This window comes from Oryza sativa, chromosome 4 (assembly GCF_034140825.1).
Source record: "Oryza sativa Japonica Group chromosome 4, ASM3414082v1".
Lineage (NCBI taxonomy): Eukaryota > Viridiplantae > Streptophyta > Magnoliopsida > Poales > Poaceae > Oryza > Oryza sativa.
The window spans coordinates 4,620,260-4,691,598 of record NC_089038.1 but is presented as its reverse complement, the minus strand read 5'-3'; the positions used below and the strand labels follow the sequence as shown (position 1 = coordinate 4,691,598).

The 71,339-nt window shown below is 45.5% G+C and overlaps 4 protein-coding genes, 1 long non-coding RNA gene and 1 pseudogene across 6 annotated transcripts; 4 read left to right on the top strand and 2 right to left on the bottom strand.

Annotated features, from left to right (window-relative positions):
- Window positions 1–158: 158 nt before the first annotated feature.
- LOC112938670 (F-box protein SKIP23) lies at window positions 159–2,457 on the top strand. Its single transcript, XM_026024741.2, has 2 exons — window positions 159–1,397; window positions 2,127–2,457. The coding sequence occupies exon 1, from the start codon at window positions 200–202 to the stop codon at window positions 1,394–1,396; it is 1,197 nt and encodes a 398-aa protein (XP_025880526.1). The 5' UTR covers window positions 159–199; the 3' UTR covers window position 1,397; window positions 2,127–2,457.
- Window positions 2,458–27,959: 25,502 nt separating this feature from the next.
- Window positions 27,960–34,980, top strand: LOC107280706 (uncharacterized). Its single transcript, XM_066309351.1, has 9 exons — window positions 27,960–28,258; window positions 29,948–30,978; window positions 31,619–31,701; window positions 32,159–32,223; window positions 32,291–32,366; window positions 33,231–33,261; window positions 34,182–34,455; window positions 34,729–34,753; window positions 34,924–34,980. The coding sequence occupies exons 1-9, from the start codon at window positions 27,960–27,962 to the stop codon at window positions 34,978–34,980; spliced, it is 1,941 nt and encodes a 646-aa protein (XP_066165448.1).
- LOC136356026 (uncharacterized) lies at window positions 28,316–28,733 on the top strand (annotated as a pseudogene).
- Window positions 34,981–40,114: 5,134 nt separating the features above from the next.
- Window positions 40,115–42,218, bottom strand: LOC9266359 (uncharacterized). The gene is made up of 2 exons (XM_015779560.3): window positions 40,953–42,218; window positions 40,115–40,433 (listed from the first exon to the last, which is right to left on the bottom strand). Exons 1-2 carry the CDS (start codon window positions 42,193–42,195, stop codon window positions 40,378–40,380), a joined length of 1,299 nt encoding a protein of 432 aa, XP_015635046.1. The 5' UTR covers window positions 42,196–42,218; the 3' UTR covers window positions 40,115–40,377.
- A 4,113-nt stretch (window positions 42,219–46,331) lies between these two features.
- LOC136355975 (uncharacterized) lies at window positions 46,332–48,556 on the top strand. Its single transcript, XR_010740588.1, has 3 exons — window positions 46,332–46,792; window positions 47,110–47,189; window positions 48,320–48,556. It is a non-coding gene; the product is annotated as an uncharacterized lncRNA (long non-coding RNA).
- A 3,265-nt stretch (window positions 48,557–51,821) lies between these two features.
- LOC4335053 (uncharacterized) lies at window positions 51,822–55,766 on the bottom strand. 2 transcript variants are annotated; one of them, XM_015779002.3, is made up of 7 exons: window positions 55,555–55,766; window positions 53,549–53,768; window positions 53,108–53,255; window positions 52,898–53,013; window positions 52,488–52,550; window positions 52,315–52,383; window positions 51,822–52,189 (listed from the first exon to the last, which is right to left on the bottom strand). In XM_015779002.3, the coding sequence occupies exons 2-7, from the start codon at window positions 53,741–53,743 to the stop codon at window positions 52,115–52,117; spliced, it is 666 nt and encodes a 221-aa protein (XP_015634488.1). In that variant the 5' UTR covers window positions 53,744–53,768; window positions 55,555–55,766; the 3' UTR covers window positions 51,822–52,114. The 2 variants fall into 2 exon arrangements, with proteins under 2 accessions (XP_015634488.1, XP_015634486.1); XM_015779000.3 differs by having other exon boundaries at window positions 52,898–53,016; window positions 55,555–55,764.
- Between the last annotated feature and the right edge of the window lie 15,573 nt (window positions 55,767–71,339).

Sequence of the window (71,339 nt, the reverse complement as noted above, 5' to 3'; positions counted from 1 at the left end):
TGACAAATAATCTCATATATAGCATCATCTTCCAAGTCTCATCTTCCATAGTCTCAATCAAATGCATGCTAGCCAAATTCTTTGGTCATGAATCCATTTGTTGATTCATTTGTTTGAGCTCAGCTGAATCCCTTTCTTCACCATCAATCCCCTTCTCACCATCTTCCATTGAAATCGTTGTTTGTCCATATCCTTGTCCATGGCGTGCGTGAGGTCACCGCTGGACTGGAGCTCTGGCCTCCCAAGGGAGCTCCTCGAGATCATCGCCAAGAAGCTGCCGTCCGGCCATGACGCCGCCTCCTTCCGCTCCGTCTGCTCGCCGTGGCGCGCCGCGCTGCCGTTCGCGAGGTTCGCGCCGCTCCTGATGCTCCCGTTTGATCCCACTCCCACCTCGCCGTCGCCGCCGGAGGAGAAGACCGTCTCGTTCTACAGCTTGGTGGAGGAGAAGACCGTCTCCTTGCCTCTCCCGGAGCTCCACGGCAAGGTCGTCGTCGGCGCGTCGCGCGGGTGGCTGGCGCTCGTGGACGAGGCCGCCGCCGTGTCGCTGCTCAACCCGTTCACGGGCAGCCGCGTCGCGCTCCCGCCGGCCGACCAGCGCGTCGCCGCGGCGTCGTCGAGAAGCGTGGAGATGGTCGGCGTCGGGAACGACGGCGGTGGCCGGTGGGTACTCAGGTGTTCGTCCGGCGACGTCAGCCCCGTCACGCTGGACAAGATGAGGGAAGTGTTCTTCAGTGAGATCGTGCTCTCCACGACGCCCGGCGGCGACGGGTGCGCGGCCATGGCCGTGCTCGCGGACTCGTCGGAGGTCGCGTTCTGCCGGGTCGGTGACACGGCATGGACGCTGATCGAGACGAACGTGGAATGCTGCGTTAGCGCCATCGTCCACTGCCATGGTAGCTTCCTCGCCATCGGCTGCCTCGGCGAGGTCTCCATCATCAACATCGCCGGCGACAACGACGCGACGCCGTCTCCGGCGAGGCCAGTGTCGTCGCTGCCAGAGCCTGCGCAGATGTGCCACCGCAGCTACCTGGAGGTGAACGGCGAGCTCCACCTCGTCGGCGTCGCTATACGAGCCTTCCACGGCGAGTGGCCCTTCGGTCACCACGCCGTGGTCTACAAGTGCGACCTCGCCGCCGGCGAAACGCCGGTGTGGTCCATGGTTACCGACGCCGGCGACATGGCAATGTTCATGTCCAAGAATTTCAATTCGGGCTTTGGTGGTGCAAGTGTCTCCAAGATCAAGAGCAACTGTATCTACTTATCTGAGCCTACATATGGCAGTGATCATTCTCCAGAATTGGTTGATATTTCTACTGGCATGTCAGAGAAGATAGCTTGCCCAACCATGAAGGGTTCAGAGGCTCTATGCTGGATTCGACCCAATCTCTGGACATGAGGTACGTGACTTGTTTTTCCTTATATTTTGTTCTTTATCCAAAGTTGTTGTTTTTAGTGCCTAGGTTTCTATGTGAGCGTTATCGAATGTGGACATGTTTGGTTTATGTCACCAATGGACAGCCTAATGAAAATAAGTTGGATCTTTCATTTCTGACGTATGAGCGGTGTGCCCGATTCAGAATACAATACGTAGATGTTTGAGTCATATCATACTTATTGTGAATATGTATGGCGGCATTTATGCGGTCCATAAAGATGTCGACTTATTGACCTAGTAACGTCGTTTTTCTCTCCGTTATAGTATTTTTCTTTGTGCATAATTTTATTTTGTTAATGCTGAACTAAGATGGTAGGCCTTTAGAATTAATCAATTTATCTCCTTACACACATGACATGAGTAGTAATCGATTTTGGTGCTATAAAAAATGGCACGATAAGAATTGCCCCCATAGAATGGACATTTTGTGAGAAACTGAGCAAAGCCACTTTTGCGGTTGTGTTGATGAGCACAAGTCAGAATACACCAAACAACCCCCCAAAAAGAGAGAAAAGACAAAAAGAATACACTAATCAATGCAGTTACCCTGACACCCTGTTCATGTAGTTTGTGGTCAACCATGGACATCACACTCTGATACTGGTGTGCATTAATCATCTCTTCTTGTCTATAAGAATCCTTCTCATCAAAATTTTTATGTGGCTAACTTTTTTGATGATTATGTGTACAGGTGACAAATGTTGAAATAGTAAAAGATTTATCAAAAGACAAGCAACTCCTAGTCTGAGCTAGTATCATGCATGCAATACAAGGGTTGGAGATCATCGCTAGCTGCTCCTATTAAGGTTCAGTTTGGAGGGGGGCCAGTTTTGCTTAATCTTATACTCTATTTCTTAATCCTTTTCAATAAACCAGACGTTTCCCTTATATCTAGTGGGCGAAAGCCAAAACATCCTCTCTTTTTTTCCCATTATATTTGGTCTGAAATGCAGTTGTTTTTCCATTGTGTTGTGCGAATTAAGCATTGATGCACCTTATATATGCTAAAGGGCAGGCCGAAATATGAACTATTTTATATATATTTAAGAGCTCATTTTGCATGACAGGATTTGTTATTTACAAGCTAGCTCTCGGCAGCCCTTTTATTCTCGCTTTGGTCCGAAATGCATTATATTTGTATTTCAAATATATATATTGGGATAAATATATTGATGCGCCCTTGTGAAAGGACGACGGAAAATGTAAAAATGTTTTGGAGGGCACTAGCAAAAACTTATTTTTATAGGACAGAATAACACGCAGTAGTAAAACTTATTTTTATATTGTTCGTGTATGTTTTAGTTTCTGAACCACATGCACATCGCACATTTCTTGTTGTCTATAAGAATTATTATCATCAACAATTTTTTATGTAGCTTTGGGGTTGATGATTATGTGTATAGGTGAAAAATGTTGAAATCATAACGAAAGATCAGAAGAGAATTGAAGCAACTCCCAGTCTGAGACTAGTTAGCGTGCCAAGCCCAATAAAAGTCACAGGATAATATCATTCAATATGAGGGGTTAGAGATCATCGCTGCTTCTACTCAGCTCAGTTTTTAGGGGCCACTTCTGCTTAATCGTACGTCTTAATCCTTCTCAATAAACCAGACGTTTATTTTCCCTATATATCTTCGTGAGAAGATCTGACGTGCGAAATTAAGCCAAAACCAACATCGTCCTTTTCCCAGAGGACTTTGCAAGCATGAAATTTCATTATGTTTATCTGAAATGCAGTTTATTTTTCCATTGGGTTGTGCTAATTAAATATTGATGCACCTTACAAATCCTTCTTCTTCCTTGATTTGTTTCAAATTATCAGACGTTTTGGGTTTTAAATAGATTCATGTATGGATCATATATGAGCTTCATATATATGTCCAAATTTATATGAATGTTAGTAGTATATACAGATGAGTGATGCATGAATATAGCAAAACGTATTATAATGTGGAACAGAGAAAGAGGGAGTAAAGGACAGGCCGAAATATGGACTGTTTTGTATGTATCAAGAGCTCATTTTGCATGACAGGATTTGTCATTTGCAAGCAAGCTAGCTCTGCAGCCTTCCTTATTCTGTTTGGTGAGAAGTGCATTTGTATTCCAAATATGTTGAGATAAATATATTGATGCTCTGTTGCAAAAGGACAACGTGAAATATAAATATGTTTTACAGGGACACTAGCAATAACTTATTTTACAAGACAGGAAATTAAAGATCACACGCAATATAAATATATACTACTCTCTTAATTCATTTGTCACTTCGGAGACATAGTGCCAGTTATGTGTGATGATTAAGAAGGCCCTAACTAGCATATGCATGACAATTATCAAAAAATATGATTGATCACTAAATGCGAACCTAAATAGGAAAAAACAAAAAAGAAGTATATGGGCCCACATATAAGTGAGCAGTATTTCACTTGCAGTACTGCAGACAACTTGCGTCCTCAAGTGTGGCCATGTTTTGGTTTATGTTTATTAGCTAATAACCTGCTCAAACAGTTAGACATGTTGTTTGGAGTTCTTGTGTGCGATGTAAATACTAACGTGAGCAGTCTGCAAATAGAGAACATAGGTCAATGCATGCTTCCAGAAAGAATCGACATTTCTGCGTTCAATCTACTATTGCCCTAGGCATAGTCTGATTGTTTTCTATTGTTTTTTTTCTATTTAGACTCATGTTTAGGCTTTTAAAAAGCTGGACTTCTTGAGGTGGTGAGAATTCGAATTTAAATTTCAATTGATCCCCTTACATTCATTGGTGTGAACAAAATTATCTGCTTTAGGATCATCATGCTTGCATATATAAGGGGGCTTATTTATACTTGTAACCGAATGTACAGCTTCAATTATGGTGGTAGCGTGTAATTAAAGGCAAATACAGAATTTACAAATTTAAAGTTACTTTGAACATTATGATGCCGTGATTACATCTGGCTAGTAACTGAGTTCAGCCCTTACATCAGAACACACCAACCAGGTCACCCAAATGCATATTCCGCCTTTTTAATTTTGAGAATTTTTACTGACAGGTACCAATAGGTCCTAATTATTTTTAATAAATTTTGGAACCCCCTAATACGGGAGATACCGAGATGTACCCAGTTTTACATTCAAAACTGGGGTTACTCCTGTACCTCCTCCACTCCTCGAGAACCGTGAAATCACTATTAATTTTGTTGTCAATCAGGCATACCACGTCCTAACACGTGCCCGTTCTTCATGTCAAGAAGTGTCATTATAATTATTTATGCCGATTAATATTGTTGATTGTGTAAAGTTCTGAACAATCGTGAAGCATTGAAAGATCAGAAAATACCCAGTTCTTAGTCTGAGAAAGTGTATAGTCAAATCAAGGTCGAAGGCTGGTGTCATGCAATATGATGTGTTAGATATTGCCGTTTCTTCATCTAAGGTTCAGTCATTATGTTTAATATCATACATTTCAAATCACGTAAAATAACACTATAAAAAACCCTAATGGGAAACGTCATAATAGGTGCTAGTACATTAAAAAAACCAACACCTATGAGACTTTCCTCGTCTTTCTATGTGCCTACAAATAAAAACCGACATCTTTAACTACTCATTGGTGTTGGTCCATAAAAAATTGACACCAATAGACCCCTAAGTTGTAGGTGTCAGTTGTTATAATAAAGCAGTAAATATAGACATCACATAGGTGCTAGTTTTTTTAAATAAATCGGCACTTACAAGTGCGATTCAATAGTACCGGTTTTCATATATGGTCTTCATATATATATGCAGGTTATCAATTAAATCCGGCACCTATGATAACGCTACTCATATATATTTGTTTTATACCTAACTTTTTCATATGAAGTTGGATGAAAAATACGCTTTATGTCAAATTTGTATATCTCGATGAGATCTACAACTTAGAACTTTGTTGTTGATGATATTTGTTTGATTTGAGGTCGTTTGGATGTTCGATCTACTTGGATAAGTGAATTTTTTATATTTCTAAATGATTTCGAATATAGACAAATCTATATAAAAGTTGTAGATATGGACGAGATCTACAGATTTGCAGTTGATAAAATTTTCATTTGAGCTCATATATGGTGTTAAATATGGATTATAAGTTTTAGATGAGAGTAGTATCAAAAGAATTATTGCTTCCTAGACAAGTGTTTCTAGGTGTGATAGTAAGAGATAATAGGTAGACAGAGAGGTCGAGGGTTCGAAGCTTTAACCAAAAAACCACGTGCGTATGAAATGGTGTGAAAATCTTGTGAGTTGTTGGAAACAGAGTGGGACCATGTATAGGTGGCAATTTTTTTCTATTTTTGTCACACCCATAAAAATAAAAAATGGGTCCACCCTATTGGTGCTGATTCTAAATTAGAGCTAGCACCTATGAGGGTGTTATTGGTGCTGGTTTTAGCACCGGCACCAATAAGGCACTTCATTAGTGTCGCTTGACAGGTGCCGGATTTCCCGACCGACTCCAATGACGCTTTATGGGGTAGTGTAAGTACCAAAACTTTTCCTTTAATTTATATCTTCCAGAAACATCCCTAATGAATTTAGTTATGACAGCTTCCTCTCAGAAGCCTGTGACTTTAGTTATGGCTTACAAGTAGGGACAACTAATTCACATGGATATAGTTGGTCCTGAAAGATTTCAGTCAGTTGAGAGGAAATGTTATGTTCTAGTGATTGTTAATGATTTCTCTCAATACTCTTGGGTTTAGTTTCTTGAATCAATGGAAGAGACTTTCAGTTTCTTTCTAAATCTATCTCCTCTTTTGGATTTGGAGTTGCTTGTTATAGTGCGCAGGTCGGCCCACCAGTCATAGACAACCCAGGTCACACCGGCCTTGCTCCATCCTAGTCCTAATCGGAGCCACTACTTTAGGTCTTAGAGGCATATACAACCTAAAAGACTAGTCTGATATGTAAGAACTATCCTCGCCTTTTAAGTCGTGCTCCCCCATAATCAATTACCTATGTAGGACTAAACCCAACAATCTCCCCCATTACAAATCGGACTAAACAATCTCCCTCATCACATCAACCCATCTGACCCCGAAGACTTGTTACCGGGCTCCTCCACCATGTGACCCATGGAAATTGTTCCAGCTTTCCAAACCTAGGCTATAATACCACTTGTTAGAGTGTGCAGCCTAACCCACCAACCATGGTTCACCTAGGTCACATTGGGCATGCTCCACCATATGCCCAAGCGAACATTTCATTTTTCGTGTCGAAGAATTTTAATACTGACTTTGGTGTAGCAAGCACCTCCAACATTAGATGGAACTGCATTTACTTATCTGAACCTAGATTGTGTACTCATTAAGATAAAAAAGGCACAGCCGACTATTATCTGGAAATGGTTGATATTAACACTAATGAATCAGAACTGCAAGCTTCATTGCTCCCATCTATAACGTGGTACGACCCAACAAATATGTATTTTTGTTTGTGTATAGATTTGTGTGAATGGAAAGTGTGTGAAACATTTTGTGTGAACAGTACATGTGCATAACATTTTTGTGTGAATTGAATTGTGCACATATTGCTTTTAAAAATTAGAATTGTGGCCCAATCCTTGGTCCACCTCTGGTCATGGCGGGGTAGAACGTGACGTTGGTGTCCGGTGAAATGCATGGACATGAATGGTGGGGCTGCAAACTGGCAAATCTGATATCGGTAATGTCAACCATCTGTAGATGACGGTCGTTAGTGTCTTCTTGATCTTGGTGACACAACATGGGCTCATATAAGTAGACGCGGTTCCAATTGGATATTGAAATGTTGGACACAAAGAATGACGTGTCTTCGACATCTTCCACCTTGGAGCACCATGAATTCTCACAGAGGAGGTCACACAAGTATATCATTATTTCATACCTTGTCCAGCTGGTCACATGCAAAATGGCACCCATTGAAGAGATATCGCTCGCCATTCATATCCAGGTAGCTATGTTGGTAGATGTGTGCAAATGGAAGCACCAACAGCAATGGGCTCGCCGTGAGAGGAGCAACACCATCACTGTTACTGCCACTGAAGATGGAGATCTCTTTGAGTGAGCTGATGGCGACAAACCCAAAACCCTAAACCCTAAATAGTAGAGTGGTAAGCTCTTGCAAATCCGATTCGTTAGTTGTAATGTCAACCATCTCCAGATGATGGTCAGTGCCTTCATCTTCTTGATGCAGTTCCAACTAATGTTGGAGATGCTTGCAACACCAAAACCAATATTAAAATTCTTCGACACGAAAAACACAATGTCTTCAGCGTCTTCCACCTTCGATCACCATGAATTCTCACGGAGGAAGTCACACTTGTAGGTCACAATCTCGTACCTGACCCGCAAGATGGTGCTAACTAGGTGCATCTTGTTGTTCATGTCCAGGTAGCTGCGTTGGCAGATATGTGCCGGTGGAGGCATCAACAGTGACGGGCTCGCCGTGAGAAGAGCCACACCATCAGTGTTATTACCACTAAACATGGAGATCTCTCCGAGGGAGCCAATAGCGACAAAACTGTCTCGACAGTGCACGACACAGGTCACTGGGTATTCTAGCTTTGAATCTATCAATGTCCATTTGGAATCTCCGAGCCAGAAGAAGGCGATCAACGTTGTTCTGGTGAGAACAGCCATGGACATTCAATCGACATCGCTAGATTTTGCTGGCGGCGCGAAGAGCACGGTCTCTCGAAGATGACCAGATGGGCATTATACTGTACAAAGGTAGTATATGATTTGAAAATTGAATGTGGAATATATGTGAGCCCTAGTTGGTTTCAGTTGTGTGTAAAATGTCAAGTAAGTAAAATTGTGCACATTAGCAAATAAAATGGAATATACTAAGAATAGAAACTGCACGAATCTTGATGAATATTTAATGATGTTGACATAGGTGAGGAAAGCAACAGTGTTGTTAAAAACCCTTGTCACACCCATGCATGCACACATGCACCTTTTCATCGAGCCCAAAATGTCCCAGACATTTTCTCATCTGCGCGCTAAAAGACACAACAAGCGGGTTATCTACATGGAGTACTACGTCTATTTGTTGATCACAAATTAACAAAAATACAAACAGGCAATGGAAATAAAATAGCAAAAAATTGTTCATCCATCGTTCGTCACTCTATCTCATACCATAAATGTTATAGGAGATATATATCTACCATGGCACTTGAGCAAATTGAGAAAAGAAACATGTTCTAGTGCTAATGCCTCATACCTTTCAAAATAAATGTACTGATTTATTCATATAATCCAATATGCACTCTAGATGTCATGATACACAACCATCCAAATTTCAGTTTCATCCTTTATTACCTGGCTACGCTGATAACCTTCTCTAGGCTCACCTCACGCCTACAGCATGCTATGAAAAAGCAAAGAGAAGTGGAAAAAAAAGACAAACTCTCCCATTAAGGGAAGTGTTCATCTGTGAAAAAGCAAAAAGAAGTGTGACGATGACGGTGGGTACTCTGGCATTCTTCCAACGAAACTAGCCCTGTCACGCTAGACGATATGAGGGAAGTGTTCATCTATGAGATTGTGCTCTCCACGACACCCATGGCCGTGCTCGCGGACTCCTCAAATTGAAGGCCACATTCTATCAAGTTGTGGACAAGGCATGGTGTTGATAGCCAACTTTGGAACTGGATCAAATCTAGGCTAAATCTATAAAAGGATTAGAGCCTTCATGCCAAGTGTGTCATGTTGGTTTGATCGGATAATGAACTGCGGTCATACCACACATTTCTAGGCAATCAGACCTTCAGCCCTGAGTCCGAGTCCAATTTAGATACTACTTATGTTTTCTTGCTTGAGGCCGGGGTTTCTCAAGTCCTAGTGGGTCTCTAAGACTAATAGGACATGGAGAAGACCCATTAGACGAAATATCACCCCTCCTATTAACGTAGGGGAGCCAAGGCTGATTAAAAGAAATCAATAAAAACTGCCTGTATTGGTCATATAAACATCCTCAAAAGTGTCTCTGCATTGGTTAAAATGTCTCAAGAAAATACCTTTTATATATTAGGTAAATTATAAATTGCAAAAAAATGCCTCCATAAGAAAAACTTAATAAAATATGCTATAAAGTGTATATAGAGTAAACGTATTATATGTAAATTTTAGAGGCGATATGAAAATTATCAAAAATATGAAAATGGATGATATGAAAATTGCCAAAAATAAGAATGCATCTACATGGTGAAGTGAGTGTAGCTCAACTGGTTAGGTTTCTTGTGATGGAACTAGCCCACTCAGTTTTAAGTCTTAGATTTTTTTTAGTGGTAGGCGACCCGTCGACAACAAGATGCCTATGTTGACTTTATCTATCTCAAGATACGCTGACCCATATGTATATGGTGTTTATTTATAGCGGTGAGTGTACGTGTGTCTGCATTTGTACTATATTTAAAGAAAATGTTTTTACATGAGGTTTTTTTTAGTGCATGCCTGCATCTTCCGAGATATGCATCTTGCACGGCACTTAATGTAGTAATCCTTCATATCTTTTGTAATGAATGTAGTGGTTTAACCACATAATCCGAGATCAACCAGATGTGTCATTATGGACAACCATCGAAACATCAGTTACATCCTTTACGAACTGGCTATACGCCGCTAATTCTGCAGGCTGACCTTCCACTGCAGCATGTGTGCTATATATGAAGTATGAAAAATCAAACAGAAATAATGCGAAAAAGACAAAGACTTCCCAGAAAACGCTCAGATACCATATGCCGATCCTGAGTCTTCAGCGAGTTCCTCTTGTTTAATTTGCAACATCTAGCTATTAATTGAGCACAACCATTTGTACTGTTCAGTTCATATAATCAGACCACAACGACCTGGCCGGCCGGTCACCCTGACACCGAATGTATTTTTATACCACACCCTGACATTTCCCATTCTTCATTTAATTTTGATTCGTTGATGATTATGTAAGTAACTCCCTTGACCACCTTGAACCACCAACTATAGAAGGGTGTAGTAGTAGACTGAGGTGCTGCAGCGAGCGAACATTCTCCAGCTAGTGATAAGATACCACAAATGATGCAGCCACATGTGTTTTTAGTGATATAGAGAAATTATATAAAGTGCTATTAACACTTTTGTACAAAATACCATCGATAAACATGAGTTGTACAATATGCATTCTACCAGACAAGTGTATATCTTTACTTTCTGACATCACAATTACCAACTTTATCAAAAAAAAAAAACTAACCAATATTTTTTTTTTGAAAAGTGTGGGTAAAAGACAAACCATCACCAATATTGAACTTTTAAAAGTTGCATTCTTAGTCATGGTATACCAACATGGTTTGTTCTTTTTCAAGCTATAGTTTCAAAAAAAAACATCCATATATGAATTTCTAGAGGAATACAACCATTCCATTCAGCAATTTTCACAAAATCAGCAATATTCAAAAAAAAAAACTCTTCGTATATGAATTTCTTAGAAAACTTATTTAAATAAATTTTTCTATCTTATAGCAGTTAGTTATTTGTTTGTGCCCATGAATAGTTATAAAAAACCAGCCATCACCGAGCCACTAATTTCCAACCATGGACTCGTCCGCTACGAGACACATGCAGCAAGTGAAGTATGAGTACATAAAGTATGACTACGAGACACATGTTTTGCTACTCAAACAAACAAGATACAAATTTGCCACACAGCAAAAAGGTTCAAAGCTCCTTTCCTAAATAAACAAAACAATTTTGTCCACTCATCGCATCACTCTAGCTATCTGGTGCCATAAATGTGCCTAGAGATATGCTCTTGCTTGTTACTTAGGGCATGTTCGAAATAGCACGTTTGTTTAGCTAAATGAGACGAGTCATTAGCATAAGACTTCATCCGTTTCGCAATGTAAGTCATTCTAGTATTTCCCACATTCATATTAATGTTAATGAATCTAAATAGATATATATGTATAAATTCATTAACATCAATATAAATGTGGGAAATGCTAGAATGACTTACATTGTGAAACGGAGGGAGTAATTATTATAAACTTCGAAATATTTTTGATTTATTTAAAAGAAAACTTTTATATAATTTTTTTTTACATAAAACACATACCGTTAACTGGTTCGAAAGTGTTTATAGTAAACAAGGCAGTTGAAAAAATCTAAACGTCCTTGAGAACTCAGTCTTAATGTACTAATAATATTCCTCCATATGTTTTGCAATGAATATAGTGGTTTAGTCGTGTAATCTGAGATCGATCAAACCAGGTGTGTTATCATCGGAACTCCTTTACTAACTGCCTACGTACGCCGCTGCTGATTCTGCAGGCTCACGCACCAAACCCCTCAAAGCATGCGATGAAATATCAAAAAGCAAAGAGAAATAATGGGAGAAAAGACAAATTTCTTCCCAGAAAATGCTCACATATCTTTTGCCATTATTCCTTTTCCTGAGTCTTTTCACCGATCGAGTTCCTCTGTTGCTTCTAACATACATTCCTCGGTTTCATCGGAGCAGAGAGCGAATTCTCCCCAAATTAATCCTCAGTTCACGAAATATCACTAGTACAGATCCTTCCATCTGTGATGGCCCATAACAAGATTGGAATTTGCGGGCCGTCACAAGGAAGTAATCTCAATCGGGCCGAAGTTTCGCCCGATTGAGATATGGTCGCACAGCCATGGTATATCGGCATAAAACTAAAACCCGTCACGGATGACATTTATCTGTGACGGGCCATAGTTGAGGCCCGATTGAGATGAGGGTTCCATATCTCAATCGGGCCCTAAACGAAGCCCGTCACAGATGAGGGTCATCTGTGACGGGCTCCAACTAGAGGCCCGATTGAGATAAGTTTAATACCCGTCACAGATGACACTCTTTTTTGACAGCCTTTTATTAAGGCCCGATAGAGATTACTTGTATGCCCGTCACGGTTGATTGTTTCAGGGCCGTTACAGATATTTGTTGCACAGTATAAATACCCCCCACCACCTAGTGTAACTGTATCCTACTGTTCACTATTTTGGTGGGAGGCTGTAGGGGGCGATTTTTTGTCTTTTTTTCCAAGAAAAACAGAAAATTCCCAAAAGTGATCAAAATGGATCAATCAAGTGAGTAATATTAATCATTAATTGAGCAATTTCATCACGTATTACTTTTGCAATACTGATCTTATAAGATGTGCATGTAATTTGTTTTTTTTATTTTGTAGCAATCGATCGAAGTTGGATGTATGCGAAAAATTTGAAACGTCATTCTACGGAGTACAGAAAGGGCATAATAAATTTTATGAATGCCGCGGAGGAGGATCGGAAAAGAAGAAACAGTGATTACATGTGTTGTCCATGTGCAGATTGCAAGAATGAGAATATGTTTGATAGCGCAGAGGATGTACACGGTCATTTGATACAACGAGGATTCATGAAGGGCTATACATGTTGGGTGAAGCATGGAGTGCAAGAATCAGGAAGTGGAGTAGCAGCAGACAGAAGTGGTGCACATAATCAGGAAGATGAAGATGAGCATGACATGTTTATACCTTCTCCATTGGGCGGTGAAATGGTTGATGTGGATCACGATCTGCTGCAAGACATGTTACGTGACGTTGAGGACCCAGCCCAGAATGAGAGAGATGGAATGAAGTTCAGCAGGTTGGTCAGTGATTCCGAGACGCCTCTGTACGCTGGATGCAAAGCAAAACACACTAAGTTGTCAGTTACCTTGGACCTAATGAAGCTGAAGGCAAGTAGTGGATGGACAGACAAGAGTTTCACAGATCTTTTAGGAATTTTGAAGGCTATGCTTCCTGTTGAGAACACATTGCCCGCGACGACATACAAGCAAAGCATGTTCTGTGTCCACTGGGGTTAGAGGTCCGTAGAATTCACGCTTGTCCAAATGACTGCATATTGTACCACAAGCAATATGCGGACTTGGATGCTTGTCCTGTCTGCAAGGCTTCTCGATACAAGCGAAAGAAAAGTGCTGACGAAGGAAATAAGTCAAAGAGGGGTGGTCCGGCAAAGGTTGTGTGGTATCTACCTATCATTGATCATTTCAAGAGAATCTTTGCCAACCTGAACGAAGCGAAGTTAGTACGTTGGCACGCCACGGAGAGAAGGAATAACGGTATGCTTAGACACCCAGCGGATTCGATTGAATGGAGGAATATCGATCGAAAACACAAAGACTTTGCTGCCGACCCTAGAAACATGAGGATATGTCTGTGTACAGATGGCATGAATCCTTTCGGTGACATGAGTAGTACTCACACCACTTGGCCAGTTCTTATTGCGAACTATAACCTCCCGCCATGGTTATGCTTTAAACGAAAATATATTATGTTGTGCTTGTTAATCCAAGGTCCGAGACAACCCGGCAATGATATCGATGTATTCCTGGAGCCTGTTATCGACGATCTGGAGATTCTTTGGAAAGAAGGTGTGAAAACTTGGGATGCATATGGTCAGGAGAACTTCAAGCTAAGAGTTCTATTGTTCTGCACCATTAATGACTACCCTGCACTCGGTAATCTTTCCGGACAAACTATAAAAGGAAAGAAGGCATGCTCCGATTGCAAGGAACATACACGAAGCCGGTGGCTGAAGAAATCACGAAAGATGGTATACATGGGTCATCGGAGGTGGCTCCCGCTACGTCACGCATTTAGAAGAAGGAAGAAAATTTTTAACGGTAAGAGAGAACTTCAGCCTGCTCCCAAAGATTTGTCCGGAGATGAGGTCCACAATATGGTCAAGGACATAAGCAATGAGTTTGGGAAGAAAAGAAAACGTAGCAAGACAAAGGAGAAGGGTATGTGGAAGAAAAAATCCATATTTTGGCGGCTACCTTACTGGAAAGATCTTGATGTCCGTCATTGCATTGATCTCATGCATGTAGAAAAGACTGTGTGTGAGAGTTTGGTTGGCCTGATGTTGAATATTCCCGGGAAGACAAAGGATGGGTTGAACGCGCGCCTTGATCTACAGGACATGAATATTCGCAGTGAACTCCAGCCCATACGAAATGCAGAGACAGGTAGAGTGTACCTCCCTCCAGCCTGCCACACATTATCGAAGGATGAGAAGATCGCAATGTTATCATGCTTGAAGGATATTAAAGTTCCATCGGGCTATTCAGCGAGGATAAGTAAGTATGTTAAATTGGACGATCTAAAACTTGTTGGAATGAAGTCTCACGATTGCCACGTGCTAATCACACAAATCTTGCCAGTTGCTATCAGAGGCATTCTACCACCGAAAGTGCGTCACACGATCAAACGTCTATGCGCCTTCTTCAATGCAATTGGACAGAAGGTTATAGATCCAGAAGATCTAGATGGGTTGCCGACCGATATTGTGAATACCCTCTGTCACCTGGAGATGTTTTTCCCACTATATTTCTTTGATATAATGGTTCATCTCCCTGTTCATCTGGTGAAGCAAACAAAACTATGTGGCCCGGCTTTTCTAAGGGAAATGTGGCCATTTGAAAGGTACATGGGAGTTCTGAAGTCGTACGTTCGTAACAGAGCTAAACCCGAGGGGAGCATCATTGAAGGTTACACGACCGAGGAGGCTATTGAGTTCTGTGTCAATTACATGTCCGATGCCGATCCTATCGGAGTTCCTGCGTCTCGTCACGAGGGAAGGTTGTCAGGTGTTGGCACAATCGGAAGGAAAAGAATTAGGCCCGATCAAGCGTCGTACGTGCAGGCTCATTACGCTGTACTCCAACATATGGCAGAAGTTGGCCCATACTTTGAGGAGCACTTAGAGAAAATCCGAGATGAGAACTTAGGACGATCTAATGCATGGATTAACAGAGAACATAATTCTTGGTTCAACGAATGGTTCAAGAATCGTGTGACAATGTCCACGGATGTCCCAAATGAGACAGTACAGTTGTTGGGGATGGGACCGTCTTGGACCGTAGACACATGGCAAGGATACGATATAAATGGATACACATTTTACACCGTCAAACAAGATGACAAAAGCACAGTGCAAAACAGTGGTGTCCGTATAGATGCATTCCAGGATCAAGTTGGGTCAAACACATACTACGGCTGCATTCAGGAGATCTGGGAGCTGAACTACGTCAAGTTCAAGGTTCCTTTGTTCCGCTGCCGTTGGGTGAATCTACGGACTGGTGTCAAAGCTGACAAGGAAGGTTTCACTTTAGTAGATCTATCAAAGGTGGGATACACCGATGAACAATTTGTACTTGCGAAACAGGTTGAGCAGATATTCTACATAAAAGACCCTTCAAACAAGAAGATGCACATCGTGAGGGATGGAAAGCGCCGAATTGTAGGAGTTGACAACGTCGTCGATGAAGAAGAATACAGCCATAATCTTCATGTAAGACCTCACATTGACCTTGACGATGATCCCCAAGAGCATGTGGCATATGCTCGTTCAGATCATACGGAAGGCATGACCTTGTGACCGATGCATTTGTACTTATCTATTGTAATGAATGAAGTATTTTGTTTTATTGCAAAGACTTGATATGTATAGTCATTAATATGGCTAATTTTGTTTTATCACAAATGACCAAAAGAAAAGTTGTAGATCCTGATGAGAGGATCAACTTTGTTGTTGACCATATTTCCATTTGAAATCATTTAGTATTTACAAATGCTGTTTATATTTGTCATATATTCAAATTCAATTTCAAGATGTTGGGAAAAAAGTTGTATAGAAAAAAGACCAAAATAAAACTTGTAAATCTTGATAAGTCATCGGTGACGGGCCTTAGTTTACGGCCGATAGAGATTAATCTATCTCAATCGGGCTTTGCCGTAGGGCCCGGGCTCCATACTAATGCCCGATTGAGATGACATTAAGGCCCGTCACGGATGACTCATCTGTGACGGGCCCTAAGATAATGCCCGATAGAGATAGATTAATCTCTATCGGGCTTTAACTAAGGCCCGTCACCGATGACTATTTTCCCATTTTTCCAAACAAGTCTTTATATTTGTGCGTACAAAATATATAGCTGTTGTGTAATAATTCATTTTATTAGTCATAATACATTTTCGGATACTAAATGATTTCAAATGGAAATATGGTCAACAAAAAAGTTGATCCTCTCATCAAGATATACAACTTTTATTTTGGTCATTTGTCTATATAACTTTGTTCCCAACAGCTTGAAATTGATTTTGACAATATGACAAATCTAAACAGCATTTGTAAATAATAAATGATTTCAAATGGAAATATGGTCAACAACAAAGATGATCCTCTCATCAAGATCTACAACTTTTATTTTGGTCACTTCTTCATCCGACAAAGTGATAGTTATATTATTCACAAAAATCACATTTCTCTCATCTGGTTTATAAACATCAACACATATATGTCAATTTTGTAAACATTGGTACTATCACTTTGTCGGATGAAGAAGTGACCAACATAAAAGTTGTAGATCTTGATGAGAGGATCAACTTTATTGTTGTTGCCTTTTTCATTTGAAATCATTTACTATTTACAAATGCTGTTTTAATTTGTCATATTTTCAAAATCAATTTCAAGCTGTTGGGAACAAAGTTATATATACAAATGACCAAAATGAAAGTTGTAGATCTTGATAAGCTCTACAATTTTGTTGTTGACCATATTTTGATTTGAAATCATTTACTATCCAAAAATGTATTATGTCTAATAAATTGAATTATTATATAGTAGCTATATATTTTGCACTCACAAATATAAAGACTTGATGGGAAAAATAGAAAAATAGTCATCGGTGACGGGCCTTAGTTTAAGCCCGATAGAGATTAGTCTATCTCTATCGGGCATTATCTTAGGGCCCGTCACAGATGAGTCATCCGTGACGGGCCTGAATGTCATCTCAATCGGGCATTAGTATGGAGCCCGTCACCGGTGAGTCATCTGTGACGGGCCCTACGGCAATGCCCGTTTGAGATGACTCATCACTCTACTATAACTAGGGTTTCTCAGATCGGATCAAAAATTTTTCTAAGTCCCGCTACAGTTTCCCACCTCCTTAGAACCCTAGCGCCGCTGTCGTCCTCCATCGCCGAGCCCGCCGCCGTCGCCACCAGCCCGCAGTCGCCGCCACCGAGCCTCCTCCGCCCTCCATTCGGACCGTGTCACGCCCGAAAATTCACTAGTAATTTCCGAACTTATTTGTGCATAAAATCCTCGTCCAGGAATCAGCCGAGGTACACAAACTGACAATTTAATATACAGATTCATCCAATTAACTAAAACGATAAATACTTACTTAAGAGGCACTTAGTCCTCACCATGAAGAAAACTGCAGCGGAAAATAAAATCTAGCGAAGCTCCGGCTCCACTCCCACAGGCAGCTCAACTGGGGTATAAGCCAAACGTCTTCTCCTTCTAGATCCTTTTTCTTCAACTGAGGTTGATTGATTATTGCAAGAATGAGCATATGACATACTCAACAAGCCACACAGCAAATATGCAAGTGCACAAGGATACCAAAGGATGGCATAATATAGTCTCATTTGCGAAAGCAGCATTTAGCAAAGAGTTAAGAGTAGTAAAACAGTAGAGTAATTAATCAGAAATTTTAATCAACACTGAACAGCACACCCATGCTGCACAGGCCCAACCATCCTGAACAACCATACCCGGCTGTACAGATCTAACTCCAAATCAGGAGCTAAGCAAATTATTACCAGGTATAACATCCATAATTATTGTGAGAGGTGTGAGACTAATCACGAAAAACATTGCTCAACCCGCCCATAACCGCGGGCACGGCTATTCAAATAGTTTTACTCTGGCCAGAGGTGTACCACTGTACCCACAAGACACAGCCCCACAACATGTCACCATGTGCCTCAATACCACCACGGTACCTCGGAAAGGAGCTATGACAATACCCCTTGCACAACATAATCCACCACAGCGCACCTTTCCTGGATCATAATCACCCCCTTATAAACAAGGCATGGACTCCCCAGCGACCCCCGTGGGCTTATCTCCGCCACTTCTCAGTCTGGTGCTCCACAATGAATCATGCTATACAAAAGGTAAAGCCGTTGCCCACGCTGGCTTGTGGTTGGCACGGTTAATGTTTCACAACAGTAGCTCGCGAACCGGTCCTTAATTGTCATGAGCACGACTCTCAAAACCATGTGCTCACAACCCACCATTATCAAGTTTTAGTTGGCAAGTAATTAATTAACCAATCACGATTGACCATCGCGAGCTATCATTAAGCCATCATTAAATAATAATGAAACATTAATTATCCCAATAGTGTGCTAATGTTTCTAAGCATGGCTAAGCAATCATATCTAATATCTAGCTGAACCAATATATATAGCCCAACTAGTCAAGTTATAATAACCCAAGGTATCAAGGAATAAAGTAATCAATGCAAACAGGCCATAACAAAGGAATAGATTCACACCACCCAGTGACATTCGAAAATAAATGCACAGTTGAAATAAATAGAGAATTTAAATATAGGATCAACATGCTCAAAGGATTGTGTTTAGGATCTGTGTGACTTGCCTTGCAATAATCGGTCTTCAATTAATCTTCTTGGATACTTCCGGCGCACTCGTAAACCTTCGCAACGACGGAAACGACAAGCTAACACGCAAAACAAAGAAAAAGACTAATAAAAACCAAATAAACAGTACATAAAAAGTAAACAAACATGTAGATCATAATTTTAGATGAATTATGAGACTTGAACGGCCTCATTCTGACTTCAAATGAATTTATTAAGAATTTTACTAGATTAAATCTAATTAAAGCCCATTTAAAAAGGATTAAATAAATTTAATTCAATTTATGGATAATTTTAATATGTAGATCTTTATTTTATACAACTTTTGCAACTTGAACCACATAAAACTGAGTTACAATGAATTAGTTATGAATTTTTAAAGATTAAATCGGATTAAAACACTTATATGGATTTTAATTGAATTATGACGCAATAATGAATTATTTTTTAAAAGGAAAAGGGAATTATTGCGTCAGCGGCTAGGGTTTGCGGTGGACCGGGTGCACGGCGGCGGCTCACGGAAATGAACGACCGAGATCGATCCTATCCAAAACGGACGGCCGAGATCGAACGGTCCATGACTGGGCCACGACGGATGGTCCCGATGACGTCAGCGGTGACGTCACCACCGGCGGCGGCTCGGGCTTGCAAACTCGCCGGCGAACGACGGCGCGGCGACGCGAACGGAGGGCACCAGCACGTAGAGAGTGACGCGGCGAACTCACCGATGACCAAAACGACGGCGGAAGATGAACGGACGGCGGCGGCGTCGAGGAAAAGACGGCGGCACTCTTCGGCTTGACGACGGCGACAGTGCTCCGGCGGTCTTCAGCGACGGCGAAGGGGTGGACGAGGACGGCGACGCGATGGCGACCACGATGGCAACCTTCCCGAGCGATGGCGACGACTGGAGCGACGGCGAAGCACGGCTGGAGCGACGGCGACGACTGCGGTACGAGGTCTCACGGTGCTAGGGCGCTTCCGACGACGAGAGACGAAGGCGAGGGTGGCGGCGGGTAGCGGCGACACCGGGGGTCCTTTTAAAGGGGCTAGAGAGCGGCGACGGAGGCCCACAGTGACCGGCGACGAGAAGGAAAGGTTAGGGTTCGGAGGAAAAAGACCGATCCGATTCGACCTCGAATCCACGAACTTCCAAAGCGAAAAAGACGATGATTCCAAAAGAGAAAAGGTAGAGGAGATCCCGAAGATTGTTTCCCCTCAATTGATTTCACCGGAGAAGGAAAGGCGCGGCCGAATTTGGAAGGAGACGACGGCGGCGCGGCGCTAGGGTTCGGGCGGCGGCGGCGGCGCGAGGAAGACGAAGACTGACAGGTGGGACCCACCTGTCAGCGAGAGAGAGAGAAAGCAGAGCGGCGGCTCGGCGGACTGGGCCGACTGGGCCGGGGAGGAGAGAGGGAGAAGGAAAGAGAGACTTGGGCTGACTTTCGGCCCAAAACCAAAAGAAAGATTTTAAAACCTTTTTCTATTTAAATTATTCATGAAATGCAATTCCATTTATTAAAAATACTTCCTTGGCTCAAATAAATCCCAGAAAAATCTAGGAACTATAGAATCAAGTAAAGTATTTAACAAAATTTTATCTAGCCCAATTTTATATTGAGATTTAACAAATTAAAATTAGATCTTCTCTTTTAGGCTTTTAAGATCATTTCTAATAATTCCTTTTAAACAACAATTTATAATTTAAGGATTTTTAAACAAGAAAAGCTCTTAACAATGATAATTAGATCATTAATGATCAAATAATTACTGAACTGTTCTTTGTATCATTTAGGAATTGAGCTCCGAAAAATCCGAGAAAATTTCAGAGAGTAGACTTAATCATGGAGAATTTAATAAAAATTAAATCCATCCATGCTTTATATTTAGGAAATTTTATTTCCCACATTTAACTTCACTTGTAAATTAATGAACATTTAATATAAATTCTAATAATAATTTATTAAATAATTTATAAATCCTGAAACGAAAATCAGGATGTGACAGACCGCCGCCGCCTCCTCAACGACGACCCCTACCGAGCCCGGCGACATCCTTCCTCATCGTCGTCGCCTCCTCCTCTCCGACGCCTGACGCCGCCTCCACCGAGCACGCCGCGGCCTCCACCGACCCCGGCGACGCCCTCCACCGAGCCCGGCGCCGCCGCCGCCAACTCCTCCTTCGCCGACTCCTCCCTCACTGAGCCCGAGGCCGCCGCCACCGAGGCAGCCGCCTCCACCAAGCCTCCGACGCCCGACGCCGCCTCCATCGAGCATGCCGCCGCCTCCACCGAGCCTGCGACGCCCAACGCCCGACGCCGACCCCCAGGTGAGTCCTCCATCGCGCATGAATGATGAATAGATGAATGTGGTTCGATTGATGAATGTGATGAATAAATGATTAGATGAATGTGTTTGAATACTTGCATGTGTGTGGATAGATGAATGTGGATGAATAGATGATTAGAGAGGAATGCGGATGAATAGATGAATAGATGAAATATTCAATTTATTTATATGTGATATTCAATTCATTTTACATGTGGATGAATATATGATTAGATGAATGTGTTTGAATAGATGAATGTTTATGGATAGATGAATGTGGATGAATAGATGATTAGAGATGAATGTGGATGAATAGATGAATAGATGAAATGTTTAATTTATTTTTATGTGACATTCAATTCATTTTATTACTGTGAGATGTGCAATTTAGTTTATTTATGTGACTAATAGATTTTAGAATTTTGGATTCTTAGCCATTGAAGCACTAAATAGTGTATTTTCGTTATTTAGAAAAAAGTATACGATGTCTTAGCAAGGCGAACCATTGTCGACGACAACTAGTGGGTCCTCAAGGGCACGTACTCCTAGGACAGGGAACAAAATCCCTAAGGAACGGTTCCGCATAACAGTGGTGGACGCCGTAGGGTTGCCGACATCTCCAAGGAAAATATTGAGTCGATTTAGGTCTATCTGCGGGGTCATAGGGAGGCAGAAGTTCAATATTCTGCAAGATGACATCAAGCACGTGCCGGCCGCAGAGAAGGACATTGCTTGGCTAACGTTCAAGGAGAGCTTCGATTATCCTGCGGAGCATGAGGACCGTCTCAGGCGGGCTGCTTTCAAGGTTATGGGCAACGCTTGAAAGAACTTCAAGACTAAGCTAGTCGGCGAGTTCGTCTACAACCCGGCGAATCCAGATCCAAGAGAGAAATTTTCTTGGATCACGGAACAGGTCTGGGAGGAATTCCATGCGAAGAAGTCGACCCCCGAGTCCAGAGCTAGTAGCGAGGCATATCGCTTGCTCCAGACCAAGAACCAGCATCTGCATCGGCTTGGCACCGCCGGATATGCCGGTAAGGAAGAGGAATGGCAGCATGAGGATGAAGAAGCGGAGGAATCGAACACGCCGCTTGTGTTTGGCGATATCCCACACCCTTGGGCTAGGAACTGGGCCAGGGCCAGGTACCAGAAGAAGGATGATGGCACAATCTTCATGCCAAATCCAGAAGATCAACGAGTGTACGAAGCTATAGTAAGTGTCTAGTCAAACTAGATGTTTGCAAAGGTTCCGATCATGCAGTTTATTTAACCCCACTAAATTGTAATGCAGAAGGAGTTGGTTGCCGAGCAACAAGCCTCGCAAGAGGTCTGCTCTCGAAGACGTGAGGATGACCTCCTCACGAAAGCGTTGGGCAACAAGGAACACCGTGGACGGACACGGGGCATTGGGTCTTCTGTTCCCTGGAAGTATGGATTACCAGACTACGCGTGGCAGTACAAGAAGCGGTCTTCCAACAAGGCGGAGAAAGATGCACGCCTTGAAGCCAAGATCCGGGCGTCGATAAGAGCTGAGCTGACATCTGAATTCGACGAAAAGCTCGAGTCAATGAGGGCCAAGATTAGGCAAGAGATCCGAGAAGAGCAACAGAACACCCAGGCCGCTGCTGTTGCTGCGCACGAAGAGTTAGGAAGTCCCACCCAAAAACACAGCAGCTACGCATCAACTGAGGTGGCGGAAAATCCAACATCGGTCGACAGCGCCGTCGACCACATAACGGTAAAAGTTTCGTCCACAATGCATGAAAGACTTAACGAGTCCATATGATATATAATATTCTTAAAAAATTGATTAATCTATCGTAGGAACCAACGAGCTGCACCCTCACAGTTAGGGTGATGCCGACCTTCACGGTTCCAGCAGCCGAGGGACTTGCGTACAAGTCGACCCCAGAGACAAGAGTGCATGGAGCGCAACTCAGGGGCGACTGTGCAAAAGTTCAAGTCGACTCGGTGAAGCCGGAATATGAGCTATTCCCACTAAAGTATCCACCGAACGACGAGGTCCTCTCACTAGGAAATGCCCGTGGTACCTTCATCCAATGGCCCAAGGACCTCATTGAGATCAAATGGCCCAAGGACCTCATTGAGATCAGGGTTACAGCGAGGCCAACCACTGCATCAGGCAGTCGTCCACCAAAGAGACCCGCCTCTGCTCCTTCAGCCCCTCCTGCTCAAGATCGTCATGCACAATCTTACGATGTGCAGTTGCAGTACGACACGGATTTTGGGGATGACCGAACGGAGGCCGACAGCAAGGCGATTCATGAACCCCCACCGATGAAGAAGAGCGGGAAGGCACACTCTTCCCCTCAGAGAATTACTCTCGATAAACCCAAAGCAAAGGGGAGAGGAAGGGGAGGAAAGGTGCAGTCCTCGCTTCTAGCTCCAAGAAAGCTAGATCTGGGCAAGGGCCAGGAAGAGACTAAGGGCAAAGAGGTCAAGAAGAAATACGTCGCTCCATAGGGGTTCCAACTAGGCATGCCATTGGTTGGAGATGACGTGCTTGCCGCAATGGGCACCGCTTGCAAGGACCTTCACGCATACTACATGGAGAAATCTAACGCCAGGAAGCCGAATAAAGCTACTGATATCCTTGGAGAGCACGATGGAAAGTCATTCCTTGATCCAACAAATTATATCGTCGTCGACTTCAAGGATCTATTCGACCTCTACAGACTCCGAGCGGTTGACACAAGCCTCCTTAAGTGCTACTCCTTGTAAGTATTGTCGCCCAACTCAATCTGGTAATAACAATCGGATTAACTAGCTTACAAGATCGTTTATCCTGTGTGTAGGTTAAGTTGGCAATGGTGTCAGAAGAATGCACCAGAAGTTGCCTTCCATGATCCACAAGTGGTCACTGTCACAAATCTCCAGAATGACCGTCAAGGAATGATCAACTACATCTACGACACCTTGTGGTCCTGCCGAGACAAGGAGTACATTATGTGCGCCTATAATCAATAGTAAGTGTGTTATCTAAATATACACAACAGCATGACACATTCCTTCAGTACTTAATTAACTTTCACTATATTAATGCCACAGTCCCATTGGATCCTTCTGGTCATAACACCTAAGTGGAGTAAATGTCACTACCTAAACTCCAGAATTGATAAGAACGCATATGATTGGACCCCAATTCAACTAGCGATAGATGAAGCGTGGGCCCAATACGTGCAAAGAGGAGGCCTCAGGAAGACAGGACATGACACCCTCATCCACAAAAAAGACTTCCTGGTGAAGCAACAAATAGGTGACCAGTGCGGATTCCATGTGTGCCACAACATGCGCCTTCTGTACAGAGAAAAGGTGAAGACTTTGGCTGAGTTTGAGGTCGGTGGTCTCAATTCTGATAGACTAACTACATTTTAGTACTTATATATGATCGATCAACTAATCTAGAATTATGATAATGTAGGGTACAATAACCAAGTCTCTGCCTACCAGCTTTGAGGAGGTTCGCGAGGAGATAGCCAGCTTCATCCTCCGCGAAATAATTAACACCAAAGGAATGTTTAGGCTTAAACTAAAATGATGAACAATGTTGAACTTATATGTTTAGGCAATGATGAACACTTATTATGCAACTGTGATGATGTAACTGTGATGCTTATATTTATGTATATATTTCATATGTTTATGTTAAGACTTGCTAAATAAATATTTGATCCAATTAACTTGGTTTTGCAGGTGAAATATGATAAATATTTGAATGGATGTGAAATATGTGAATAGATGTGAAATATGAGATGGCTGTGAATGTGTGGTTGTGTAAAATATATTGATGTCTGTGTATGTGAATGCATATGTATATGAATGGGTGATGCTGGGGAGCTGGGGATATTGGATATCTGTGTTTGTTTCTGTCATTTCTGCAGTGGGCATGGCTAGCAAAGGCCTGAGGCTAGCCAAAAAACAAAATTTATTTTTTTTATGGATTATAGTCATCTGTGACGGGCCATAACTAAATGCCCGATTGAGATGATAGTCATCTGTGACGGGCTCTAGTTTACGCCCGATTGAGGTCAGTAGTCATCTGTGACGGGCTCTAGTTTAGGCCCGATTGAGGTCAATAGTCATCTGTGATGGGCTCTAGTTTAGGCCCGATTGAGGTCAGTAGTCATCTGTGACGGGCTCTAGTTTAGGCCCGATTGAGATGAGTATCATCTGTGACGGGCTCTAGTTTAGGCCCGATAAAGGTTAGTAGTCATCTGTGACGAGCACTAATTGTGGCCCGATTGAGATAGGTCATCTGTGACGGGCTATAGTTTGACTGGTCGTATGGGTCAAAGCTATCGGTGACGGGCTTTACTTAGGGCCCGATTGAGATAGATTCATCCGTGACGGCCGTTTGCCCGATTGAGATAACTCTTCACATCAATGACTTCTAGCCTGTGACGGACGTTGTGCCCGATTGAGATGGGGCTTACCGCCCGATTGAGATGAGGGTATCCGTTCTAGTGTATCGCCCCTCCCTTAAACATAGGGGAGCCAAGGCTGATTAAAAGGAATCAATCAAAAGTGTTTGCATTGGTCATATAAACATCCTCTCAAAAGTAAGTGTTTGCATTGGTCATATAAACATCCTCAAAAGTGTCTCTACATTGGTTGAAATGTCTCAAGAAAATACCTTTTATATATTAGGCATAAAAGATGCCTCTATAAGATAAAGTTAATAAAATATGCTAAAAATATCTCTAAAGTATATATAGAGTAAAAATATTATATGTAAATTTTAAATTGTTTGTACTAAGTGTCTCTGCACATTGTAACTCGTAATTTTAGAGGCAATATGAAAATTGTCAAAAACAAAAATAGATGATATGAAAATTGCCAAAAATAAATATGTATCTTCATGGTGAAGCGTAGCTTAACTGGTTAAGTTTCTTGTGACGGAACCAGTCCACCTAGGTTTAAGTCTTAGATTTGACACAGGTGCTCGCATTTACAGCTAATTATTCTTTTGGTGGTAGGCGACCCGTCGACAGCGAGATGCCTATGTTAACTTTATCTGTACCTTAAGATACGCTGGCCCATATGGGTATAGTGTTTTTTCATAAAGGTGAGTGTACGCGTATTATAAATGCCTGCATTTGTACTATATTTAAAGAAAATGTTTTTACATGGGGTTGTTTTTAGTGCCTGCATCCTCCGAGATATGCATCTTGCACAACACTTAATGTAGTAATACTTCAAATCTTTTGTATTGAATGTAGTGGTTTAATCACATAATCCGAGATCAACCAGATGTGTCATTATGGACAACCATCGAAACATCAGTTACAATTCTTTAAGAACTGGCTACGCCGCTGATTCTGAAGGCTCACCTCACCACTGCAGCATGTCTTATGAAGTATGAAAAATCAAACGGAAATAATGAGGAAAAAAAGACAAAGACTTCTCACAAATGATGCAGCCACCTGTGTTTTTAGTGATATAGAGAAAATATACAAAGTGTTATCAACACTTGCTCATACAAAATGCCATCGATAAACATGAGTTGTACAATATACATGCTATCAGACAAGTGTATATATTTACTTTTTGACATCACCATTATCAAATTTATCAAAAAAAATTAACCAATTTTTTTGTGAAAAGTATGGGTAAAAGACAAACCATCACAAATACTGAACTTTTAAAAGTTGTATTCTTTTAGTCATGGTATACCAACATGGTTTGTTCTTTTGCAAACTATAGTTACAAAAACCTTCCATATTCGAATATCTAAAGGAATAGAACCATTCAATTCAGCAATTTTCAAAAAAAAAAAAACAAAAAGAACTTCCCGTATATGAATTTCTTAGAAAACTTATTTAAATACATTTTTCTATCTTATAACAGTTAGTTTATTTGTTTGTGCCCATGAATAGTTATCAAAAACCAACTATCTATGGAGCCTGGTTTGCAGTATAAATCATGCATGGATCCACCAGATCCACTAATTCTCAAACATGGACTCGTCCGCTAAGACACATGCAGCAAGTTAAGTATGAGTACATAAAGTATGATTGCGAGACACATGTTTTGCTAGCGAAACAACAAGATACAAACTTGCCACACAGCAAAAAGTTCAAAGCTCCTTTCCCATATAAACAAAACAATTTTGTCCATACTTATCGCATAAACTGACACACTTGCTCAGTGCTGCCCGGTCGCTCTGTCCGGGGGCGACGCGGGCGGCGAACAAGCCGCGCCGTCCCCGCCCTTCTCTTCCCCCCCCCTCCCAGCCTCGCCGCCGCCCGAGCCGCCGCCGGCAAAGCCAGGCGGCTGCAAGTACGGCGGTGGCGGGGCTCTCTCTCCCTCGCTCGCGGTCAAGACGGTCGGGACATCGGCACGGCAGGAGCTCAGGGCATGGCGTCGGCGCCGACCGGCGGCGTCCAGATCCAGTGCCGTGGTGCCCGGATCCGGTCCCCCAGCGACGGGCGGCGGCGTCCTGGTAGCTCGGCGGCGAGGTTTGGCGGTGGGTTTGGGTGGTCGACCTGGCGGGAGACGCTGCCGGAGCTGGCTCCAGTACCCGAGCACGGCGGCGCGGCCAGACGACGGGTGCAGCGGTGGAGGTGCCGAGAGAGCCGGTGGTGACGTCGGTGATGCGGGAGGAGGCAACGACGCCTCTAACCAAATCTGGCTGGCGGCGGTTGCGGCTGCCGACGGCGGCAATGACGGCGGCGGCGGTTGTGGCGACATCGACTGCGGCGGCTGGCTGGCGAGGCAGCGGCCGTGGTGGTCGAGGCGTCGTGGAGGCGGTCGTGCAGCCTCTTGGGTGGCGAGGCCTGCCGTGCAGGCGTCGTGGAGGGCGGCGGTGTGGAGTCGCGGTCGGCAACACGGAGCTCGCAGGCGGCGACAGCAGGTGCTGGTGGCTGCAAGCTGCGACGGCGGACGGCGGACGGCTTGTGGCGATGAATGTGGCGACCGTGGACGTGGCTGTGGCGGAGGAGGTGAGGATGGCGACGGCGAGGTAGCTGGGCGTTCGGCAGCGGTGGCTGCGGTGGCGGTGACCACGGTCACCGGAGGCATGGCGGCTTCGGACGGCTAGCTGAGGGCGTGGCAAACGGCTGCTTCTGGCTGGCGTGGCATCATTTGGAGGAGGGGTCGGAGACTGGCTCGGCGCGAGAGGCGCAGGCGGCAGAGATGGAGGCTGGGTTGGCGCGAGAGACGTAGCCGATGGAGAGAGGCCGGATTGGCGCGAGAGACGCATCCGGTGGAGGAGACCGGCTTGGCGCGAGAGGCGCGGCCGACGGTGGAGGAGGCGACCTCGGTGTGAGGAGGAGCTACCGGTGGATGTGGCATGATCTTCGGCGCACGGAGCCTGGCCGGCAGGGGACGCTGGTGCTGGGGTCCCACATGTCGGCAGAGCTTGAGTGGTGGTGGAGCATCGGTGCGTCAGCCATGGATTCGCAGGTGGTGAGCGGCGGGTGAAAACCTAGCCTGGCCTTAGCTGGACCGACAACGATTGTTCATTCCCCCTCTTGAGGGCGTTGTCGTGCTGTCTCACCCCTCAAGAGTGGTTGCCGGGCGAAAGCCCAGTCTTGGCTCCTTTGAGCCCCGACGGACGGCAGCAACGGTTTTTCCGTCGCTTCTCTTCTTGAAGACGTCGTTTTGGCATCCCCTAGGGGGCAATGTTGTCTGTGTTCCTTTGTTGGTCTAGCGGCAGTCGGTTCGGTGCTAGCCTTCTCCCGGGTTGTGTGTTGGCGCTGTCGGTGTGCGGGTGGTGCTATATTTTTTCATTTTTCCTGGTTACGATCCGCCAGGGTTGTAATCTTGTAATTTTTTCCTGCTCTATCAATAGAACTTCGCACCGTCTCGTACGAGTCGTTCAAAAAAAATACTTATCACATCACTCTAGCTACATCGTCACTCTAGCTATGTGGTGCCATAAATGTGCCCGGAGATATGCTCTTGCTTGTTACTTAGGGCTTGTTCGAAGTAGCATGTTCGGTTAGCTAAATGACCATATGCAAAACGAGACGAATCACTAGAAAATAACTAATTAAGTATTAATTTTTATAAACTTAAAAAAATAGGTTTATATTTGAATTTTTTAAAAAAACTTTTATATAAAAGTTTTCTTTTAAGAAATCACACCGTTTATAGGTTTACAGTAAACGAGGCAGTTGATAAAAAATCTAATAATCCTCATCAATATGTTTTGTAGTGAATCTGGTGGTTTATTCGTGTCATCATGGAACCATCGGAAGTTCGGAACATCACTTACGTAAACTCCTTTACTAACTGGCTACGTACGCGCGCCGGTGATTCAGCAGCAGGCTCACGCACCTCACCCCTCAGAGCATGCGATGAAGAATCAAAAAGCAAAGACAAAAAATGGGAGAAAAGACAAATTTCTTCCCACAAAACGCTCACAGATCTTTTGCCATTATTACTTTTGCTGACTCTTTTCACCGATCGAGTTCCTCTCTTGCTCCTAACATAATTCCTCGGTTTCATCGGAGCAGAGATCGAATTCTCCCCAAATCCTCAGCTCGCGTAGTCTCTCACAGCCAAATTGTTGCTCGTACGTGAATCCGTTTGTTTGAGCTGAATCTCCTTTCTGCATCATCATATCAAATCCCCTTTCGATCTTCATCTTCCTGAATCCGTTTGTTTGAGCTGAATCCCCTTTCTGCATCATCTAATCCCCTTTCAGCATCTTCTTGGGCATCATACTGTTCTTGTCCATGGCTGCGCCTGCTGAGAGGAGATCGGAGCCGGACTGGAGCTCGGGCCTCCCACGGAAGCTGCTCGAGTTCATCGCCAAGAAGCTGCCGTCCGGGCGCGACGCCGCCTCCTTCCGCCTGGTCTGCTCGCCGTGGTGCGCCGCGCTGCCGCTGGAGACGTTCTACCCGATGCTGATGCTCCCCTTCGATCCGGACTCACCGGACGGCGACGCCGCCGTGGTCACCTTCTACTGCGCCATGGACGACGACGACGAGGCCACCATCGACCTGCGCCTCCCCGAGGTACGCGGCAAGGTCGCCTGCGGCATGTCCCACGGGTGGCTGGCGCTCATGGACGGCGCCGCGGCCGTCACGCTGCTGAACCCGTTCACCGGCGCCGCCGTCGCGCTCCCGCCGGCCGACAGGAACGTCGCCATGGCGTCCTACAAGACGGTGTCCATGGTCGACGGGGCGTGGATTCTGCACTACATTTCTGGTGCCACCAAGCCCATCAAGTTGAGCAACATGAGGGATGTCTTCTTCCGTGAGATCGTGTTGTCTGCGTCGCCAAGGAACTCCAGAGGTGTCGATTGCATGGCCATGGCCGTGCTCGCGAGCTCGACGTTGGTCGCCTTCTGCCGGCTCGGGGACGCCAGATGGACACTGGTAGATTCGAAGCTCGAGTACCCAGTGACGTGTGTGGTGCACTGCCGGGACAGGTTTGTCGCGATTGGCTCCCTCGGAGAGATCTCAATCTTTAGCGTCGATAACACTGATGGTGTAGCTCCTCTCACGGCGAGCCTGTTGCTCTTGATGCCTCCGCCGGCACATATCTGCCAGCGTAGCTACATGGACATAAATGGCGAGTTGTACCTCGTCGGCGCCATTTTACGGGTCACTACCTGGACAAGGTATGAGATAGTGGTCTACAAGTGTAACCTCCTCGATGAGAATCCGTTGTGGTCCAAGGTTGAAGATTCCGAGGACATTGCATTTTTCGTGTCGAAGTACTTCAACACTGGTTTTGGTGTAGCAAGCACCTCCAACATTAGATGGAGCTGTGTTTACTTATCTGAACCGAGGTTCTGTACTCATGAAGATCAAAAATGCACAGTTGATAGTTATCTGGAAATGGTCGATATTAACACTAATGAATCAGCATTGCAAGCTTACCGCCCCAGTATTCAGGGTTTAGGGGCTCTATGCTGGATTCGTCCGAATCTCTGGAGTTGAGGTATGTTATCAAATCAAATATGGACATATTTGCCTTTATTTCTAAAGGAAAATTGCTCTATAGGAAATGGATATGTTTGCTTCATGAATTTAAATTCAGTTGATCTGCTTAACTAAATCAACTATTTTAGCATCATGGGAGCGTGGACAGAAGAAAAATGTAGAAATAGAATTCATCTTCTAGGATTCCTGAAATATTGAGTTTACTGGTGTATCACGGACTTCTCAGGCGGTAGGGTGTTTTCTGCCCAAGCCCAAATTAAAATCATTTTTTTAATCTAGCAAAAGAATAATTATATTTATCAAAATCTGTTCTGAAATTCCAGAATTTAAATATTCTTATTGTTTACAGGAATCCTCATCAAAATATTTTTGTGGATTAATTTGTTGGTTTCTGATTATGTGTAGGTGAGTGATGCTGAAAACAGCGAAAGATCAGAAGAGAAGCATGCATTCGCAGTCTGAGACAGAGCACAATGAAAGTCCAGGACTGAAATTATGCAATCCAAGGGTAGATCATCGCTGCTTCATCCAAGGCTCGGTTTGGAGGGCTCAGTTTCTTTTAATCGCACATTTCGTAATCCCTTTTAATAAACCAAACTTTTCCTTTTTGTCATCATGAGAGGAGTATCCTTGATAGACAAATGGTGATTTTCAAGCATGCCTGTAAACATTTCCAGGGTCTATTTAATTTTGGTGCCAATAGGATTTGTAAATTTTGAAGATTGCTATACAACTTCTTTCAGCAGGATTTTGCTGCTAGCAGATTCCATTGTGTTTTGTCTGAAATGCATTTGCTTTTCCATTGTTTTGGAAAAATGCATATTTTGATTGAGCTGTATACCAAGGACTGCCCAGAATTTGTGCTTCACCTGGGCATATCTCAAGAGCTTAATTAATAATTTTACTGGAGAAGAAAGAATGCACACTGTCCTTTGTCGATGTCATTTTGAATGTGTTCCATATAGAGAATGGCTGTTCATTCAGCGGAGAAAGAGTCTCAAAGATCAAGTGGAATTTTGTATGGTGAGCAGTAAGATTGAATATTGTATATTTTTGTCCAGAGATAGTTGTTGATATTGCCTTTTATGATACATCAGATATGCTACTTTATCACCCAATGTAAAACATGCAGGGGAGATTCTATGTGGATTTAACCCTATCTCCGGAGATGAGGTATGTGACCGGTTATTCCATGTGGTTTGCAGGTCTTAGGGTTTATGCATGAGCGTAATCGAATGTACACTTGTTTGATTCATATTCACAAGCCAGCGGCCAGCCATAAAGTCAGACATGCCATTTTGGATGGATCGACCATTATACCCCTCCCCCCCCCCCCCCGATTTGGAATTTAATTTATAGGTATTCACGTATTGTATGTAGTTAATGTGAGCCGACTATGAAAGATGAATATAGAGAACGTAAGTGAATGCTTGACAAAGGATTGGCATTTATCTGGCCAACATGAAGCACAACACTTATTCCCCTATAAACGTTCACGGTGCTTTTTCTCATTAGGCTCAAGTTTTTCTTTTAATTCTGCACTTCGGTGTTCAGAGTTTGCAAAGAAATTTCAGTTCACCTCCACACAGGTAGCTACTAACAAAATTGGCTACTGTGGCATCATCACACGTGCATAAGGACTTAACAGTTTAATGAAGAAACATAAATCATCTATATATCATGTCTCCGTTGTTTGTTTGTAGCAACTGAATAAAGCAGCCACTTTAAAGGTCATGTTTGATCAGGACCAGAATTAACACACCGACGAAGTCACATTGATATCCTGTGCAGTGTTCATTTTTATATTTTCGTTTGTGATTAATCATGTAGACCAACACCTTGACAACGGCATATGCATATATATTTTGAGTTTTTTTTTTCTCATCCTTTAACTATGCATGGATAACCTCATACTTCAGATATAACTCTCCATATATAAAGAGATGTACCAAAACTAATTTTATAGGTTGGAATATGATTGGAATTTCATCTTTTATATATAGATGTGATCCGTGGGTTTTGTTCCATTTTTTTTAGGCACGGATATTTGCATTGTATTATTCAAGAGGTATACACCTTTAGGATGGAGGTATATATCTCCTGACTACCACTATGAATATATTATATACCTCTCAAATACTAGAAAAATCTTGACATTGTCATGATAAACATGAGTAAAACTGATTATTTTTTACCTCTCAATTAGTTGGGAGTTATAGACCTCTCCAAGCTAGGGACAAGGGAAAGCCTCATATTATTCATTTCTTATGGTTTACAAGTGTTTTTTCCATCATTTTTTTAGGTGGCTTAGTTAATCGATGATTTTGTGTAGGGGGGAGGTGGGCATCACTGATCAACAAGAAATTATCAGAAGAGAAGTAATTCCCAGTCTGTGATGGTGTGCTAAGCTTAATAAGACATCAAAAACTGGTATAGTACATGAAATGGAGGGATGTTAGAGATCTCCCTTGCGTCATCCAAGTTTTGATTTTGGACGGCTTATATAGTTTTATTTAACTGCACCTTCCTCAATCCTTCTTAATAAACCAAACTTTTCCATTATATCTCTGTGATCAAAGTAGATGAAAGCCAAGACATTGATGAATCAATGGCATGATTTGCAAGTTAGCTAGACAACATTTTTAGACGGATTTTGATTTGCTAAATTGCATTATGTTTGCTCTGAAATGCATTTGTTTTCCCATTGTGTTGGGACAACAGTATTAATGCACCCTATGCTCCACACCAAAGTCACATGTATCCAATCACGAAATACCAAATAATGCATAAAACAAAAATAAAAATAAAACTCTAAAACACATATGGTACTTCTTACCAATAAATATAGATTTTAGATTAATGGAGGAAATGAATTTCCAATTTTGGGAAGAAGGTTGTGAAAGTTTTCACCAATTAAAGCTTAAAATACAGTCAAATTTGAAAGTTACTGTTCTCTCATTGAATTAGTGAAATTTTGTATTATGTTAGTATATGTGTCTAAGAATTCCGAGGACATTGCATTTTTCGTGTCAAAGAATTTCAATACAGGTTTTGGTGTAGCAAGCACCTCCAACAATGGAACTGCGTTTACTTATCTGAACCTAGGTCGTGTACTCATCAAGATCAAAAAGGCACAGTCAACTATTTATTATCTGGAAATGGTTGATATTAACACTAACGAATTAGAATTGCAAGCTTTCCACCCCAGTATTTCAGGGTTTAGGGGCTCTATGCTGGATTCATCCGAATCTCTGGAGTTGAGGTATGTTATCAAATCAACTGTGGACATGTTTGCCTTTAATTCTAAAGGAAAATTGCACTAGGAAATGGACATGTTTGCTCCATGCAGTTAAATTCAGTTGATCTGCTTCCACGCATAGGTAGCAACAAAATTAGCTGTTTTAGCATCATGAGGGCATGGACAGAAGAAAAATGAGAAATTGAAATCATCTTCTAGGGGTTGTGTTCATGATCAACACAAAACACATTTTCAGACATAAATTCTTGAAATGTTGAGTTTACTGGTGTATTGCAGTATCGCGGGCTTCTCAGGTGGTAGGGTGTTTTCCACCCAAGCCCAAATTAAAATCAATTTTTTAATCCAGCAAAAGAAATAATTATATTAATCAAAATCTTTTCTAAAATTCTAGAATTTAAACATTCTTATTGTTTATTGGAGTCCTCATCAAAATATGTGAGGATGAATTTGTTGGTTTCTGATTATGTGTAGATGAATGATGCTGAAAACAGCAAAAGATCAGAAGAGAAGAATGCATTCCCAGTCTGACATATTGCTGAGCACAATGAAAATCCAAGACTGAAATTATGCAATCCAAGGGGTAGATCATCACTTCATCGAAGGCTCGGTTTGGAGGGCACTCAGTTTCACTTAATCGCACATTTCGTAATTATTTTTAATAAAGAAAACTTTTCCCTTTTATCATCATGAGAGGAGTATCCTTGATAGATGGTGATTTCCAAGCATGCATGTAAACATTTCCCTGCTCTATTTAATTTTGGTAGCAATATGGTTTATTCGTTTTCAAGATTGGTACAACTTCTTTCAGCAGGATTTTGCTGCCAGCAGATTCCATTGTGTTTTGTCTGAAATGCATTTGCTTTTCCATTGTTTTGGGAAAATGTATTTATTAAACTGTATGCCAAAGGACTGCCCAGAATATGTGCTTCACCTGGACATATATATATCAAGAGCTTAATTATTTTACTCGAGAAGAAAGAATGCATTTGTCAATGTCATTTTGAAAGTGTTCCATATAGAGAATAGCTGTTAATTCAGCGGAGAAAAGGTCTTAAAGATCAAGTGGAATTTTGTATGGTGACCAATAACACTGAATATTTGTCCAGAGATGGTTGACATTGCCCTTTATGATACATCAGATATGCTACCCTATCACCCAATGTAAAACATGCAGGGTAGTCGACTCTATGTGGATTTGACCCAATCTCCGGAGATGAGGTGCGTGACCGGTTATTCCATGTGGCTTAATTTGCAGGTTTTAGGGTTTATGCCTAAGCGTAATCGAATGTACACTTGTTTGATTCATATACACAAGCCAGTGTCCTGCTATAAAGCCAGACATGCCATTTTGGTTGGATCGACCATATTATACCCGATTTGGAATTTAATTTATTGGTATTCGAGCCAACTATGAAATATGAATATATGAATATAGAGAACATAGGTGAATGGTTGACAAAGGTTTGGCATTTATCTACCCAACATGAAGCACAAGACATATTCCCCTATAAACGTTCACACTTCTTTTTCTCATTAGGCTCAAGTTTTTCTTTTAATTCTGCACTTCGGTGTTTAGAGTTTGCAAAGAAATTTCAGTTCATCTCCACACATGTAGCAACTAACAAAATTGGCTACTGTGGCATCATCGCACGTGCATAAGGGCTTAACAATTAATGAAGAAACAGAAATAGACTATATATCATGTCTCCGTTTTTTGTTTGTACCAACTGAATAAAACAGCCAATATAAAGGTTCTGTTCAGGATCAGAATTAAAACACCAACGAAGTCACATTGCCATCTTGTGCAGTGTTCATGTATATATGTTCGTTTGTAATCAATCATGTACACCAACACCTTGACATGGCATATGCATATATATTTTGAGGATTTTTCTCATCCTTGAATATGTATTACCTCAACATACTTCAGATATACCTCTCCATATATAAAGAGATGTACCAAAACTAGTTTTATAGGTTGGAATATGGTTGGAATTTCATCTCTTATATATGTGTGTACTATGGGTTTTGTTCCATTCTTTAAGGCACGGATATATGTATTATTCAATTAAAGGTATACATCTTTAGGATAGAGGTATATATCTCCTGACTACCACTATGAATATAGTATATATACCTCCCAATGACTAGAAAAATCTTGACATTGTCATGATAAACATGTCCTTAATCAGTACAATTGATTTTGTTTTTACCTCTCAATTAAAGTTGGGAGTTATATATACCTCTCCAAGCTAGGAACGAAGGAAAGCCTCAAATTATTTATTTCTTATAGTTTACAAGTGTTCTTCCCATCATTTTTTAGATGGCTTAGTTAATCGATGATTATGTGTAGGGGATGGGGGGCATTGCTGATCAACAAGAAATTATCAAAAGAGAAGTAATACCCAGTCTGTGATGGTGCTAAGCTCAATAAAAGTTAAAGGCTGGTATAATACATCCAATGGAAGGTGTTAGAGATCTCCCTTGCTTCATCCAAGTTTTGATTTTGGACGGCTTATATAGTTTTATTTAACCGCATCTTCGTCCGTAATCCTTTTCAATAAACCAAACTTTTGCATTATACCTCCGTGACAGAAGTGGATGAAAGCCAAGACATGGATAAATCATTGGCATGATTTGCAAGTTAGCTAGACAACATTTTCCAGACGGACTTTGATTGCTCTGAAATGCATTTGGTTTCCCATTGTGTTGGGACAGCATGATAACTATGCTCTGCACCGGAGTCACTGAGTCACATGTATCCAATCACCTAATACCAAATAATGCCAAAAACAAAACAAAAAAACTCTAAAACACATAGGGTAGTTCTATAACCTGTAAATATCGATTTTAGATTAATCAAGGAAAGAAATTTTCAATTTTCAGATTAAAGCTTAAAATACAGTCAAATTTGAAAGTTATTGCTCTCTTATCGAATTAGTAAAATTTTGTATGATGGTGGTATCATAGTTGAATTAGCAGTATTAGAGATAGTATTGCATGGATTCCAGAAATTTTTGGTTCACCTCAATCAGAGTTAAAATTAATTTTATGTGATTTTTCAAACTTTCAGCCTTTTACAGTACAGCAGTAATACACATTAATCTTTTACTCAGATTTTTTATTTCATTCTTTCTTTGTAACAAGGAGTTACCCATTTTCTTACTAGATCTTCCAAACGCAGACATGTATTTCTAGTTATCGTCGGTCCAGATTTTCAAAACCTATGTGTAGCTACAAATTGGCTTGAGGTCTCACTGTTTCAGTATTTTTGTATTAGTTAAATGACATATTGTTCGGGTTGTTCCATTAGAATTTTAGATTGCTGGCTTGTCATATATTAATAAGATTATATTCCACTAACAGGTTTTGGCGAGTCTATATGCTGTCTGTGCAAATTAGTAATGGGTTTTGTCATGCTCAATTATAATGGTTTTGTCAATTGCAAATGGCTCTGTTGTCAGACTAATAGATTCTTTTGATTTCTGAATAGTTATTTTATCATGCGCACTTTTGTTTTTCTAATGCCCACTCATTCTGAAGGTTTTATGTGCCTACCTCAATATCTCCATACTTTTTTCAAATAGTTTTTCTCTAGCATCCCCCATTTCATCACTGCTTACTCATTCGAATGTTTTGTTGTGCATATATAGACTAAAGTTGATATACTCATTTATTTATGGTTTTTGTCAATGGCGAGTGTAGGATTATTGTCAACCTCAATTAATACTTGTACCCAGTTTTATTGGTACATATAGTTTTGTCTATACAACTTTATTTCCTGATGCTTACTGAATCAAAGGTTTTGTGTGCTTAAAGTTTTCGATTGTCGATGGAAAATACTAGGTTTTTGAGCATTTGTCAGCCTTGATATCTCAAATATTTTTCCTCATTAGTTTTGTCAGCTCAGTTATGTGAGATATGTTTCCTACAATATTTCAATTTCAATTCACAATATACTTAGGGGGTGTTTGGTTCATGGCCACACTTTTTCACACCACACTTGTGGCTGTCACAGTTTGTTAGGCATGTGTTTGGTTCGCTGCCACAGTTGTGGCTTGCCACACTTTTTCAATAGCATGTCCCATATGTCATAGACTCAATTTTCTTACCAACTTTGCCATACTTTGTGGCTAGTAATTTGTCCACCACACTTTTGTGGCTGCCACAACTTGCGTAACGTTAGCTGTGGCAAAGTGTGACCGGCAACCAAACACACCCTTAATCTTTGTCTCCTTGGCTTCTGAGTATTGTTTTATTTCCTGGGTCAATTAACACTACCTCGTCCTGGAGATTTTGTGATGCACATTTGGCATGTTTTTCTCATTTGAGAATGGTACATTTGTTAGCCTTAATATATCACTACTAAAAAGACTTTTGCGAACACCACCTCATTTTTTTAAGGCAGACATCTGTATGCACAAATATACTAAAGGCCCAATAGAAAACCTGTGTGTGAAAATCCATTTTCGCAAACGAACCTCTTAAGAGATCCGTCTACGAAAATAGGTTTATTTTTGTTAGCGGTCCTATTACGAGATCCGCATATAAAAAATCTTTCACAGCCTCATTTTCACTCCTTTTGTTTTTATTAAGTCCTCCCTCCTCACCCAGAGGCATGGCGGTGGACTTCAAGCGGTGATGTCAGTCTTCAGGAGGCGTCGAGGAGCTTAGGGGTGGTGGACTCACCGGCGACAGCAACAGGAACGGTGGATCTGTTGATAGCAATTGGCGATCTTAGGTAGGGCCTCACGGCCCGTTTAGTTGGAGGGAGTTTTAGAAGGGATTGAGAGTTTAGAGGGATAAGGCTATTAAGTGTTTTGTTTGGTTGGGAGACATGGGAATTTTGGTGGGATAGGAATGGGGAATTGAGGAAGGAACTCCCTCCTTTTCAATACCTGGGTAGGTGCAGGTAATTGGGAGGGAATTCCTCCTTTACTTTGTGTAAGCAAATCTCAGCCATCCGTTTTTATTAATGACCTAATCTCCAACTAAATTACCTATCAATTTCCATCATCTCTACCAAACAAGATATTGGGATTAAAAATCAAATTCTCATCTTAATCTCATCATCAATTCCCTCATATAAACTTCCAATCGTCTTTCCTCGAGTTACCAAACAAGCCGTCAAGGCTCTGTGCGGCAGTGGCAGGGTCCGTCGACCTCGACCGTGACGACAAGGGCGGGGCTGTGGCCAGGGTTTGCATGTTCTAGATCTGAATAGGATAGGATTTTAAGATTCTTTTTTTTTTGGGGGGGGGGGGGGAATTTGCAGGCAAATGGCTTAATATGTCCGCTTGGGAAATTAAGAAAAGTAGGTTTGCTATCATCGGATTTATTACAGTTGGATTATATGAATGCAATGCGATGGTAATTAACAAAAGTCCTACGACGATGAACATCATTATAATATTTTATTATGCTAATTGATCCTATAGTGTTTATAATCTACTCAGGACAACGATGGGACTTGCAGAGTTCATATATGCCCAACCTGACATCAAGGGCAACCAACCCAGGTAAGATACGTATGACCTTGCTCTGTTAACCCAATACAGATATATTCATCAGATAGTTTGTAGTTTTCTAATTCTTACGGCATGGTGGGAAGAACTCGGTAGTCGATCGATGCAGGGAGACATCCAGCGTAGCAGGTGCAAAATGAATCCAAACCAAGATTACCAGTCAAATATCATCCTGCTGTGACAGCTGATTTACATTGTCCAAAAGCTGATTTATCATACGAATTGAAAATAGCCATCCCACCAGAAAATCACGATCACAAATAGTCGTGTGACCACAAATCAACTGACATATCCTAAGGACGATTTAAGAGGGGGTATGGATGACAAATTTGCGAACACCAGAACGACAGACTTTCTGCTTGATTGATTCAGAAGCCCTTGCAACAGCAAGTTGAGATTGTCATGCACTTGAAGCACCTTCTCTTGCCCCCTCACTTGTAGAAGCAGCATCAATTCCTTTCAAAAATACAGGGAAAAAGAAAAGAAATTGCATCAGTTACTGCAGAAATGCAGAGAGAGAGAGTCACATCAGCAGGGTGATCGATCAACACTTTGCACTTAAGCCGTATTAGTAGGAACAATACACGAAAATCACATCAGCAGGGTGATCGATCAACACCTAATCTGCTAATTACATGAGAAAATGGTAATTTTACAACTTATACTAATCCAAAAGCAACTAACTGGCATACTATTTCTTACAGTCTAGTAGACAGTAACAAATCATATTATATAGCCAAAGAGAAATTTTATGGTACTTGAGGAAATAACCGCATATACTTGGAGGTACCAACTTTTACACTAGAAAATGTGGTATCTCCCAATACCTTATCAAGAATAGTAAAATTACTCATAGCTAAAAGATACATAATTAGCATAGCAGCACACATATGTAAGCAGCTAGTTAGCTAAAGGATGTATAATCAATGGAGTAGCACACATAGATATCAGCAGCAGAAACTTAGCTATATATACCTGGAATGCAGAAGCTTGTGTAGGGAACAACTGAAGTGCATTTGTCAAACACCTTCCTGGACCTCCTTGAATTGAGTTGGACCATATAGACAGCAGCAGGGTGATCAGGCGAGTGTGTGCCCACAAAGATGACATCGGTGCCCTCCACGGCGCCGAGCAACTGCACACTACTGGGAATCCATGGAGTTTGGAGGGCGCCATCGGGGAGTAGCGGCTCGAGCTCAATTGCCCTTCCCCTGATCCACTGCGCGACTCCGTTGTCATCCACATTCCTCGACCACAGGCGTAATCGGAGACGGAGGCACAATTTCTCGTCCTCCGGCTCCACCTCGACGCATCGCAGCACGCCGTCGTCACCCATGGACATCATGAAAATGGGGGAACTGCTTTCGATCAATGGCGGCGGGCGTGGCGGGCCGTAGACGATCGACAACCGCCGCTGCCCGCCGCCAAGCCGGAGCTCGAAGGCGTGCGTGGAGCTCCAGGTGAAGTAGAGCGTGTCCCCGACGAGGACGCTGCGGCACGGCAATGGCGACCTGTCCTCGAGGTAGTAGAACACGTCATGGTGTTCGACGGTGGTCGTGTCGCTCCACTCCCCCGTGTCGGAGGAGTAGACACGAGCGGAGGTGGCACCGGGGAGGTGCGGGAGGAACGGGCTAGGGCTGTGGCTCCAGATCAGGGCCACGAGGAATGGGCCGCCATGGCAGCTGCGGTGGTCGCAACCACCCCCGCCGCCGCCGGCGGCGCAGAGCACCGCGGCGTTGAAGCCGCGGCCGGTGATTGCGAGTGGCGACGACGGCCGTGGCAGGCGGCGGTGCTCGTTCGTGAAGGGATCCCAGACGACGAGGTCGTGGCCTAGGCTGGTGGTGGCGGCGGCGGCGCGGCGTGGGCATGGCGTGGCGAAGAGGGCGCGGCCGTGGCGGCAGTCGAGGACGAGCCACAGCGGGAGGTCGCGGCTGCCGGCGGCGGCGGGGCGGCGGGAGGAGGCGGCGCCGTTGTTGGGGGTGTAGCGGGAGCCGTAGCGCATGTCCCCCTCTCCCATGCCGATGCGGAGGAAACCGACGACGGGGGGAGCACGGTGGAGGCGGCGGCGGAGTGCGCGGTCGGCGAGGATGCGGCGCCAGACCTTGCAGGCGAGGGAGGCGCGGAGGAGGCAGGCGGGGTCGTCGGGCGGGAGGCGGACGAGGATCTCGCCGACGAGCTCGTCGGAGAGATCCCGCAGCGACGGCGACGGCGGCGGCATGGGTTTTGGGAATGGATTGCGACGGTTTGGGGTATGGAATTTTGCTACTTTTCAACAAAACAAAAAAAATAAAATCGATAGTACTTAACAAAGAAAGAAGAAGAGATCGATATTTACCGAACAAACAAATTACTAGCATTAAGCCCTTAACAATAGGAATGAGAATCGGTATCTCCAATCAGATCAATACTTTCCATCAGTGTATACTTCCTTCGTTTCACAATGTAATACTTTCTAGCATTAACCATATTTATTTAGATGTTAATGAATCTAGACATATGTATGTGTTTAGATTCATTAACATCTATATGTATGTGAACAATGCTAGAAAATATTACATTGTGAAACGGATGGATTATTACATTCATGCTATCCTTATTATCATGACAAGCTTAATTGTTAAAACTCTAATTGGATAATTGAGGTTTTGTTTTAGGGCAGACCGTAGAAACAGTCCAGGGTGTTCTTAAAAGCTACTTTCTCCGTTTCACAATATAAGACTTTCTAACATTGCCCACATTCATTTAGATGCTAATGAATCTAGACATATGTATGTGTTTAGATTCCTTAACATTTATAACATTTATATGTATGTGAGTAATGCTAGAAAATCTTATATTATAAAACGGAGGGAGTAAGCGCTAGTGTAACGTATATGCCAAAGTCAAAAAAAAAATTAAAAAAATTAATTTTGGAGTTGGTTTTAAGGTTTTCTTTTATCGTATTTTCTATTTCAACATTACCATTTTAAGTCATTTAGAGCACATAGGTAAAAGTTTTAACTATAAATTATTTTCTTATCGCTAATACGCTGATTAATTGGCCAACCGATGGCAGCCTACACATAACGCTTGTGAATTTAGCGGGCTTATCGGAGAGTTAGTACCAAAGTCTATCTGAAAAGCCGAAAACGCTCCCTTAAAGTTGTCTATTTCCCATGAATTAAAATTTTAAATTGGAATTCGAATATGAAACCAAATCATCCTCCAAATCAATCCAATATTAAAGAGAGTGGTTTATTCCTACTCGACGCCTGGGCTGATGAAAGCCTTTCTCTCCCTCCTCCAGCATGGCCCAGCCCATAATAGCAGCACGGGCCGGTTTTTCTATTGTGGGCTTCCTCCAGCAGCCCACAATAGCACCAAAGGCCCTGTACGTCGCTGCCGACGCTGTCATCACCGTGCCTGTTACTTGTATGAGACCTTAAATTTTTTTAAGAAAATGTTTTGGCTGGAACATTAAAATTTCACGGTAGTTTTGTAAGTTATGGGTAGATTAGGGAATGTAGTAGACTGACGCTGAAAGTTTTGGAAATTTAGAACTTCTTTTTTCCAAAAACAAGATAATTAGTAAATACTAAAACTATACTAAACCTTTTGGTTTCTTTTTTTTTTAAACTAAATCGGCAGGTAGAGGCTGCCAATTATACTTTCAATAAGCAGGAGTAAAAACCCAGACGGGTTACGAGAAAAAGAAAACAAAGGACGCTATTGTTGTCGGCCGAACAAGTTCACAGCACGCACAACAACTCAACGCTACAACCCACTCAAAATAGACCATCGACGGAGCCTAAACACGAGTCATCGTTGCCAAGCTTGCCAGAGCAAAGCAGCTCCGACTTCACGGCAAACTTGTGTCGTCGTTGCCAAGCTCATCACAGAAACGACCAAGCAGCTCCGACTTCCCATGGCGAACATCAGCCAAAGCAATCGTATCACCGCTTCCTGCTTGTTGTTGGCACCAACACACCTAGAGAGAGACTGCAACGTGTTATCGTTACCGAGCTTCATCACACCCCATCAACAAAGCAGCCGAGGGTTATGTTTCGCCCCCGGTCGCCCGTGCGTGGACGACAGGGGGCCGCCTGCGCCGTCTGATCTGATTTCCAGTTGATTTCCAGTTTTCTCTGTTTCAACCTTTTGGTTTCTTCCTTATTATATATTTGTTGAGTCATTAAGAAAGATAGTACAAACGCAAATGCTTAAAATATAGGCACACTTATATCTATGAACGCGCATACATATTCTACCTTTATAAGTATCTTAAAGGGGCAATTGCAAATTTACCACTGCTTTGAATCGTTATTGCAAAACTGCCACTAGAAAATTGCAAAAATACCACTGGAACTGTCATTCGAGTGGCATCCTTGCAAAATTGAAAAAACCGGTGGCAAAAAAGACTTAATCTGTAATCTTGATATTAATGAAGTTATTACTGTGGGCTACTTACTCTGTCCTGAATATAAGTATGAAGTAATTATTCCGTACTATTAATAAGTGCTCTTTGCGACAAAAGCTTTGTAAGAAAATTTGTAGGACGTAAATCCTTTGGAAGATTTCCTTTTCTCTTTTGGAACAAAGGAATGAGCCCTATGAAATTCATATGGGATTGCTAAATTAGGGCCCCTTTGAATCAAAAGATTTACGTAGAAATTTAATAGGATTCAAATCTTATAGAAAATTTTCATATTTAGCCCTTTGATTCAAAGGATTGAAGCTTTCCAATTCCTATGAAATGGCGCATTGTATGTGGATTTTGGAGGAAATATAGCAAGAGCTCCAATCTCTTAGAAAATTTCCTTTGAGTCTATCTCTCTCATCTGATTCCTGTGTTTTTCTTGCGCTCCAATCAAACGGCCATTCCTGTGTTTTTTCTATATTTTGCAATCATCTGTTTTACACTTCAATTTCTATCAAAATCCTGTATTTTTCCTATTCCTCCATTGTTTTCAACCTTACGATTCAAAGGGGCCCTTAGTGATTTTGAAGAAAATCTAACATAATCTTGAAATCTTTTCCCTTGGAATCATCTTTCCAAATTACTATATTTTTTCCATGTGGAACATCCAACCATCGCACAATAAGCAATTCCTATATTTTTCTTATTTTTAGGATAATGCCACCCAAATTCATTATTACTGCGCTTTTTAAACTTATGAATTACAAAGAAGCCCTAAAGCTAGTCACAATCTATGTATGCATACCATATTTACCATGGGACTACCTATTCTTACTCATGAAATGTCTGGGAAAATTCAGTCCCCACTAAAAAATCAGATTTTTTTTTCTTCATTGCTTCATTCTGCACTAAATATTTTCTCTTTAAAAAAAAAACTTTGCAGCATCTTCACTGTCAACTACTTCCTCCGTTTTATATTATAAGGCGTTTGACTTTTTCCTAGTCAAACTTGATTAAGTTTGACCAAGTTTATAGTAAAATTTACATCTTAAATATCAAATTAATTTTATTAAATCTAAAATTAAATATATTTTGATAATATATTTATTTTGTATTGAAAATACTACTATATTTTTTTATAAACTTAAACGAAGAGAGCAGTAATATTGAAGTGTTTTGAAGATCCAGATTGTTTCTTCCCTACCGCCTAACAATGAAAACGATTAATCCGCCTAATTTTTAATGGCGGAATGCAATAGCATATGCATAAAACCGATCGAATCTATCGAAGAAATGCTTAACTCTTGTCACATCCTGATTTTTGTTTCAGGATTTATAAATTATTTAATAAATTATTATTAGAATTTATATTAAATGTTCATTAATTTACAAGTGAAGTTAAATGTGGGAAATAAAATTTCCTAAATATAAAGCATGGATGGATTTAATTTTTTATTAAATTCTCTATGGTTAATTATACTCTCTGGAATATTCTCGGATTTTTCGGAGCTCAATTCCTAATTTTTAATCATACAAAGAGCATTTCAGTAATTACCCACATATTAAATTAATCATTAAATGGTCTGGTTTTAATATTTTTAAATACTTTGGGTGTCCAAGTATGTTCAAGATTTTTCTTGGAATTATTTGAGCATAGGAAGTATTTTTAACAATTCAAAGATCATTTCATTGATTAATTTAATAGGAAAAGTAATAATAATCCTCTTCCTAGTCTTGGGCCCTTTCCAGCCCATCTCCCTCTTTTGTGTGCACGGCCGTGCAGCCCAATTCGGCCCAGCCGAGCTCCCCCCTTCTCTTTCTTTCTTTGCTTTGTTTTCAGCCAGCCCAAGACGAAAAGTCTAATTTGCCTCCCTCGACACTGTTTATCTTCTGCCTCTAGCAGCCGAACTGAGACCGATTTGGCTCGGTTTTTCTCCTCCAAATCTGACCTTTCCCCTTGTGTTTTTCTAAAATTAGTTGAGGGGAAATATTCCTCTTATCCTCCTCTATATTTACCCCTAAAAATTGGAGCTAATCGTTGAGTATCTTATCCGAATCGAACTCGTTTTCGAGTTTATCTCCGAAACCGAGTTTTTGATTTCCCGGATCGATTTCTTGCGGGAGGAGTCCGATCTCTTCAATCCAAGGCTATAAATAGGACCCCCTAGTCCTCCTCTTTCGTTTGCCCCCTCTCCCGTGATCTCCCGTGCCTCGTAGCGCCGCCGCCACGTGCTCCACCCCGCCGTCGTCGCCGGCCGAGCTCCATCCGCGTCGCGCCGCCGCCTCCGTCGTCGCCGCCGGTCGCCGTCACCGCCGTAAGGTGCGCCGAGGTGTGGGCAAGCTCGGCCGCTCTCTCCCCGCTGTCGCCGGTCACCGGAGCCCCGTCGCCGGCCGTCGTCGTTCGTCGTTTGGTTCGAGGGTGAGTACCGTTAGGTTCGTCTCGTCGTCCTCTACGTGTACATGTCCTCCAAAGTCGCAGCCGACCATCCAATCTCCGGCGAGGTCGCCATCTTGGTCCGGCCATTGATGAGGTCATCATGATGTCATCATCGTTTTTCTTTTTCCTGTTTTTCTAATAGATTAAATCTTCGGAAATTCATAACTAAATCATCGTAACTCGGTTTTGAGTGGTTCAAGTTGCTAAATTCATCTAAAATCATGATCTACATGTTTGTTTACTTTATATGTACTGTTTATTTGGTTTTTATTAGTCTTTTTCTTCGTTTTGCGTGTTAGCTTGTCGTTTCCGTCGTTGCGAAGGTTCGTGAGTGCGTCGGGAGTGTTCAGAAGATTAATTGAAGACCGATTATTGCAAGGCAAGTCACACAGATCCTAAACACAATCCTTTGAGCATGTTGATCCTATATTTAAATTCTCTATTTATTTCAACTGTGCATTTATTTTCGAATGTCATTGGTGGTGTGAATCTATTCCTTTGTTATGGCCTGTTTGCATTGATTACTTTATTCCTTGATACCTTGGGTTATTATAACTTGACTAGTTGAGCTTTATATATTGGTTCAGCTAGATATTAGATATAATTGCTTAGCCATGCTTAGAAACATTAGCTCACTAATGGGATGAATCATATATACTACATTATTATTTATGGTTATATTTAATGGTAGCTCACGATGGTTAATCGTGTTATGATAATTAATTGGTAATTAAAATATGATTAATGGTGGGTTGTGAGCACATGGTTTTGAAGGTCGTGCTCATGGCAATTAAGGACCGGTTCGCGAGCTACTGTTGTGAAACATTAACCGTGCCAACCACAAGCCAGCGTGGGCAACGACTTTACCTTTTGTATAGCATGGTTCATTGCGGAGCACCAGACTGAGAAGTGGCGGAGATAAGCCCACGGGGGTCGCTGGGGAGTCCATGCCTTGTTTTATAAGGGGGTGATTATGATCCAGGAATGGTGCACTGTGGTGAGTTGTGTTGTGCAGAGGGTATTGCCACAGCCTCTATTCGGGTACTTTCCAGTATCGCGACGCATGGTAGACATAATGTTGAGGCTGTGTCTTGTGGGTACAGTGGTACACCTCTGGCCAGAGTAAAACTATTCGAATAGCCGTGCCCGCGGTTATGGGTGGGTTGAGCAATGTTTTTCGTGATTAGTCTCACACCTCTCACAATAATTATGGATGTTATACCTGGTAATAATTTGCTTAGCTCCTGGTTTGGAGTTAGATCTGTACAGCCGGGTATGGTTGTTCAGGATGGTTGGGCCTGTGCAGCATGGGTGTGTTGTTCAGTGTTGATTAAAATTTCTGATTAATTACTCCACTGTTTTACTTCTCTTAAATGTTTTGCTAAATGCTGCTTTTGCAAATGAGCCTATATTATGCCATCCTTTGGTATCCTTGTGCACTTGCATATTTGTTGTGTGGCTTGTTGAGTATGTCATATGCTCATTCTTGCAATAATCAATCATCCTCAGTTGAAGAAAAAGGATCTAGAAGGAGAAGACGTTTGGCTTATACCCCAGTTGAGCTGCCTGTGGGAGTGGAGCTGAAGCCATCGCTAGACCGTTATTCCGCTGCTGTTTTCTTTTCTTTTGTAAGTGTGTAACGTTATTATTATGATGGATTTGTATATTAAATTGTCAGTTTGTGTACCTCGGTTGATTGCTGGACGAGGATTTTATGCATAAATAACTTCGGAAATTACTAGTGAATTTCCGGGCGTGACAACTCTTTTAACTTTTCAAGGAATCCTTAATCAGTGTATGCATATACGTCTCGATAATGAATCATGTTAAAGTTCATTTACACATGACTGTACTTAAAGTCTGAAACCAAAGAAAAGAAGATCGAGATAGCCAAATCAATCTTTGCAAGACATAAACAGCCATAGTACATATATAAGGGTTGATATGTCTGATTCACACCATGTCTCTTCTGTCGCGTATGCGCAGATAACCCTTCCTTCCTGCCTAACTTAAGCTCTTCTTCCCTTCTATACACTACTACACAAAGCGTTTTCCCATACGGTCAATCTGATTTTTACGTGCAAAGCTTCGGCCCGTCTGGAACAAATCACCTAGGAAAATCACGATTTTCGCGTGCAGTGGCACCCGCACACGAAAATCAGATTTTCACGTGCGGTCGCTTATGCCGCCCGCACGGAAAAACAAAACACCGAAAAATAAAATAAAATTTCAAAAAAAAAAACCCTAGATCAGGTCGGCGGTGGTGGCGGCGTCGCCGCTCACCGGATCCGTGGCGGGGGGAGGGCGGCCGGCCGCCAGATTCGTGCGGGGAAGGCCGCTGCTAGCCCGCCCACCGGATCCGTCGCCTGCGCGCTCCCGTCCGCTGGGGAGGGAAGGGGACGGGAGGGGAGGGCAGCCGGTTCCCACGCCGGATCCGTGGCGGGGAAGGGCAGCCAGCCGCCAGATCCGTGCGGGGACGGCCTATGCCCGCCAGATCCCGCGCCTCCACCACCGCGCCATCGTCGCTGGCGCCGCACCGCCACCGTCGCCGCCATCGATGCCGCCGCTTCCGCCTCCCTTACCGAGGGCGCCAGCATCGCCGAGGAGGAAGAGGGAGATGGGAGGATGGATGGAGAGGTGGTGGGGAGGGCGAGCGCGTGGGGAGAGGATAAGGGTGAGCGTGTGGGGTGGGCTATTTTCGTGTGCGGGCCTGTTAAGTGGCTTGCACACGAAAATATATTTTTCTGTGCGGGCGACGTCCTGATGCCCCTTTTTCATTTTTCTGTGCGGTTGCACTTATGGACCGCCTAGAAATAAACTAGTCTGGTGTCCAGGAAAATCTTTAGTGTAGTAGTGATAGTGAAGGTGTACAATTAAACCGTTAAGTAGCGGATCCAGAAATTTAGATCGTTGGTGTCATAACATATCTATCGATGTTATAGCATGCTAATTATATTTAGAATATAGTGTTACAATATATGCATAAGCAGTTTAAGCATGGGTTTTACCGAAAGTTGTCGGTGTCGCCTGACACCGGTGGTAACACTGTAGATCCGCCCCTAAACCCTTTGCTTTCTCAAGTCAATAACCAAAGAACCAATTGTTCAGGAAAAAAGAAAGTAATTTCCTGAATAATACTCCTACTTTCATCCCTAAATAAACGTAGGCAGGAATTTACTAATTTCATACTGGTCGCCTAAAGCTCTTTAATACTTCTATGTCCTTTTCTTATCATTTTTAGTTATTCAACCAATAGAATTTTCTCCTCCTCATTTTCTCTCTCTCTCTCTCTCTTCTTATTTTCTCTTCATGTTTATGAAGGGTATAGTATACAGTTTTTAGCTTCTTCTAATATATCTTTGAATAGTTAAAACTATATATATTTTACAGTGGGAGTAACATGTACTTCCTTCAAAATGTAGCTATTTCTAACACAGTAGCTTGTCTTAAAATAAAGCTATTTCTTCATCTACCTCCTACTCTCAACCAATCACAAGCATTCTTCTTCACATACTTTCTCTTTTCAACCAATCACACACTTTCTCCAATCATTCTCTGGTTCTCACATACTTTCTTAATACACGTGCTAACCTTAAAAATGTTTACATTTTGAGACGGAGGAAGTATGAAATTATCAAATGATGAACCTTCTCTTTTTGACTTTCGAGAAGCACATTCAGAAACAAAGGTTCTCTGGAACACAAAAAACTGAGAGAGTTTTTTAGAAATTAGCTCAAAGTTCTTTTTAAAAAAAACCTCGGAGGCAATAAGAGAAAGGAGTAGCTAAATCTCAGACGCCTACAAAATTTCAAATTCCAGCATACATTTCTGAGTGTAAAATTATAGTAGTGTGCAAATAGCCAAATATGCAATTTGTTACTTCTTTTTAACTGTAATTTTGTTGTTATATAGTATGGCTTTACTTTATATTATATCAAAGTTTTACTATTTTCCATGTAATTTTGCAAATGTCATGGATTGTATTTTTTTTCATATAATTGTACTGCCATCTAAGTAGAGAGAAAAGTGACCGAATTTTCCTGAAATCTACATTTCCTTTAAAAATGTTTAGCTACCAGGGAGAAAAAAAATAAACTCAATACTAAAATGATTTTTACAAGTGGGTAGAAGAAGACAAAGAGGCAGCAGAGAAGAATTGAAGATGCTCCTAGGACAGTAGCCTGTAGCCACCTCATCTCCTGTTTTGTTTGCTTTTTTTTTCCTTTTTTTTAGGGAGCCTCTCTTGTTTTATTTGCTCTGCATTATCATCTCTTTCTTACACCAGTCGTCCATTCCATCCATCCATCTATACTTAGCTGCACACTGCCCGAGGCAACGCCACCACACGCCTCCCCTTCCATGCTCCCGGTCCACCATGAGCCAACCCAGAAATTTATCTCCATGTCAAAATATAAAAGATTTTCACTGAATTTCACACATACATTTATTATATTACGATGTGTCACAACCACCTAAAATCTCTTATATTTTAAAACGGAGGAAGTAAAATATAAACAAGTTTATTTTTATTTCTTTCTATTTGTCCTTAAATAAATTTATTTTTAATATTTATTATATCAAAGTTTGTAAAAGTATTAAGATAAATATATTTTGATAACAAGAGAAATAATTACATTATAATTTGATAAAGTAATGGCATTCTAATTTTTTTAATATGTGGAATTAGTTAAAACATTAAACTTATTTTGGGACGAAACAAGTAAAAGGAAAGTACCCATGGTCCAGTGCAACAGGTTCACCATCTGTCCTGCAGTATTCCCTTGCCAGTGGGCTACTTGCACAGCTACCAATGCAGTGGACCATGGACCATGGCGCATGCACTACGCGTGGGTCCACGGTAGACTAGTTCCATACGCCAGCGTGCATGCACGGAATTCCAGGACACAGCCCTCGTGCCTCCTTTTTATGCAAAAAAAAATAGAAAAGAAAAGAAAGTGCAGCGATCTAAACTTATTTAATTACCACCACCATCAGAGATCTTGAGACAGGGTGATAGAAAGTCATTTGCATCAAGTTGACCAATAATTCATCATAGCTTCACACTGTACTAGCACTAGTATTTTATCTCCATCCAATAATTGAGATTGGTCAGTTGCTGACACTGTGTGAACTTGGGGTTACATAAACTCAATTACAGGTAAAAAGTAAAAAGAATTACTCATCAAATGCACCTCTAATTATCTTCTTTTCTGTTCATCTCTCTCAAGACTAGATTAATTTTAACCACATAGGAACAACATCTAATTTCTTGAGATCTACACACTGAGGGTTTTGTGAAGCAGGCTAGGAGCGGTACAGGGTCTTGAGCCTCTTTGCTGCCTGGATGAAGCCCAGAATCACCTGCAACTCATCCAATTGCTGCTTTTTGTTTAGCATTTGGAAGAGATTGGAGCCAGAGGTTAAGACTTAAAAACTGATTGTGTAATCACAGGTTATACAATACAAACTGCCTATCTAAAAGATATAAGTAGGTCTGTAGCTACCTGAGACTGAAAATGCTGCTGGACCCCATGGAAGAGCTGTTCCTTTGATGGATTGGGGTTCATGCTTACCTGTGCATAGTTTTTCATCATTAAGCGCACATTAGACCATGGAATGATGGAAATGAAAAGATAAGGTTTGCTAATCAATAAATGGGATGATCCAGGCTGCTTACAAGATTGAAATGCTTCCAGTATCTCCACAGCGTAGGAGTTCCAAGTTTTGTCAGGTTTACTCTCTGCAAACAAAATGTAAAATATACTTCGATCAGAACACCCGTCAAAAAAAAAAAAACCTTTGAACAATGGCACATGATGTGCAAAAGACAGATTAAAATCCTAGCAGATTTCGTAGCAAACTGAATGAATTGTCAATGAAATTGATTTCGCCATGTCCACAATAAGGCATGCAAAATGCATTGGCTAAAACAGCAGAATGGTCTATGACAACAACAGATCCTACCTAACCATGGGCCAAGCCACGTGATCCAAGGGTCACACTGGCTTTAATTCTTGATGGCACGGTCAGATATCTCAAAAGTATTACTCATTCTGTATACTTATTGCGATAGCGATTAGTAATTACCGTTCGCAGCTTTGTACTGGGGTGAAAATTGCCTCGGTTGCTGGATTTTATACAGGAAGACCAGGGCCTTGTATGCCGAACTCTTGGCTTTGTTGGTTTGTGGTACTCTATGCTCGCTACTTGCGAAAATAGAAGAAAATTGTTAGTTGATCACACTACTAATAGTTTAAAGCAATTGGCTAAATTGCAATTATCACAGAATGGTCTTACAATAGTCCATGTCTTTGTCTCCCATGTCGGAACTGCTACAGAACGAATTGTTGCCATCAATATCATCATCGTCTTCGTTACCAGTTGGAGGTTCCAATACACTCAAAGCATTCCTTTGCAGCTTCACCTCTACACCATTCTTTAGAACCTGCATTTGCAACAATATCTCAGGTCCAGGTCTTGTTTTTCATTATGTCATATCACCTCTCCTTTTTCTTTCGAGAGGATATCACCTCAAATAATGGTGGGTATAGATTATGACGGTATTATTAACACAGATGATCTTTTAAAAACATGTCGAGAACTGCTTGCCTTGCTACTTTCTAAAACAATAAAAGTCAATACTATTTTGTTCATTAGTTAAACAAGCATTTTCAAGATAGAAAACCACAATTGAGTAAAGTTTAAGTGGGATACTAAATAATTCAGCGGGAGACTCACCAGCCAGTGCCAACCTCCAAGACCAACAGCCTTCTTGACAACACCTTGTAGGCCAACCAAGACGGACTTTGTTCGGTTGTTCCCAGTGACGATGACCTTCGTGTGCCGAGGAAGCACCGAGAGCTCCTCATCGCCACTCTCGTACCGAGGCGGAGACAGAACCCGGGAGGAGCATAGCTCAGTCTCCATCATCATGCTGATTCTCTGCCCTGATCTCTCCCTGATTCAAGGTTTGGCAGCAAATCAATCAGTACACAACAAACTCAATACAGTGGAGTGTTCTATGATTGACTATCAACAGCAAACAATAAATAGCACTATCAACCCAGTGCCAGAAAATTTTCCTAGATTAGCGCAATGTTCAAGATTTATTGCACGGTGCAAGAACCAAGTAACTCTGCATCTCAAATCTGCAGGATTGGTGAACTTTGCTAAAAACAGTGCTGCTCCAAAATTAAAAAAAGTATACCAGCTATTATTAGGCATAGCAGGATTTCAGAAACTAGCTCAACATAAAAAAAAAAAGCTTGACCCTGCATAAAGGGAATCTGAAATTCAAAATCGATTCTTGAGTCCTAAGTTCCACAGGAAATTCATATTTATATTTTTTTTGCGTACATTAATTTCCATGGGGGGCACGAGTGAAGCCTGAAAGCGATTTACATGATGTGACACCTCCATGCAACTCGATCCGGATCAGACTGATGCGGTTGCAAATTACAAACAGACTGGAGAGCATTAGTGACCCCCAACCACTAACCATGATGGTGATGAATCGGCAGAGACACTCACCAGGACCCACTACCAGCTAGCTAGCTGCAAGAATTGCTCGTTACTTGCTGGAGTAGCAATCGTGAAAGTGATGTGTCTAAGGAATATGTACAAAAGCAGTGCATGGGATTGCCAGGTAGTAAATCAGAAATGAAATGGTGTAAGCAATCAATTTTGGCTTAAGCAATTTGCTTAGCTAGGTGCTTGGCATTAATTATGGGAACTGGATCTACTAAAAAATTATGTGGAGTAACCACAAGAATTTAATAGTTGGGGCAGGTAAACAATCTTGTGTTCATGCTTTCAGTAAATTCGCATTTAAAGCGGAGTTATGGAGATTGCAGACTACAGTAATGAACAGTACAGTACAATCTCGTGATGCATTTTCCCCCAACTAATACCCTGGTGCCCGATTTTAATAAAATAATTTCATATATTTTTTTCCAGTGCAATCTGCACTGCAAAAATTCTGAATCAAGTATAGATTCGAATTTACTGTAAAATTTCACAGAACAGCTCAGAAACCCGATCTAAATCACTTTAGAGATCGCCTAGCTTCAAGATCTTAATTAAATGCAGGATGAATTGGGAAATGCTACCCGGTGTATTAGAAGAAAAATCGCATGCAAATCCAGAATTCTTCATAGTATAGAACAAAATGCAATCAAATTCTTGATATGAACTTCTGTTGACTGAAGATCACAGCTGCAACAGTGTATTTTTCTATAGAGACACAGGATCCTAGTAGATAAGCAATTAAGGATATCTGTACTCGCGCTGCAAAGTCTACTGTAATTTTGAATTTGAGAAAGGAGACGCGAATTCAAAATGCGAAAGACTGTCTTTTTAAAGCGCAATCCGAGCTCGAATTATTCAAAATTCAGAGCAAGAAGGGAGATTCAACCACGGGTTTAATACTCGCAGATTCAGATAATGCAACTTCGATTTGCGATTACGGACCTAATCACGGAATCAGAAATCGAATCCATCCCAATCGAGCACCAGGAATCCAAATCAAATCAAATCAAAGCTAGTACAAAAACCCTGCAAGCGAGCAGCGCAAAACCCGCTGAATTCCCTCCGAGCTCAAACCACCATTTACTCCCAATCCATCAAAACCACAATTCATTCCGCCCAAAAATTCAACTCCCCAGAAGACAAACCAACTAGGTAAAATGCGGATCAAAAAAGGAAAAATTCAAGAGGGCAAGCCGAGGGGGGTTTTCTTGGCTCACCTGCTCCGATCTCGCCGCAATGGCCACCGAATCAGCCCGGGAAACGATCGAGCCGGGCGGTGTCGCGGATCAGGGACCCGATTCCGAGCCCGAATTGTGCGCCGAGGCGACGGATCGATGCGCGAGAGAGGGAAATCCGAGCATGAAGAAGAGGAGAGAGAAAGTGAAGGAGAAGGAGAGAGAGAAGAGCACTGAATGCTTTCCAACTGCACAGAAAAGAGCAAACGGATGAGCCGGCTTTAACGCGCAAACTCGGCTCGGCTCGGGCTTGATCTCGGCTTGGCTCGGCTCGGCTCGTGGAGATATGGCTGCGATCTACTGTGACGTGGGGGTTGCCTGGACCCAAATATAATAAATCGGTGGTGTACCAAGCAGGATCATGAGTAGAGAGACTGACGCGTGGGGCCAGTTAGGTCGCAGAAGTAGGTGGGACCAGAAGTCAGTGACTGTGACTCAAACAATGGTGGTTTGTGGGGATGTTTCCTAAACGACAAGATAGGGGCAAAAGAAAAAAAAAAGAAGAAGGCAGATGATGATTTCTATTTTTATTTAAAGAGTAAATTTCATAAAATTACATATACTTTACACGATCTATCACAAAACTATATATTTAATAACTTATTTCACAAAACTACAGATTCAATGTTTTTGTTTATCACAAAACTACAGGTACTTTGCACAATATATCACAAAACTACATATTTAAGATCTTGTTTCACAAAACTATATATTTAATATCTTTATTTATCACAAAACTATAGGTTTAGTGTCTTCATTATTACAAAACTATAGATTTTGCTAAAACCTATAGTTTTGTGATAATAAAGACACTAAATTTATAGTTTTATGATAAATGAAGACACTAAATGTGTAGTTCTGTGATAAACGAAAACACTAAATCTATAGTTTTGTGAAACAAGTTCTTAAATCTATAATTTTGTAATAGATTGTACAAAGTACCTATAGTTTTATGATAAACGGACATATTAAATCTGTAGTTTTATAAAACAAGCTCTTAAATCTGTAGTTTTGTGATAAATTATGCAAAATACCTATAGTTTTGTAAAATTTACTCTTATTTAAAAAATGAAATAAAATAAAATCGCGCCGCTGCCTGGTTTCTCTTTCTCCTCGATGCCGACGACCACCTTTCTCCTCCTTGGCCGTCGGCGACTACCGCCCCCATTCCGGCCGGCACCGCCGCCTCTCATCTGCCATATTCCTGTCCCAATCCGCCCACACGAGCTGGCTGAAAAGTGGAAGCGGCGATAGGCGGCGGCGAGCGAGACGAGAAAGAGAACGATTTTAGAGGAAATGATTCAAAACAATATTATCAATCCCTACGAATATACTCCCTTCTCCTCTGGGTTTTTTTTTTTGAAGCGTATGAATGTTAGAGAATTTTCATTTTCATAAGAAACAGTTTAATTCCTTTAAAATTCATGTAAAATTCATCCAAACCGGAAAGGTCCTAAGGCTGTGTTCAGGAGGTGAGTTCACCTCCCACGCACGTAAAATGGAGCAGTGCATTTTCTTATGATTAATTAAGTGTTTACTATTTTTCTAAAAAAATGAATTAATATTATTTTTTAAAACAACTCTTGTACATAATTTTTTTTCAAAAAACACATCGTTTAGCAGTTTGAAAAGTGTGCATGCAAAAGACGAGGGAGGTGAGTTGGGAAAGTTGGAGAAAGAACTCAACTTGTGTCATTTTGACTTTTTTTATTCATTTTTTTTAAGTTGAACCAAATTTATAGAAAAAATATAGCTGCATTTTCAATAAAACAACATATTGCTAAATTTGATGTTAAAAGTGTCTTCTAGTTTGAGGACAAATTCCAATTTACTAATGCCTTGTATTATTATCTACCTTATAGTTCACTAATACAGTCTTATATTCCTCATTTCTAATTGATAGGTCAGGATTATCTCACTTAAAATCTACTCCCGTGATTTTCTCATCTTTCTATCCTTTCGGCGTCGCTCCCTCTTGCCGCTAGCGTCACCCCTTCTCCTGAATCTTGATAGCGGTTGCCAACAGCGCCGCCCCTTCGCCCTCCCGTCCTTGAAGGTGAAGCAGCGTCCTGCCTCAAACTACACCCTAACCCTGATCCCCCAAAACCCTAGCTGCAATTGCACCATCTTCAGGTCGTCGTTCGATCTCCGTCACGCTGCCTCGCCCTCTCAACAACACACATTCCCCGCCTGCCATTCTCCATCGTGTCACCATAAAGTCGTCGTCGATCCCTCGCCGTCCGATCTACGGTGCCTGGTTCACATATCACATCTAAGTGTTTTGCGTTTGCTAGCCTTGTAGGCTCAAGGCTGCCGGCGGCTCTAGGAAGCGGAAGAAGGCTGCCGCTAGTGGCAAGCACAAGCACCCGCCATCTGTTTTCTTTGTCTTCATGTGAGTTTCTCGCTCCTTCGCCCACCACACTATCAGGACGTGCAGGCGGACGGGTGGGAGCGGTCGGATTTCCCCATCATCTACGAGTCTGGTCCTCTCTCGACGAAACGCATGGTATCCTAACCTCGCCTTGAACCCTAATGCTCTCTGAATAATTTGGTTCATGGTTGGTGTGACAGCCATGAAGGCGGCGGCGGGATTTAGTGCCCGCACAGTAATCTATACTCCCTCTGTTTTATAATATAAGTTGTTTGACTTTTTTTTAGTCCAATTTTGTTAAATTTGATCAAAGTTATAGAAAAATTTATCAACATCTAAAATATCAAATCAATTTTATTAAATATAACGTTGAATGTATTTTGATAATATATTTGTTTTGTATTGAAAATACTACTATATATTTTATAAACTTAGTTAAATTTAGAAAAAGTCAAACGAGTTATAATATGAAATGGTGGGAGTATTGGTTTGGTGTGATTTCTGTTTGTGTATCGGACACATGTGGGAGATCGGGGACAAACCTAGGTGTTTGTTTTGGTCGGCGTGCGTTGTAGGCTTGCAGCCCTTTCGTTCTTGTAGCTGCACCGCTGTAACAAACTAACAATTTTACTACTGCTGTAACAGTTTTACTACGAAAAAAATCCGAGTTGCTCTGGGATGAAGTTAACTTCTTCATTTTCATGTCAGCCAGTGTAATTAGAGAAATTGATGCTATCTGTGTTTGCAATAATGTCCGTGTGATTAATGGTTTGTGCAATTTGTCTCGTAGATAACAGAACAAGAAATTATCAAAGCATAGAACTATGAATTAGGGGTCGAAGAAAAATGTCATAGACATCAGATATTTACCACCTCGATCAAATTATCCTTGTTTTCTCCGTCCCTTTCCTTCAATTTTTTTTTTGTGGTCACAAGATTCAGTGGCTTCCTCGCCTGTACTATACTCCACCATCCCAAAATACAAGAAGATTTTATTGAGATGTGACACATTCTAATACTATTGTCGGTGACATAGGACCGAGAGTATCATGACTAGAGGCTTGGGCAGGAGCAATCACCCACGAGGCCTGACCCCCTCGGGGGGGTCGGGCCCGAGGGTGATGTGGCCGCCCCCCTCTTTGTCTTCCCGAGGGGTCGGACCGCTCCCGTTTCGGCCCCGAGGGCTGAGGCGCCCCGACCCCTTGAAGGTTTTTTGCGCCGCGTGTATGGGTTAGGTGAGCGCAGCGGGGCTCACCTAACCGCATTTATTGCGGTTTGGACGGGCGCGTCACGCCGCATGTAACGCAGTGCAGCGCGCTCGTTTATCCGGTCTGTGACCAGTCACAGACCGATCAGATCGTGGGTTAGGTGGCGACAGGCGGTCTGACGCACGCCTCGCCCCATCCCGTCAGGATGAGAGCCTCCAAGCACTCGTCCCTAGCCGGAGCCGGCGTGTTAGCTCCTGGAGGTGGCACGTTGGACCCGGTCAGATATATGTCAGGCTTCATCCTAACCATTACAGGCAAGATATTGTATGAAGAAGGGCGAACATGCAGATTGTTAAACTGACACGTGGTGGACAAGAATGACCGATTTGTGACCGGTCTGACACTGGTCATGTCGCCAGCAGACAGCCATGTTCCCACGTCGCGCCTGCCTCCGGCGGAAGTGGAGGTAGGTATGGGCCGTCCCATCAGAAGGTCATTCGGACGGCAACCATACAAATCTCCGTCCATTAATGAAGAGAAGGGAAGTTGGAGGGAAAGAGAGGAGAAGTCCCCACACAAAATAGAGAGATGGTGCATGTGGTATCCCCTTGAGTTATAAAAGGAGGACCTTGCCCACTTAGAGGGGGGGGGACGGATCCTGAACGATAGAGGCTGGATTCGGATCCCAGAACGATCAGGGGCTAGCTCGCACTTTGTAGCTTCTTCGTACACAGATCCACCAAAACACAGGAGTAGGGTATTACGCTTCTCAGCGGCCCGAACCTGTATACATCGCCCGTGTCTTGTGTGTTTCCATTCTCGCGAACCTTCCACAGACCGAGAGCTTAGAACCTCACCCAGGGTCCCCGGCCGAATCGGCAAAGGGGGACCTGCGCGGTCTCCCGGTGAGGAGCCCCACGCTCCGTCATCTGGCGCGCCAGGTAGGGGGCTCTGCGTGTGTTTTTCTAAGCTCTCGTATTCTTTCGTGTGCGCCAAGCTTTTCCTGTTCAGCCCAATGGCTGAACCAGCAAAGGCGCATAACCTCTCTCCGAGTGTTAGCGGTGACGACGGGGAGCCGAACCCACGCCGTCGAGCTCGTACTCCACCGCCCCCTCCACGCCAAAGTCCTAGGCGGGAGGAAGCGCTCGAGAGGGTCGAAAGATCCGCGACTTCGACATCCACGGGTGATGGAGAAGGGCGCCGAGATGGGGAGCGTCGCCTCCTCGTCTACGGCGACGGCAACACGCCCCAGGGTGCGCTCCAAGCTGCGGGCGCGCTCCTACGCCACCCGCCCGTCGTCCCTGACCCGGAGTCTCCGGCCCAACGTTGGCTGGACGACGTGGCCAACTTGGTCATGACGGCGCGGCAGCGCCTAGATGCTGGTGGGCGGTCCTCCGCCACCAAGACCTCTGGTACTGCTGCTACCGGCTCCGCGTCGTCAAGACGGAGGGCGCGGCGAGCGGCGGCCGCTGTTCGCCATTCGGCCGCCACTCCTTCGTCAGCGCCTCCGACCCGGGAAGATTTGCGTGGGGGGCCGGATGCCCGCATCAGTATCGAGCGCCGGCGTAATGGCCGACGTGCTGCCCACGCAACGGAAGGCGCCTCCTCGTCCGGAGTGTCACATCAACACGGACGCGGGGATCAGCCCTCCGTGCCCCCGGTTGGTGGTGTCGGCTGTAGAGCCTTTGTGGCGAGCCTTCGGAACGTCCGTTGGCCCCCAAGGTTCCGGCCCACCATCGCCGAAAAATATGACGGGAGCGTCAACCCCGCCGAGTTTCTCCAGGTCTACATGACCGGGATCGAGGCCGCCGGGGGTGACGACAGGGTCATGGCGAATTTCTTTCCCATGGCCCTGAAGGGACAGGCACGGGGTTGGCTAATGAACTTGCCACCCGCGTCCGTCCACTCTTGGGAGGATCTGTGACAACAGTTCACCATGAACTTTCAAGGCACATATCCGCGCCCAGGTGAAGAAGCGGACTTACATGCAGTCCAGCGAAGGGATGATGAGTCACTTCGCTCATACATCCAGCGGTTCTGTCAAGTCCGCAACACCATACCATGCATCCCTGCACACGCGGTGATTTACGTGTTCAGGGGGGGTGTGCGGCACAACCGCATGCTCGAAAAGATCGCCTCCAAAGAGCCCCAGACTACCGCGGAGCTTTTTCAGCTCGCGGACCGAGTGGCTCGTAAGGAGGAGGCATGGACCTGGAACCCCTCCGATTCCGGTGTGGCAGCTTCGGCCGCCCCCGGATCCGCTGCTCAGACAGGGCGGCGTGACAGGAGGAGGAAGAAGAGGTCAGCCCATTCCGACGACGAGGGTCATGTCCTCGCCGTCGAGGGCGCTTCGCGGGCCACCCGAAAGGGGAGGCCTGCGAGCGACAAAAAGAGGGAGGCCAGCGCTCCCAGCAGGGAGCGCCCAACCGGCAAGTGGTGCACCGTCCACAATACCTCCCTTCACGACCTCGCGGACTGCCGCGCAGTCAAAAGTTTGGATGAGCGGACGAGGAAGTGGGAGGAGGAGAGGAGGCAGGAGCGCCGAGAGGGCAAGTCCCCGGCGGTTCCTTCCGGCAATCGGCGAAGTGAGGCCAAGCAGAAGGCCCCCGCCGAGGACATCGATGACGGCGATGATGACCTAGGTTTTCAAGAGCCTGGGGCCACCATTGCCACTGTCGATGGAGGAGCGTGTGCTCACGTTTCTCGCCGGAGCCTCAAGGCCATGAAGCGAGAGCTTCTGGCCGCGGCCCCTACTCATGAGGCGACGCGCCGGGCGTGGTGGTCGGAGGTTGCCCTCACCTTCGACCAGACCGACCACCCACCGTGTGTTGCCCGGGGAGGACAGATTGCAATGGTGGTTTCCCCCACTGTTTGCAACGTGAAGCTGGGGCGTGTCCTCATTGATGGGGGAGCAGCCCTCAACATCCTTTCCCCCGCAGCCTTTGACGCTATCAAGGTCCCGGGGATGGTGCTCCGGCCGTCCCAGCCGATTATCGGTGTGACGCCGGGGCACACTTGGCCGCTAGGTCATATTGACCTCCCGGTCACCTTCGGTGGATCCGCCAACTTCCGCACGGAGCGGGTGAACTTTGATGTGGCGGACCTCAGTCTGCCCTACAACGCGGTCCTAGGGAGGCCCGCGTTGGTGAAGTTCATGGCGGCGGTCCACTACGCCTACCTCCAGATGAAGATGCCGGGCCCCGGTGGCCCCATCTCTGTCCATGGCGACCTCAAAGTCGCGCTTGCTTGTATGGAGCAGCGCGCGGACCACCTCGCCGCCGCGTCCAAGCCCGAGGGTGGCGACGAGAGGCTTGGCACCTCCGCCCCCGCCGCCCCGAGGCAGCAGATAGTCATATGCGACGAGGTCCCGGTCAAGGAGGTTGCCCTGAGCGACGGCCCGTCCAAGACCACACGGATCGGTGGTCTTCTGGACGGCAAATAGGAAGACGCGCTCGTCTCCTTCCTGCGGGCAAACGCTGACGTCTTCGCATGGAGACCGGCGGATATGCCCGGGGTCCCCAGGGAGGTGATTGAGCACCGTCTCGCCGTGCGGCCGGGCGCAAGGCCTGTTCGGCAGAAAGTGCGGCGCCAGGCCCCGGAACGTCAAGCCTTCATCCGCGAGGAGGTGGCGCGACTTCTGGAGGCCGGATTCATACGCGAGGTCATCCATCCGGAGTGGCTGGCGAACCCGGTGGTCGTTCCCAAGGCGAACGGCAAGCTTCGGATGTGCATCGACTACACCAACCTCAACAAGGCATGTCCTAAGGACCCTTACCCCCTGCCTCGCATAGATCAGATTGTCGACTCCACCGCGGGGTGCGACCTTTTGTGTTTTCTAGATGCATACTCTGGTTACCATCAGATTCGCATGGCTAGGGAGGATGAGGAAAAAACTGCATTCATTACCCCCATAGGAACTTATTGTTATACGACAATGCCCTTCGGGTTAAAGAATGTAGGTCCTACTTTTCAACGTACTACTCGAATTTCTTTGGGTAGCCAAATAGGACGTAATGTTGAGGCTTATGTCGATGACTTGGTTGTAAAGACGCGCAACCAAGAGACCTTACTCTCGGATCTAGCGGAAACTTTTGAGAGTCTCCGCTCCGCCCGCATAAAACTGAACCCCGATAAGTGCGTGTTCGGTGTACCTGCGGGCAAGCTTCTTGGGTTCTTGGTCTCTGCCCGAGGCATCGAGGCCAACCCCGAGAAGATACGAGCTATAGAGCGGATGCGCCCCCCAGCAAACTTAGGGATGTGCAATGCGTCACCGGTTGCATGGCCGCCCTAAGTCGGTTCATATCGAGGCTGGGAGAGAAGGCGCTACCCTTATTTAAGCTCCTCAAACGCTCCGGGCCGTTTACTTGGATGGAGGAAGCTGAACGTGCCCTCACTCAGTTGAAGGCGTATCTCAGCTCTCCCCCAGTTCTGGTCGCCCCGGAGCCAAATGAACCCTTACTACTCTACTTAGCGGCGACCCCGCAAGTGGTTAGTGCGGCGTTGCTTGTGGAGCGCGATGAGGACAATCCTCATTCCGCGCATCCCCACCCTGTGTTGGCTTGGCCCGGGAGAGAGCAGGGAAGAGAGGCCCCCGAGCCGAACGGTGGCCCAAGGCCCCCGACGACCGGAGCTGGCCCTCTGCCCGCTTGTCAGACGGTGCCAGGTGCCCCCGACCCCCAGGATGGCCCGGGGGCCACTGTGGGAAGGCTGCACCTATCGCCCTCTGACCCCGAGGCTAACCCTGTGCCGACTCGACCCGGGAGAGAGCAGGGAGAAGAGGCCCCCGAGCCGAATGGTGGCCTAAGGCCCCTGACGACCGGAGTTGGCCCTTTGCCCGCTTGTCCGACGACGCCAGGAGCCCCCGACCCCCAGGACGGCTCCGAGGCCACTGTGGGAAGGCCGCCCCTGTCGTCCTCCGACCCCGAAGTCGTCGGCACAGAAGACGAGTGCGCCCCGCGAGGCCGCTTGGACAAAGAGCGCCCCAGGGATGTGGCCCCTAGTGAAGAGGATCGGCCCCACCGAAAGGTGCAGCGGCCCGTCTACTTTGTTAGTGAGGCCCTCCGGGACGCCAAGACCCGATACCCTCAGGCCCAGAAGATGCTTTACGCTATTCTGATGGCTTCGAGGAAACTGCGCCATTACTTCCAAGCGCATCGGGTCACGGTGGTTACGTCTTACCCCCTCGGCCAAATCTTGCATAATCGAGAGGGTACAGGACGGGTGGTGAAATGGGCAATCGAACTTTCTGAGTTCGATTTGCACTTTGAACCACGCCACGCTATCAAAGCCAGGCCCTCGCCGACTTTGTGGCAGAGTGGACCCCAGCTCCCGAGCCCGTCTCCATTCCCGAGGCCAGCTCGGGCCCCTCGCAGCTGCCTCACACCGCCTACAGGGTGATGCAGTTCGACGGCTCCCTGTCTCTTCAGGGCGCCGGTGCGGGGGTCACGTTGACCTCGCCGAGCGGAGACGTCCTCAGATATTTGGTTCGCCTTGACTTTCGGGCGACCAATAATATGGCAGAGTACGAGGGACTCCTTGCGGGACTCAGGGTGGCAGCTGGACTGGGGATCCGCCGCCTCCTGGTGTTAGGCGACTCCCAGCTGGTCGTTAACCAAGTCTGTAAGGAGTACCGGTGCTCTGACCCGCAGATGGACGCTTACGTGCGCCAAGTACGGCGTATGGAGCGCCATTTCGACGAGATTGAGCTTCGGCACGTGCCCAGACGGGATAACACGATTGCCGACGAACTCTCACGGCTCGCTTCCTCGCGAGCCCAGACCCCACCGGGCGCCTTTGAAGAAAGGCTTGCCCAGCCGTCGGCGCGACCCGACCCCTTAGGGGAGACGGACGCGCCTGACCGGCCCCCGAGGCCCGTCGGAGTCCAGGCCTCGGGACCCGAGGGGAGCGCTCCCAGCTCCCTTAGATTGATTGCTTGGATCGCTGAGATCCAAGCATACCTCACAGATAAGACTCTATCCGAGGACTGCGAAGGGAGTGAACGCGTCCAGCGCATTTCCAAACGCTACGTGCTGGTAGAAGGGACCCTCTATCGGCGCGCGGCTAACGGAATCCTCCTGAAGTGCATTCCTCGGGAACAAGGCGTCGAGCTTCTTGCCGATATCCATGAAGGCGAATGCGGAGCCCACTCCGCCTCGCGCACCTTGGTTGGAAAAGCCTTTCGTCAAGGTTTCTATTGGCAGATAGCTCTCAATGATGCAGTCGACCTGGTCCGGCGATGCAGAGCGTGTCAATTCCACGCCAAGCAAATCCATCAGCCGGCCCAGGCCCTGCAGATCATACCACTTTCATGGCCATTTGCTGTCTGGGGGCTCGATATCTTGGGACCGTTTAGGCGGGCCCCGGGCGGGTTTGAGTATCTGTATGTCGCGATCGACAAGTTCACTAAGTGGCCCGAGGCTTATCCGGTCATCAAGATCGATAAGCACTCCGCACTTAAATTCATTAAGGGCATCACAGCCCGGTTTGGAGTGCCTAACCGTATTATTACGGATAACGGCACCCAATTCACTAGTGAACTCTTCGGTGACTACTGCGAAGACATGGGCATCAAGCTCTGCTTCGCCTCACCCGCCCACCCCAGAAGCAATGGCCAAGTGGGGCGCGCCAATGCGGAAATCCTCAGAGGTCTTAAAACCAAGACCTTCAACATCCTCAAGAAGCACAGCGATTCGTGGATCGAGGAGTTGCCAGCGGTGCTCTGGGCGAACCGAACCACACCAAGCCGAGCAACCGGGGAAACGCCTTTCTTCCTCGTCTACGGCGCGGAAGCGGTTCTCCCATCCGAGCTCACCCTGAGGTCCCCTCGGGCCACCATGTACTGCGAAGCTGATCAAGATCAGCTTCGCAGAGATGACCTCGACTATCTGGAGGAGCGAAGGCGGCGCGCGGCCCTCCGAGCCGCGCGCTACCAGCAGAGCCTGCGGCGCTACCATCAGCGCCACGTCCGGGCCCGATCACTCTGCGTCGACGACCTCGTCCTACGCCGCGTCCAAACGCGTGCTGGATTGAGCAAGCTCTCACCAATGTGGGAGGGTCCGTATCGAGTGATCGGCGTCCCCCGGCCGGGCTCCGTTCGGCTGGCCACGGGCGACGGCACAGAGCTGCCTAACCCGTGGAACATCGAACACCTTCGTCGCTTCTACCCTTAAGGGGGATCGGGTGTCAGGTTTCAGGCTCGGGCCAACCCCGCACCCCCCTCGGGCGTGCAGGGTTGGCCGGGGGCTACCACATATGCATATTTTTATTTCTCTTATATATGTATTTCAATAAAAGCATTTTCGATTTCCTAAAGGCTGTATCTGTGCTGTTGTTTCCTTTTGAAGAATCTTGACTTGAAATAGGTCACTCGTATTCAATCCTGCCCTCGGGGGCTCGGGTCGGCTAAAATCGCCAAACGGGGCCCAGAACCGAGCCGTGCCCCGGGGCGTGGTGAACTCCGGGGGGGAATCGGCAAAAACCCACAATCGGGCCACCCATAACCCTCGGTCACCACGCTCCCGGCCTGGCCAGTCTCGACATGTGTATCTCCCCAGGCACTAACCCCGACCCGAGCCATTTGAGGACTAGGACCTGGGCACGAGCCCTTGTTCAAGCCAAGACACAAAAGGACCGCGGCACAGACATCCTCGTCTCATACACACAGCAAATAGAATTGACACAAAAAATTTCCTCTTTATTTGATTGCAGATTAAATTAAGTCTATACAAAAAGGAGGCCTGAAGGCCTCGGAAGAAGAAAGAAGAAACTATTTAAAGATCGGCGGGGGCCTGGGGGCTCACTCCGATGCACCCGGGTCGCCAGCCTCGTCGCCACTGTCGCCCGCTCCACCGTCATCGTCCTCCTCGTCGGAGTTGAGGGCGAACGCGAGCCGAGGGGCCGAACCCTCGAAGCTGTGGACGATGTGGTCGGCGGCGTCCCGGACCTGCGCGCGCGCGCCGTCCTCGGTCCCGGGAGGGAACTCATCCAGCGTCGTCCATGGGGAGAAGTCAGGGTCTCTGGCCTGGTAGCTCGCCAGTACGAGCTCCACCGCTCCTCGGGCGAGGTCCCTCGAGGAAGACTTAATCGTCCTCTCAAGCTCCTCGGGGAGCCGTTGGAGAGTCCCGGCCATCTCCGAGAGGCGCTGGGCGAGGCCCCCCTGGTTGGCGGCGTACTTCACAGTCCGCCCGCCCCAGAGGCCTGCCTGCCGGCCGGCGTGATCTAGACGGGAGACGGCGTCCCGAAGCATGCCGGGCCCTACCTCGCTTGCCAAGCGGAGGGCCTCGACCTCCCCGGCGGACGAGTCTAGCGCGCCCTGCAGATCGGCGATGGTGTGTTCGGCAGCTGCGAGGCGGGCGGCTAAATCGCTTTCGCCCGTGGCCGCCCCGTCGCTGCGCGCCCTCGTGTCCAGCTCCTTTGCCTGCGCCTCGAGTTCAGCGGCCCGCTGGTTCAGTGCGGCCCTCTCGGCGCGGACACCTTCCAGATTGCGGCGCGCCTGCTCCTCCCGCGCTGCCTCGCGGAGGGACAGGCTGTCCGCCAGCCGTTGCGCCGCGGCTTCGGCCTCTTCGAGAGCTCGCTCCCGCTCGGTGAGCGCGTCCTCGCGGAGGCGGAGCGCGGACTCCTCTTCGGCGCAGGCGGCCTCGTGCGTCGCCAGCGTTGCCTCCCGGATGGCAACGGCGGCCTCGCGATCCGCCAGGTCCCTCTCCACGACGCAGGCACGCTCTTCCAGCGCCATGGCACGGGCCTCGAGGGCTTCTTCGCGCCGCCGGGATGCCACCTCGGTCTCCGCCGCCCGCTGTTCTCGGGCAGCGGCAGCGTCAAGGACCCCCTGGGCGGCGTCGAGCTTCTTCCCTAGCTCCGCCTCCCAGCTCCCGTATTGAAGGCGGAGGGTGTCCTGCGCCTCGTTCATCACGGTGGTGGCGATGAGGGCAGCCCCCCGCTCCTCCTCCACCTCCTTGGCGATCTCCCCCAGCACCTTCCGACGGGCTTCGAGCTCTGAGACGTGCCGGCGGTGTGCCTTGCGGCCCACCTCCACCATGGCCTCCACCGAGCGTCGCCCCTCTTCGACACGCGCCCATGCGGCGTCGAGCTCCGCCCGCTCTGCTTGCAGGGCCTCCACCTGGGCACTTAACCCGTCCAACACCGTGGTGTTTGCGACGGCCAAGTCCTGCAGAAGGGGTTCTGCGCTCAGTGGGGCGACGGAAGGCGTGGGGAAGAGCCGCCTCGGAGAAGATGCCGCGCGGCTCGGCCCGCCGATGGATGTGCCGGACTCGGGGACGTCCCCCGGACCCGGCTTGTCCTGAGCGTCGCCCGAGGGAGTGGGCCCAAGCGATGCCCCCGCGGCCTCGTCGCGAGCTGCCTCGGAAGTCGTCGTCGCCTCGGCCTGGTGGAGTCTGGCCTCCTCCCGAGCAGCTTCTTCAGCTTGGCGAGCTCGGACGGCCACCTAGGCAGCTTCCTCGGCATCCCGAAGGCGATCCGCGGCCTCTTGCCGGTCAGTTTCACGGGTCGCCTCGGAGGATGTCGTCGCCTCGGCCTGGCGGAGTCCGGCCTCCTCCCGAGCGGCTTCCTCGGTCTGGCGAGCCCGGGCGGCTTCCCGAGCGGCCTCCTCGGCTTCCCGAAGGCGATCCGCGGCTTCTCGCCGGTCAGATTCCCGCCTCCGGGCCTCTGCGGTCGCCGGGTCCTCGGCCTCAGACTGGCCGGACTGGGAATGGCGGGAGGGACGCGACGGGATCTCGCTGAAACAGAAGAAAGACCAGAAGACAAACAAGATGGGTGAGTGAAAACTCGCGTTGAGAGAATGAATACAGCCACGATGGGCATGGGACGAACCTGCGAGGGGGTCGGTTAAACGACCACCTTGGAGGGGAAATAAGGTTTCCCCGGGATGGTTCTGTCCCCCCCATCTTGCGGAGCCGTTTCTTCTTCCGCTCCCCCTCGGGCTGCGACGTCGGCGTGGCCCCCTCTGGGCGCCTGCTGCTGACACGCGCCGCCCCGCCCCCTCGGGGAGGAGATGGGGGAGGGGTTCCTCCCTGTTTCCTCTTCCCCCGGGCGTCGGCGGGGCGGCTGCCCCCCGGGCCCCCGTCGCGAGGCCCAGAAGCACGACCCCCTCCCGGGGTAGATTGTTCCCCCCTGCGGCTCCCGCCCGCGCCATCGTGGCCTCGAGGAGCCCGCTCCTCCGACGCCCCGACCGCCTGCATGATGGTCAGGATGGAGGCGCGATCTGGATCGCTGCAGAGGGGGAGGACTCCTTGGGGAATGAGGGATGCCTCCACGGAGCTGAGATTCAGCACCCGTTGGACCACTATCTTGAAGTCCTCAGGAGCCCAGTCCCATCTGACTCCCTGATGGGTCCTCATGTAGTCTTCGGACCCGGTGTACTCCCAGGCGCCCCGGGCGCGCCGCTGGAGCGGTGCAATCCGGCGACGAAGGTAGTCGCCGTACACCATGGCCCCTGTGAGCCCCTGGGATCGCAGGCCCGCCAGGCGGTCGAGGACGGCGTCATAGCCATCTCCCAGATCTACCGGCGCCCGCCAGCTGGAGGCCTGCGCCGGGGGCTGGCTCGGAAGTCGGAGGCGCACTTCGTCGGCAAGGGGGGTGTAGAACCAGTCGCTCTTCCAGTCATCCCACTTCTTGCGGAGGACGCAGGGGATGTAGCGGTTCAGCACCGGCCCCCGCGGCTGGAAGTAGCAGCCACCAACCACCGACGGCGGCGACACCGACTGTACGGTGAAGAACCACCGGAACAGCCGAAGGGATGGGCGCACCCCGATGAACATCTCGCACAGGTGCGCGAAGATGGCCAATGTCATTACCGCGTTGGGGGTGAGGTGCGCCATCTGGAGATCGTAAAACTCCAGAACATCCATGAAAAAAGAAGAAAATGGCGGAACCAGCCCTGCCATTGCAAAAGGGAGGAAGAAGACGGACCGCCCCGGGTAGTGTGGCGCTGGGCGTCCCTCGCCCAGCGTGACTATCTCCCGGCCGGTGGCAGATTCCGGCATGAAGCGGCGCGGCAGCCCGGCCTGCCTCTCGCTCACGATGCGGGAAGGCGGCAGCACGCTACCATCGAGCAGAGCGGAGCCCCGTGCCATGACGCCGGAGGAAGAGATGTTTGAGAGCGAGCGCGTGTGGCGAAGGTAGGGCACAGGAAACGCGGAGTTAGGGCACAAGCGGCGAAGACAAGGGGAATAATGGCGAGAGGAAGGAAGCAAATCTCTTCCTCGGTGTCTTTATACCCTTGTCAACGCTGTGCCCGGCTCCTCGCTTCTCGCGCCCACTATTTCGCTCCCTCGTTTCTCGCGCCCACGCTTCCACTAATCCCATTCGCCCGCTTGCGGCGCATGAGGTGGATATGCGGAAGTGGCAGTCGAGATGGAACATATCGTGCGCGCGTTAATTACGCTCGCCGACCGAAGCGCCATCACCATATCTCCAGGCAAAACGAACCGGCTCGTCCGGATTCGCGTGCTACTCGAGTAATGTGGCAGCCTTGAAGAGGCCGCTCATTATTGACAGTCGAATTACCATTGCCGATGTGCGTGATTGGCGACCGTTGGGTTTCTGCCCAACTGTGGAGACCGGTCCCACCTGTCACCAGGCCTTAGGAAGTGGCGTCACGCCCGACCGCTTCCCTCGAGGAGGGCGATCGCCCTGGCATAACGCCGGGGGCTACTGTCGGTGACATGGGACCGGGAGTATCATGACTAGAGGCTTGGGCAGGAGCAATCACCCACGAGGCCTGACCCCCTCGGGGGGGTCGGGCCCGAGGGTGATGTGGCTGCCCCCCTCTTTGTCTTCCCGAGGGGTCGGACCACTCCCGTTTCGGCCCCGAGGGCTGAGGCGCCCCGACCCCTTGAAGGTTTTTTGCGCCGCGTGTATGGGTTAGGTGAGCGCAGCGGGGCTCACCTAACCGCATTTATTACGGTTTGGACGGGCGCGTCACGCCGCATGTAACGCAGTACAGCGCGCTCGTTTATCCGGTCTGTGACCAGTCACAGACCGATCAGATCGTGGGTTAGGTGGCGACAGGCGGTCTGACGCACGCCTCGCCCCATCCCGTCAGGATGAGAGCCTCCAAGCACTCGTCCCTATCCGGAGCCGGCGTGTTAGCTCCTGGAGGTGGCACGTTGGACCCGGTCAGATATATCCTAACCATTACAGGCAAGATATTGTATGAAGAAGGGCGAACATGC

Excerpts from the sequence above, each read along its gene's own strand:
- LOC4335053 (XM_015779000.3), bottom strand. The coding sequence starts at position 53,743 with ATGATGATGGAGACTGAGCTATGCTCCTCCCGGGTTCTGTCTCCGCCT. Across the intron at positions 53,017-53,107 it reads AGACAAAGACATGGACTATT|TAGCGAGCATAGAGTACCAC; the intron begins GTAAGACCATTC and ends TATTTTCGCAAG. Across the intron at positions 52,384-52,487 it reads ACTGGAAGCATTTCAATCTT|GTAAGCATGAACCCCAATCC; the intron begins GTAAGCAGCCTG and ends AACTATGCACAG.
- LOC9266359 (XM_015779560.3), bottom strand. The coding sequence starts at position 42,195 with ATGCCGCCGCCGTCGCCGTCGCTGCGGGATCTCTCCGACGAGCTCGTC. Across the intron at positions 40,434-40,952 it reads CACAAGCTTCTGCATTCCAG|GAATTGATGCTGCTTCTACA; the intron begins GTATATATAGCT and ends TATTTTTGAAAG.
- LOC112938670 (XM_026024741.2), top strand. The coding sequence starts at position 200 with ATGGCGTGCGTGAGGTCACCGCTGGACTGGAGCTCTGGCCTCCCAAGG.
- LOC107280706 (XM_066309351.1), top strand. The coding sequence starts at position 27,960 with ATGACGGCGGCGGCGGTTGTGGCGACATCGACTGCGGCGGCTGGCTGG. Across the intron at positions 32,224-32,290 it reads GGAATTTTGTATGGTGAGCA|ATATGCTACTTTATCACCCA; the intron begins GTAAGATTGAAT and ends ATGATACATCAG. Across the intron at positions 33,262-34,181 it reads TGCATTGTATTATTCAAGAG|TATATGTGTCTAAGAATTCC; the intron begins GTATACACCTTT and ends GTATTATGTTAG.